General features: G+C 34.7%; 3 protein-coding genes and 1 non-coding gene across 6 annotated transcripts; 3 read left to right on the top strand and 1 right to left on the bottom strand.

The window, feature by feature from the left end:
• The first annotated feature begins 12,489 nt into the window (after nucleotides 1–12,489).
• Nucleotides 12,490–18,272, top strand: LOC104889166 (hypothetical protein). The gene is made up of 5 exons (XM_010674325.4): nucleotides 12,490–12,705; nucleotides 14,669–14,766; nucleotides 14,856–14,900; nucleotides 17,671–17,768; nucleotides 18,134–18,272. Exons 2-5 carry the CDS (start codon nucleotides 14,713–14,715, stop codon nucleotides 18,270–18,272), a joined length of 336 nt encoding a protein of 111 aa, XP_010672627.2. The 5' UTR covers nucleotides 12,490–12,705; nucleotides 14,669–14,712.
• A 6,370-nt stretch (nucleotides 18,273–24,642) lies between these two features.
• On the top strand, nucleotides 24,643–37,413 carry LOC104890703 (jacalin-related lectin 3). Its single transcript, XR_008967858.1, has 13 exons — nucleotides 24,643–24,888; nucleotides 25,018–25,224; nucleotides 25,635–25,910; nucleotides 26,043–26,255; nucleotides 26,364–26,714; nucleotides 27,069–27,296; nucleotides 27,745–28,068; nucleotides 33,332–33,550; nucleotides 34,021–34,296; nucleotides 34,715–34,963; nucleotides 35,058–35,360; nucleotides 35,735–35,956; nucleotides 36,558–37,413. It is a non-coding gene; the product is annotated as a jacalin-related lectin 3 (transcript).
• Nucleotides 37,414–39,115: 1,702 nt separating this feature from the next.
• LOC104889177 (jacalin-related lectin 3) lies at nucleotides 39,116–47,527 on the top strand. 2 transcript variants are annotated; one of them, XM_057395031.1, is made up of 8 exons: nucleotides 39,116–41,245; nucleotides 41,744–41,758; nucleotides 44,586–44,789; nucleotides 44,973–45,473; nucleotides 45,570–45,800; nucleotides 45,931–46,293; nucleotides 46,580–46,798; nucleotides 46,911–47,527. In XM_057395031.1, the coding sequence occupies exons 1-8, from the start codon at nucleotides 39,377–39,379 to the stop codon at nucleotides 47,208–47,210; spliced, it is 3,702 nt and encodes a 1,233-aa protein (XP_057251014.1). In that variant the 5' UTR covers nucleotides 39,116–39,376; the 3' UTR covers nucleotides 47,211–47,527. The 2 variants fall into 2 exon arrangements, with proteins under 2 accessions (XP_057251014.1, XP_048495357.1); XM_048639400.2 differs by lacking the exons at nucleotides 39,116–41,245; nucleotides 41,744–41,758 and adding an exon at nucleotides 42,981–44,479.
• Nucleotides 47,528–48,505: 978 nt separating this feature from the next.
• LOC104889188 (DNA repair protein UVH3) lies at nucleotides 48,506–62,369 on the bottom strand. Of its 2 annotated transcripts, none has more exons than XM_010674346.3 (16): nucleotides 62,101–62,369; nucleotides 59,552–59,677; nucleotides 59,220–59,470; nucleotides 57,868–58,052; nucleotides 57,619–57,775; nucleotides 56,812–56,889; nucleotides 56,672–56,725; nucleotides 53,815–53,999; nucleotides 52,080–53,709; nucleotides 51,184–51,378; nucleotides 50,942–51,027; nucleotides 50,490–50,787; nucleotides 50,212–50,348; nucleotides 49,877–49,961; nucleotides 49,302–49,745; nucleotides 48,506–49,221 (listed from the first exon to the last, which is right to left on the bottom strand). In XM_010674346.3, exons 2-16 carry the CDS (start codon nucleotides 59,637–59,639, stop codon nucleotides 48,655–48,657), a joined length of 4,440 nt encoding a protein of 1,479 aa, XP_010672648.2. In that variant the 5' UTR covers nucleotides 59,640–59,677; nucleotides 62,101–62,369; the 3' UTR covers nucleotides 48,506–48,654. The 2 variants fall into 2 exon arrangements, with proteins under 2 accessions (XP_010672648.2, XP_048495346.1); XM_048639389.1 differs by having other exon boundaries at nucleotides 59,552–59,671.
• Between the last annotated feature and the right edge of the window lie 9,720 nt (nucleotides 62,370–72,089).

Genomic DNA, 72,089 nt, shown 5'->3' with positions numbered 1-72,089 from the left:
CCTTATGGGCACAAAATTTGTTTTCAATATTCTTATCTATCCCATATATATTCTGATATTCCTATCTTTCTTCCAAGTTCTAAGTACGTACCAATTATAATTTTCAATCAAAAAGGGTTATATTTGTTGCTTTATTGCCACTACTATGGAATTATAATATTTAATTGGGTCAGTATGTCCTACTATATTTATTGTATGGTCCTTGTATATATTAGTAGCTTATAAAATATATCTAGATATCTCTTTTATGGTAGGGTTTAATTATTTAGATCTTGAACAACATTATCTATCTTTTTGTTTGTCCCTTTGGTATGTGGAGGGGAGAAATGCTTTCAAATTAGGGGAGACACTCTTTGTCAAGAAAAAAACTTTATAAATTTATTATCAAGATTATAATTTGTTGGTTAATTGTCTGGATATATATCTTTTAAAATCTTAATGTGTCCTTTCGATTTATAAAGGGACATAATTTATGATAGCTAATGATCGTTATAAATACATATTATTGATCATAGTGCGGCACAGTATATCACTCAACTTAAAAAGTAATTACACGACATCAATATTTAGTCCTATAAGGTATATGATATGTCATACTTTCTTCTTCTTATTAGTTTCCTAATTCTCGAATTGTTCTACTGATTCTTTAATATTTTTTATTCTATTTCTAATTTTAAAGTTAATTAAATTTTGTAGTTTGTCCATACAATAATGTAATATTATCTACTAAATTAAGTCATTAAATAAATAAATAAATTAGTTATATGTACGTGCACATACACTATTATACAATTGACTCGATCATATATTAGTATCAATATCTAATTCTCGGTAAAAAGAAACAATATTTATCGCAAAGAGTCAAAGGCAACTAACACAAAATTCCACCATAAAATTAAACATATAATTTTATACTCCCATACATTAACAAAAAGATTTGGAATCCAACCCTAGCTTTGAAGTCTATTTTCAAAAAATCTTGTCACCAACAAGTACTCCAAGTTCATAACATGAGAATTGAGATGTATAACATCCGCCTGTTTCAATTTTTTTTTTTGTTTCATATGAGCCACGAAGGCGGTATAAAGTACAAAGAAGGGAAGGGGGAATTCGAACTTGTGAGTTGTGACCTATCGTTTACAGCACCTCAATCTTTACTACTAGGCCAAGACATCCTTAGTTACATCCGTCTGTTTTCATTGGTAGTAAAATATCTCATGTTGTACGAAGAACTCCTTTTAGGGAGGGACACTTTCCTTGGTGATTTCTATAGTTAACATTACTAATTTAACTATTTAAGTACTTGCATAAAATAAAAGTGGTGGGAGTTTCACGAGCATAGACTATAGTATTAAGGGTACAAATATTTGGAACATAGCCCCTTAAATAGCGGTGCTATATGGCTTCATCGTTGGTATATTTGCTTTTTCACACTATGACAATGACACATATGATAGGATTCCCTCTTCTTGAAGTAATTTTCTTAATTATACGACCTAAAGTTCTTGATACAAATAATTTGTATCTTCCTTTGTCTTTACTATTGTCTCAATTTTTATATGCGTGCTACGTTACTCTTGTTGTCTTAAACATCACTCTCTTTTAGTTCTTAGGACATTAATTAGTATAGTAGAATACTGACCCTTTTCAATTGGAAGTCATGATTGAAATGATAGTAGTATTGTACAAGTTAGTATTATTACGATTCGAAGATGTTTGGTAACTTATTTTTCTTTGATTATTAAAACTGTCTTTTATCTTCGCATAATGTTATTTGTCATATGCATATGTTTAAATACTTTTCTAAATACCTTTTGATCACATAAATTTTTGGAAAAAATTTATCTGAAATAGAGCCAGTTTATGCACACTCCACGTGTTCATCTGATCGAGAGCAACAATCAACAATTCAACATTTTGCACTATTCATAGTATGTACTTCGACTAAGATTTGAACTTTATACATAATGAAAAACATAGCCAAGTGGAATCTTGTTAGATTTATCTCGTTAAATACTTTTGTAATATCAACTTTTTATAATTTTTACACATATATTATAGTAGATATTAACCGTCAAAGTTACGTCTCGACAAGCGTGAAAAGTGAATTGTTGCGATTAAATAGAAGCGGAGGGAGTATGACCTACTGACCCTAAGGGTTGGCAACCCTCTTATTATTGAATTTTCATTGGTTAGGAATACATTAAAATATTATTTTTATATCTCTTCTCTCCTCATTTATTACATACATATCAATATTTTATTCTAATGTGTCTAAGAGGGTTGGCAACCCTAAGGGTTACTCAAACATTTTCCTGAGTTTAATTGTGTTATATTAAAAGTTACTCCCTCTGTCCCATAATATAGTGCTCACTTCTAATTTTTCACAAGAATTAAGGAAAATGGAAAGAGTTTTAGGATTTCACAAAAATATATATTTAAGTAAATGTTTATTGGGTATTTTTTTCTTGGAACTAGTTTTTTTCTTCTTTTTCCTTTAAAATAAAATGAAAGAGTAATAAATATACCTTGGAATGGTGTAAAATAATAAATAGGGGCACATATTTTAGAAGAAAGTAGGGGTATTTTGGAAAGTTTTATGTAGAAATGAAAGATAATTTAGTCCAAACAAATTGATAAAAAAGAAATAGGCATAACATTTTGGGACATCCAAAGAGGAATGCAAGCACTATATTATGAGACGGAGAGAGTATATTATTGTGAAAATAAAGATGTTGCATGGATCATTTTCAGTGTACTTGGGTAAATCATCTCTTGCATTGTTTTTGGGGGACCCGAAGAGGAAATTATAAATTCCGCGTACCATGTTACAACTTACAATGATTTGCCATATAAATAACTCCACTCACTGTATACTTCCACTAAGCACCAAAAGATCACACTTAAAATTAACTGGAACTTTTGTCTTTAATAACCGTGTCACACGAATCTTAGTCACCTAACCTCATCTTTACGGATTGCATACGGATGCCCAAGCACCACGCATGTACCTTTTGTAAAAGATTATTTTATAGAGTATGTTATTTTCAAATAATATTTTTTGAATGATTTTGACTAATACTATATCATTATGGTTTAGAGTAGTTTGCTGCTTTAATTATTTTGGAGTGGTTTGCTAATTTTATTTAGGAGCTTCCACACTTCAAGAGTTCAATGTAGATCTAACTTTTGAATCATATTCTATTCTCTAGATCTCATCACATTCCTATAACATAATTAGTTATGACATGTAACTAGATTTAGTGACTTGCAAGCTAAATATGATATGCAAATCCACTTCATTACAAAGTCCTATTAGTCAAAATTGGCGGGTAATCACTCTAAATCTAAAATTTTAGGGCGAGTCCGCAACAGTAGTTGTAGTGGTTAGAGATAACAATAGGTAGGATCTGGACAAGATCCTCTAGGATCCAGATCCATATTTTAGGCAAGGATCCAGATCCTACCTGGATTCATTGGGTAATAATAATGAGGATTCGAATCCAGATCCGTATGGATCCTACAGATCCGGGTCCAAAACGAATCCTTGCCTGTTTTGTTCAAACTATCCTAATTTTCACAATAATTAAAGATTTTAAACAATAAAGTCATCTAATATCAACCAAGAATTACATTTAATTTCTGAAAAATAACCATTGCAACCATCTACAACTATTTATTATCAAACTGTAAATTAATCAACTATTTCTAAAAGATTAACAATTATAAATCGATTTTCGAACTCAATAATCCAGTAAATTCGCACATTAATTAGAACATTAATTCGAAATTCAAGCAGAAATCTGTTATAAGATGTAATAACTAATATTATAATATTAAATAATAATAATAATAAGATTATAAAAACGGGTAAACGGATCCGGATAATAATTTAGGACCCGGTCCAGATCCCTTTTTTCCAAGGAGGATCCAGATCCTACCCGGATCCATAGGGTCCAAAATTTGAGGATCCAGATCCGTGAAAAATGGATATGGATTCACGGATCCGGGTATGGTCCATTACCCACCGCCATCTCTAGTAGTGGTAGATTTTAGTTGTGAGAGCACCCTTTAGTTGTGTTAGTGTAGCCGTAAGTAGTTGGTGTGTAATTGTTTGCTGTTATGTCCAAGTAGCGGTATAAAATATTGATGTTTGGTAAAAAAAAGTTGTTAAAGTGAAGCAGATACTATATGCTATGTTGTTTTTTTTCACCTGCTTATCATATATATATATATATGTTACGAGTTATGACCAATCAAATTCAATTCCTAGCAAGTGAACTTAGGCTATGTTCTTTTCGTCTGATCTGAACTTTTCTGATGTGGCCTGATCTGAATTTTTCTATTCGATTATTCTTATTCTTATTATTACTATTAACGTCCAAGAAATTATTATTATTATTATTATTATTATTATTATTATTATTATTATTATTATTATTATTATTATTAAGCAATTGCAGACTTTTTGTCAATATCATTAAAACTTACAACTCCAACACAAATGTAATAAACGAGTCGTGTCATGTTGACCCATTTACTTAAAACGTGTCACAAACTTTGACCCGAATCCATTTATTTTGTGTCGAGTTCTTGTCGTATTGCCGTATCATGTAATTTCTTACATCATCATCATGATCATCATCATAATAATAATAATAATAATTTTTAGAAAAATTATTAAGGATAAGGCCTAAATTTTTCTGATCTGATTTGATATGAACTTTTCTGATTTGATCTGATCTGATTTTTTTTTTTTGATTTGATTTGATTTTTTTCTGATCTGATCTGATCTGATTTTTTATGATATGATCTTATCTAATCTGATTTTTTCTAACCTGGTCTGAATTTTCCTAATCTAAAATAAGCACTAGAATGTTTAAATAAGTTGAAAAGAAAATAGCTCAAGGCCGATAACCGCAATATTATTAGCTAGGTGCACTGCTAAACAAGAGAACGTGTTCTTCACTCTTAGGTATTCTCATGTTTTATTCCTTTCTTAACTTATACTTCAAGTAATTATTGTAGTAGCTTGTTATCAAAAGCGATTATTAGTAGAGTTCTTCATATCCTGTTTTTGCACCTTAGGTAGTGCTTTTTTCAAGATCTATAAGAAACATAGGATGTTGTTACACATATATGCTCTTTACATAAAATGTACTTTTTGCAAAACTAGATCCTCTTTGCCAATGCTCAACCGTCAACAATCTTATGCATATAGAAGTATGCATTAACTTAATTATCGAATTGGTAGTAAACTTATTGACATCTAAGTATGTCAGAAGCCAAGTAATTCTTTTTGAAAAAGAAAAACACATATTGTACATCAAATCATATTATTATATAGTATTATATTACATATTATTGCAAGTTATTAATTTTTAGAGAAGAGTTGTCTAATTTTTTTTTAAATAACGGTTTTTTCACCACATACCTTCGAAAATCACAAAATTCACCAGATACCCTCATGTTTTAAATATTCACCATATATTCTTGAGTTTTAAAAACGTTCACCAAATCATTTTTTTTACCAGGTGTTAACTTGCCGCTAGCGTTATTTACAATTTTGCCATTATTGTTTACCCTAACCTAAACCCCCAAACCCTAAAACTCTAACCCTAACCCACCACCCCTCCCCCTCGCCAGCACCCCAGCCCAGCCCCCACCCCTCATCCTCCCTCTCACAGCCCCCACCCCCTCCCACCCACAAACCTACAACCCCCCAAAAATTAGAAAATCACCGGCCCCCTTCCCCCACTTTTATTCGGGCGCTCTCCTCCTCCCCCACTGTTATTCGCGCGCTTTCCCCCTCCCCCTCCCCCGTAGTCCTGCAACCCTTCCTCTCCAGCCTCTCCTCCCACTATTATTTTCCTCTATTTTTGAATGTTGGGAACCCAAATCTAAAGCTAGATTTTCGAATTTACAACAATTTTTGGTTGGATTTTCGAAAATTTTGGTGTATATTATTGCGAGGTTGCGGGGGAGGGGGATGTGGGGCTGCGGGAGGGAGGGCTATCGGGGAGGGGGTTGGGCTGGGGGTGGCAGGGGAGGGGGAGGGGGCTACGAGGGTTGAGGGGAAGGGGTGGGGGTGGGGCCGTGGGGGTGCAGGAGTTCAGGGGGAGGGGTGGGGGCTTATGGGGTGGGGGCTTATGGGGTGGGCCGAGGCTGGGGGGAGGGGTGGTGGGCTAGAATTAGGGTTAGAGTTTAGGAATTTGGGGGTTAGGGTTAGAGGTTATAATGGCAAAATTGTAAATAACGTTAACGAGCGACAAGTTAACGTTCATTAGAAAAAGGGAATTTGATGAACGTTTTCGGAAATTCAGGGGGTATATGGTGAATATCTGAAACATTGAGGGTATATGGTGAATTTTGTGATTTCTCGAGAGTATATAGTGAAAAATTATTTATAGAAAAAAAGGTTAAGGAGACTATTATCAAAGATGTTTGAGATTGCTAATCATATACCTTATTGTCTCTTTATTATTCGCTAGATAAAGGTGCACAAGCTTTATTTTGTAGTGGCTCGAAGTTGGGAGAGTGCTACGTAGGTGGGATTATACGTGTCGATAAATTGAAATAAAAAAGAAATAACGAAAAAGAATTAGGATGAAGAAGTGATATTATACATGGATCCTCAAGCCATAAAAAGTACTTAGCAAGTAAATTGAGTCATGCAAATATGATATACATTTTCATATTACTCTAATCATCATAAACATTAAGAATATTCTATTTTTTATACAGATATCTATCTAAAAATAAATTATTTACTTTGTTTTCGTTAACTCTTCTCTTGTCTTTTTTGAAAGTTAAAGGTCAACTTTGACGCGCATAAATAAGCGATCACACTTATATATATATGTATTTACAAGGAAAATAAAACTATTCGAGATCTCGTTATTTGTTTTTGTATTTGTCAAATTACATAATACATCTACTTTATGTTCCCTCTTTAGTTTCCATTTAAACTTAACTATTCTATAAAAAGCTTTGCTCTTTCTCTTGCCGTATTAAGTCATTCAACCTTAAAATTACACGCAATATATTACTTGAAGTAGAAACTTTTATGAAAAGACTTCACTTTTTATATATTTAATTAATAAGCTAAGTGACATAATATCCTAAAAAGCATCATATATCTAGGTGAGATATATAATTACTTTTACATTTATTGTATGATATACTATCATCAAACAAAGGATAAGAGTTATCAAATATATACCACAAAATCATTTCATACCAAAACCTAAAACTTAATTAAGTTTGATCTTATATAGAAAACGACCTTGGTGGTAGCATAGAGGTGTGACTTAAATTCTTATCCATGTTCATGCAATAATGCCATTTAGTTGGAGTCGGTGGAAAACTAATATATGCGGACACCACTTCAATTCTTTGATGTTACCCAACGTCATTATATATGAATAATATAGTAAGTTGGGGCCAAGGTGGTTAAAATTCATTACAAGTGTGACCACATTTGTACGTATAATCTATAGTATCATATAAAAACCATGATTAGAATTTTGATAATCAGTTAAGGAATTAACATTCCATCATTTTCAGTTTGTCACTTTCAAGAATTATTTCTTGTGAAGTTAGTATTGAAACTGAAAAGGTTGGATAAAAGCAAAACATATAAGAGTGAAAGCAATAATAAAGCAAAAGTGGTAAACTGAAAAGCAAAGTTGTAATGAACCCATGGAAGCCATGTCACTAAACACTAGAATCTAGATGTGTGTTACTACTATTTGTTGTGAATGGTGAAAGTTCATTACCTGAGAATTGAGATGTGACTCACAAGTATTTTTTTTTTTTTTAAGGAGATTGAGTTAAGAATAATTTGGATATGAATAAACTGTCGGTGCTTTAACATAATTGGGATCATATTCACTTCTTAATCAATTGTCTAATTTTAGATAATCAACAATTAGAAATACACAAAGAAGAAAAATAAGATTTTTTTTTAAAATTAGTTCATTAATGTACTAGTTTAGGCCCTATCAATCTATCATCTTGTGATAGGAAATTAATAATTAAACATGTAGAAGATCCTAATACGATTATCCAACAAAGGCCTTCACCGCCAATCATAATTCATAGAGCAACTTCATAATTATTGTTAGTTTACTTCTTCTAACCATGACAAATAAAGAAAATCATAGAGATGATCATGGGTCGGGTCGGGCCGCGGCAAAAAAATTGCCCGTTGGTCGGGCCGGGCTTAAATTCGGGGCGAATTTTGTGCCCAAAGCCCACTATTTCGGGCCAGGCCAAAAAATAAACTAAAAAGTCGTCGTAGGCTTGCCCAAAGCCAAAAAAATCGGTCGGACCCGACCGCTGGCCGAAAAATTTTGCCCAAAAACGGGCCGGGCCGGGCCAAAATGATCCGCTCTAGAAAATCAATAAATTATTTTTAATTCACCTAGCAATTTCTTATCTTTCCATGCACTCTGTTAATGCTTATTCCACATATTATTAAATGCCTTGACAAAATTCTTTCAAAAAAAAAAATGCCTTGACAAAACTTAGGAGTTAAATTTTCTGCTTTTTTCACTCCCATTTTTGCAACAAATATAAATAAGTATAATAAACCGCCTTTCATTCATCTTTTAATGTCGATCTGAAATTTATATTGTGCAATAATTGATAATTATAAACTGAACGAATTTCTCAAAATAGACGACGAAAGACTAAAATCAGATTAAATTACTAGATACATGCAAATGATGATCGGAAGAGATTTCTAAAAAAGCAAGAGTATGAAAAATCCTAAAGGTTAAAATGTGGCTCTTGGCTCTTTCACATTAGTGTTCTTGACGATTTCTATTGTTTGTTACTTCTATGTATTACAATAGTGCCAAACCTAGACGAAGAATTGCTTAGGCTCCTCTATAAATTTAATAATTTTATGAAGAAAAAACTATATAGTATAATGCATAATAATTAAGTGTATCCCAAACCATATAGTTCCATGCATGGCTAAAAGGCGAGTTTTGTCATATATTTTATTTAAGCACAACATGTTGATATGATCCATCCAACCTCATAATTGCTCTTTAATTTTTTTTTATCCCTATAAAACACGAAGACAGTACAAAGAAGGGGAAGAGAGATTCGAACCTGTGACCTATCGTTGACAGCACCTCAATCTTAACCACTAGGTCAAAATATCCTTGATTCATAATTGCTCTTGATACAAGCACCACTACACTACAGTCTGATGAAGGACACGATAGAGTTATATTAGATTATTAGTCAACATTGACACCACCAATGGCAATGATAATGAATTGAGCAGACTCCGTGACAGGATTAAATAAGGTTGTGTTTGGGAACATGGATTTCATTTCAATTCTAGAATTTCAATTCTTGAATTGTAAATCCCCACATTCAAATCCAAATGATTTATTTGGGAAAAATTAGGAATTTCAAATGCATAATTTGAACATGTTTGTAATGTATTGTTAATGGTGGGAGAGAGAGAAGGGAGAGTGATGAGAGAGAGATAGGAATAAAACTGACACTTATTTTGGATTTGAAATGACATATGTTTTGGTTGATTTCAAATTCTCCAATTATGCCTTACTTCTTATGAGTCTTGGATTTGGGCCAAATACAATTCCAAATTCTTAGATGATCCAAACAAGTGATTTGGCCCAATTCCAGAATTTCAAATGAAATTCCTGAATCCAAACAGGCCATAAGAGGAATTACACACCTTATACTATACATACAATAATACTATAATTTATGTACATACCGTTGGTGCGCCGTTTGTCACTGATGCTGGTCTGGGAATTGGATCTTAATTCGAAATTTGTAGCACAGCCGTGAGCTGTGAGCCGTGGTACTAGGATTTGCGTCACGTTTACGTTGCTGAAGAGGAGACATTACCGTTTTTCCATATTTAACACAAACTTGCTGGCATTTGCTTTGCAGATTTGCTACCAAATTTGCAAGTTTGCATGTCATGTACATGTTCATGCATATCATGGGTTTGCGTCCCTTTCTCACATGCATCTTCTTCAACTCTTTTCACTTTCATAAACCTCTTTTTTTCCATTTTCCAAACGAAAGAAATCAAGAATCATGGGGTGATAATGTGATCTCTCAAATGGTGACATATATATACTTATATGCCAATATGGTTGATGAGTAACGATAAATTCCTATAACTAGTAGAACGAAGTATACTTTTTCTGTTTTTTAGATACATTATTTGTTTTTTTATTGTATTAAAATAATTAAATGCTGCAACTAAAAAGCAAACGGGGTAGTGAAAATTGGTGCATAAAATGGTTAAGTTGGTATGAATGAGTGTAATTGTTTCATTTGAGTCCCAATTTACCCATCTGTATAAATTTGTAAACCGGAACAAGATATGGTTTAATTGACAAAAGAGGTATAATCGCTATTATGCGATATATGAGTATAGTTAGTACCTAATATAGTACCAAATTAGCTACTCTCAATACCAACCTTTTGTGTTAAACGGAAAAATGTCATCTACCTTTTAAGGATTAATCATCCCTCTTCAGTCACTAATTAAGTTTTTTTTATTTGACAGGGCTATACCGTTATGTATATAAAAGTAGATATATTTTAGCATTTTATAGTATGATGTATACCTATACAATATGTGTCTTGCACACACCCATGCGGCCATACATGTGTTCTTTTGCATGGGTTTAGTTGAACCCATGAAATTTTGGAAAAAAAATAAGGAAAATTCTGGAAAATAAATAAATAAAATGAAAATAGTTTATTATAAGTAAGCACGAAAGATTTAAAAAACGGGCCTTAGTATTCCAGAGTTCGGACCTTCTTCCCCCCTTTTTTTTTGTGAAATTTCATTTTCTCCCAATAACTTACTCTTTTATGGTTTTCTCCAATTCTCTCTCATCTTTTTTCACTTGTCACAAAACCTAAGGTTTAGAAATTAGAACTCGACCACTGACCAGTCAGGCACTCACCGGCCTTCCAACGAGACGACGACGCACAGTCGCCCAAAGGCGAAGCCACGAAGCCACTGCGAGTCTGCGACGAAGCATCTTTCCTCTTCTGTCTTCGCACAGTCGCAAGTCGCAAGTCGCAACTCACTCGAATTTATTTAGGTAATTGACTGCTTTCTTTGCTTAAACTTTCATTTACCAGTTCTTGAATGAATTGAAATTATTGATTGCCTTATAATTGCCATGAGATTAATGGAGACTCTCTTTGATGGGTGAATTTGCTATTGTTATTGAACTTTAATTTGAATCTTTAGTAATGTTATTGGTTATTCAAATTTACTTTGTTGAATTGAATTATTCATCATTAGAAATTAGAGATTTAGAGTATAATTTAATGATGTCAAATTCTCGTATTTATCGGTTGTAATTCCGAACTTGAATTGATGTATTTTATTTTTAAGCAATTTAAATTGGTCTTTTTTTTGTTTAACATCTCGTTAATTCCAAATCCACGTGAGGAAAATCCTGAATACGCCACTAGACTCATGGGGTGATAATGTGATATCTCACATGGTGACATGTATATGCCAATATGGTTGATGAGTAGCGATAAATTCCTAACTAGTAGAACGAAGCATACTTTTTCTGTTTTTTAGATGTAATATTTGTTTTTTTTTATGAGTATTAAAATAATTAAATAGTGCAACTAAAAAACAAAAGGAGATAGTGAAAATTGGTGCATAAAATGGTTAAATTGGTATGAATGAGTGTAATTGGTTCATTGGGTCCCAATTTACCCATATTGCTATATATTGTAAATCGATACAAGATATAGTTTAATTGACAAAAGTGGTATAATCGTTATTATATGATATATGACTGTAAGTAGTACTGATATAGTACCAATTTCGCTACTCTTGATACTAATTTTGTGTGTTAAAGAAAAAAATGTCATCTACCTTTTAGGGATTAATCATCCCTCTTGATTCACTAATTAAGCTTTTTTTGATTGACGGGGATATACTGTGATGTATATAAAAGTAGATATATTTTGGCATTTTATACTATCATATATACCTACAATAGGCATCTTGCACCAGTGTTACTCCGACACCTTCATTTACCTCAAAAACGGGGTGTCGTGTCGTGTCATGTCCGACACGACACTTTACTTAGATACTTCATTTAAAACTAATTACTTGACTTTTTCGACAAAATAGCCGAGTCGGACACTTGTACACCAATATTCAAGTAGGCACTCAATCCGTGTCTGAGTCAGGAAGGGTTCACTGGGTTCAGGTGAACCCAGTGATTTTTCGAAAAAAATTGCCCAGTTTTTTTTTTTTTTTAAATTAAAAAATATTGCAAATATTAGATATATACTATATGTGTGCAAAATAAAATATGAAAGAAGCATGTGGCCCAGTAGTTTTATATCGAAGGTCTGAGGTTCGAAACCTCAAACACCCCCTTTTCTTTTTTTTAACCTTCTCTTTTCTTTTATTTCTCCCTCAAGACAACAACTGAACAGAACATACACATCCCCCCCCCCACACCAAAAAAACCAAAACCCTAACTCCCTAGCAAGTAGCGCACGGCGCCACGGCCTGACGTCTGACCAGCGACGGCGAAACAGCGAGGCAGCCACATTTCCGGCGAGGCGGCGACCGCATCTGCGCATCAGGCGGCGACCGCATCTGCGCATCAGGCGGCATCAACGCATATATCATTCTATCTAACTGTGTGCAAGGTAAAACCCAATTCTTCAATTTTAAGTATGAATTTCACTATTTCAGATTCTAGTCTTTTATTCTTTTAGAAATTAGACATTAGATGATTGAAATATGTAATTGTAGTTATGTAATTTTGTTAATCATTTAAATGTTGAATACTTGAATTAATGAATGTGAAATTGTGGATTGTGGAGTTGTTACTCGTTAGTTGTTAGTATTACTTAGACTCAATATTCAATTACTCATATAATGAATTTGTTGCTTTATGAATTTCAGATTTAAATGTTGAATGAATGAATGTGGATTGTGGACTTTGGATTGTGATTTGTGAATGTTGAATAAAATGTTGAAGGAATGAATGTGGATGTGGATTTTGAATGAATGAATGATTAAATGTGATTGAACTTTGTAGTGTCTAGACTCATGAAGTTGAAATTTCTTGCTTGTGATATTTGAATTAATGTATTGAACTTTGAGTGAATGAATGTTTTTTTTTTTATCGGCTCCGAACCCATAGGGTTGGAATCATGGATATGCCACTGGTCTGAGTAACATAGTCTTGCACATATACCTACTCTTATACATGTGTTCTTTTGCATGTCTCATCCACGTACAAATGTGTTGTAGCTGTTTATAGGTTAGAGGTGATGACAACCATGGTGAATAGGTGATTCCATGAGTGCCATCCGATTACTTCTTTGTTTTTTCCAAAATAATGAAATTGTGAGAAAATAGGAATTCAAATTTACATCAATTTACCAGCTTCGTATTTGAGCAACCTAACTTAGGCATCTTCAAAACTAAATTAAATGACATTTTTTTTCCTCGAATTGTGTAGACTTGAGTCACATTCACACTGTGTTACTTATCACTTAAGGTAACAAAAATCAAACTAATAAGCAATTATATTGTTATCTTATCATAAATATGCAAATATAGTTATTTTATTGTAACCTATCGATTAATGAGATGAAAAGTACATTTACTTGGGTTGAAGCTTACACAAGCTCCATCTCATATACAATTGAGATGAGATTATTTTTTTTGTATTAGGACTTATGTCATCCTTATTTTTAAGCCTAAAAAAAGGAAAATTTATTGTTGATATAAGTTTTTCGTCTTGGTTTATGTAAGATTTATATTTACTGCCATATTTTACCCCATCATCTCTAAAACAAATCCCTTAATTCTTTTAGAAATTCTTGAATAACATTTGGATAATCACAGAAAATGTTTTTACAATATTTAAGTGTTCACAAATACTTATAAAGAGAATAAGTAAGCAAATCTTGGTCTACGGATAAAGTTTGTATATCTTAACATTCCAAAACTAGAAGATCAAATCTCAATATGACCACTTTAGAGTTAAGAATTCTTTTAACCTTTTCCCGCACTATTAACGAGCCTTTCTCTATTAAATTAGGTCAAATTGACCTATGCAATAATTTTCGTAAGATACTTCTACTTACCAAAAACAAATAAAAAGACAAAAATACTCCTATAATAGAGTAATCTATAAGTATACTATCATTTCATCGTGTAATTAGGAGTTCCCCTTCCGTAAAAGGTCTCCTAACGTTTTTTTCTTCTTACAATCTTACCTCTATAAATAAAATGTAAGCTCATTATAGTGGTGGGCCTCGCCGTCTATCCATACAATATTATCATACGCAAATATCACATGAAGACCCAACCCAAATTAAACAAACACTTAACTAACCCACTTTACAATATTGTGTTCTGGGCCTTCACATACAAACTCAAAATCAGAAGACAAAAAAAACACTCCTATCTCTCTCCTCAACTAAAGGTTTCTTCACATTTCATAGGTAATACCACATTTTCTCTCTCCTCGTCTTCCATTCTCCCAAATCTTCACAGTTTTTGATCTTAAATTCACACTCAATTGATTTTTGTTTAAATTCAAATTCTCTGATTCATTCCAATTATTAGCTACTAAAATCTGCTTATTGATTTCAGATTAGAAGAAAATTACACAATTTTACTGAAAAATTCAGGAAATAATGCCGTCGTTGCAAACTTCTTTACCTCCAGAACTTGCCAACAATGTCATAAGAGTTAGTGATTTTTTTCTTTTATTTGAGTTCGTTTAATCGAAAGTAGTTCCTAATTTCGTTTGTTTGTTTGTTTGTTTGTTTATGTGTAGCTTTATCGGGAATGCCTCCGAAGAGCAAAATATATTGGTAGTAAGGTGAGTTTTGGATAATATTTTTTAATAGAATTAATTTAGAGTAAAAGTTGATTGTTTTTATTTCTTCATTAATCTGTTGATTGTTCTTAAGATGATGTACTTTGGAGCAGTGTAATTTCCCCCCCTTAATTTCTTATTCATTATTTCAGCTTGCTCTTTGAAAATTGGAACAATGTTTGTTGTTCATAAGTTGAATAGAAGGCTAGAAGCTTGGGTGAAAATGTTTCGAGAGGAAATGGGTTTATTTAAATTAGTAGATACACACGTCCGTAGGATAAACACCCTATGCACGATGAACATCAAGCACTAGCTTATGAACATAAAGACCAATACTAATGAACATGTACTAACAGAGATGTACATATATTTATTTGGCTTGTTAACCATATACAAATGTTCATTTGATTTGTTATTCATGTACATTTGGATTATTAGCCATGTACATTTGGCTTATTATGTACATGTGCGCATCATGCTCTTCGTACAAGCATGTGCACCATCTAGGTGTTGCATGTTTGGTATTACGGTCAGTTTTCAGATTTTGGTTTTCGAATTTTTAAAGTCGTATGATATAGGTTGTATGATCAGCTTAAAATTATTGATACACAAAGTAGTCAGGTATATTTTGGAACATATGTTGCTAATGCTAACGCTGTGTGAGGTAGGCAAATAGAGTTACATAGGGGTCAGCATATCACAGTTTAGCAAAATTTATGACTAGCTTAGTGTTAATGATTGACGATTTCATTGAAGTGCATGTGGATATTTTGAGTGACTAGGGTTGGGGCTGTTGTTTTAGTCTACGTCAAAGCGAATGGATGAAAGCTTGAATTTCTTGAGATGGTTTTGCATGAGCAAGTATTGTGCTACATTAAAAGAGAGATAAGGAAACGAGTGAAAGAACTTTGGTTTTCTTTCTTATAGAGCGTTATGGATAGTGTAATACATTATTACTGGGGAGAAAGGCTTTCTAAAATATTGATTATTATTCTATCATATGTTGATGCACTGAGGTGGGGGGTGCGGCATTATCTCATTTATTCTTATGATCGAATGATGTATGATACTATCATTTAGATTTCCTAAAGTCATGGATGTATTTGGTATAGAGGTAGGGATGATGTTCTTGTCCAGGAACGAACTAGGGCCTTGAGTGTTCTATGAGTGTAAAATATTGGTGAATGCTATGATGTTTTGTGGAGCAGCTGTTAGATAGTGTTGGTAATAACTTACATTAAAGGTTGCAATATTTTGTAGTCGTTTTACAAATAGATTTTTTCCCCTTCAATTTCCAGGTTAAGTTCATGTTCAAGCTGTTCCCATCTTAGATTGTAGCGGTGCAAGTTTCATTATTTCTTCCTTACCAGTCCATTCCAGCATGCCAACTAATAGTTTTATTGGAAATGTGCAAGCTCATTAACAGTTTCCAGGACTGAATTAGTCAGTTATAATATGGTTAGGAAAGGGTTCTAGGTTTGTAGCATGCTTCATCTAAAGAGTAGGCAATAGGAGACATTTCAACTACCCAAGAGCGTGAAATTATGTTTCTATCGTCACAGTACAAGACCTAACTTCTCAAAACATGATAAACCTTTCTATTGAATTTGCTTTTTTCAAATCAGGTACAAAGATTTTAAGCATATGCTTGGAAGTTGGAAAATTTAGGTCGTCTTCTATAGGGTATGTGTTACTAAGCTTCACGCTAAATGGTCAGTTAAAGGAAAATTACTAGTCAGCCAATGGTTAGACCAAAAGTAACAGACTTGTGTTTCTGCAGAATACGAATCCTGAAACCTGACACATGCAGTTTGTAGTATCAACTTGCAACCTACATTTTCCAAGTTGTAAAGGGCTGCATAACGGCTGATGCAGATTTTATTTCATTATTTGAGTGTGGAGGAATTATCTGATTATTTGAGTGCTGAGGGAGTATAATAGACTAATAGTATATTGTGTGTGAACTTGTTTAATTTGGTGTAGAATGGTTCTTTATGTTACTAGGTAATAAGGTGAATTGACGCCAAATTTTGACATCTAGAGCAAACCTTGGAAGTAGTTAAAAGAGAGATCAGCAAGATGCACACACAAAAAAAAAAAAAAAAAAAAAAAATCTGAAACCAGAAGTTTGGATTGAGTAATTTATTTTACCTTTCATTAGCTTTAATATGTGCATGAAAAGTCCCTAAAGGTGTATTACCTCACTGTAGGTTTGAGATGAGCCTATCCCTGTAATTTCAACATCAGTTATCATCAAGTAAGAGATTTCAGTCAAAAAGCTTCCTGTAGACACCAAATAGCTTGTCAATACAGTAGTCTTACAAATAAAGACCTGAATCTCGAGGCATCAAAATCGGAGCACCTGAATCTGAAGGCTCAAAATTAGAACTGAGCTTTGCTATGATTTTCTTTTATATTGCAATTTTAGTCTGTTCTTTGACATCAATGTTCAATTAGTTTGGATATTGAGCACTAGTTGGCAACCCATTTTTTTTAAAGGGTTGGGTTCTATGTACAAGCAATTGAGGTCTTAAGCACTTCGGCTGCTAGTGCACTAATTTCTTCTCAGGATGTATTAGTGACTTTCACTAGTGTGTATGTTTAATGATAACTCTTGATCTCAAGTTACAAAAATTACTATATCCTCAATAACAATACTTCTTTTCTGTCTATTGCTTGGTAGAAACGACCTATAAGCTACTCTTGTTCAGTTTACTTTGAAAGATCTGCAGTAGAAACTTATTGGTCTATTGGTATTGGCTTAACTGTGCAGCAACATAACACAGAGCTTTTGGTTGGTATGGTGAGGCAACAATTCAAAAAACACGTACATGAGACAGATCCAGAGAAGATCCAGAAACTAAAGGATGAGTAAGTTTGAGCTCCATTCTCCTGATCACTTGCACTAACACAACAAAAAATGTAAAATGTCACCTCTAAAATAGAAAGAGCGACCTTAGTCTTATACCAAGTTGTTTCAAGATCGTCTCATACAATACTTGCGATAAACTTTTCGGTGTTCACTGTTCGTCTTTGACAGATAGGTGACCTTAGATGACTTCAGCACATCTGATCTGCAAGAATTGATACTTGCAACATATCAGATGTAACTATCAGAACATTAGACAATATAAGTGTATATTGCCTCTTTTTATGAACTGTAATATGCCCCCAATTCACTTTATCAATACAACCAGCCTCTGGACTTATAAATGTTTGTTTATGTTTGTATGCAGTGCGGCAAGGGGACTTATAAATCACATATTATATGAGTCAGAAAGGTTATCTGGTCGTAAGTTCAGCAAAATATATTATGCATTGAAGATTATGATCCATCTCATGGTTTTCATCATCTTTCCGTTGAGTACGTTGTAACAATGAATTTTCTTCTATTTAAAAGTTGCTTTAGGTGATTTTTGGTAGTACTATAATAATTTGGAAGGTGTTAAAACAATTGCATTGGAGCTGCATTAAACCTTCTAAGAACATAATAGTTGGTCGGATGAGCTTTTAAGATCACCCTTCACAAATAGCGTCATCCCCCCAACTGTTATAGAAATCGGGACCATTGCTGGAGCTTTTAAGATCACGCTTCACAAAAAGTGTCATCGCCTCGGCTGTTATAATAGTTGGAACCATTGTTGAATTTTGGATAAACTTTGGGCATCACCTTAACCTAGAAACCATAAACTTTTATTGTTTCACTTGAGTATTCTCATAATGACTATAGAGCAACATGTTATTGGTGTATTGCATAATCTAACAATTTCTAGTTTATTACTGCCTTTTATCTTCTTGCTTCATTTTGAGAAATAGTATGAAATGTTCACTGAGTGTTCATTAGTTGTGTCATTTTGGTGGTGGTAGGAGCTCTGCTTTATTTCACATGACACGGGAGATATATTGTATTTTTATTAGCTTGGAAGTCCGTTATTTAGTGAGTCGTAGTTTGATGTTAATATGGTGTTGTGTAAAGTTGGAGAGGGGATGACATATATGGCAACTAATATGTCTTGGTCTCTTGGACATGATAACATATTAAGAGTGACCAAATTTGAGAGTAATCAATGCTCAACTGAATGTCAGAGCTTGAATGGGACTAAGTTGAGTTTCATTAGTAAAGTAGTAGGAGAGTGGGTGACAATGAGACGAGATAGCTCACAAGATATTGAGACCGGCTCGGTTAAAGCTCAACTTGGAAGTTGTCAAGTTGAATCGAGTTATTTAGTACACGCCTTGTAAACTCGTGAGAAGCTCGAAAAAACCATTATCTCTATTACATAAGGGAAGGGGGGACCTATGGTGTCCTCTTTTGAACTGACTATTTTGCCCCCTTTCCCTTACTAAATTACAGAAATAATATCAATACCAAAATGGGGATTCAAACAAAGCTACCAGAAATTAAATTTCAACATCACTCCCAAATCACTTATGTTAGGAAACTTTAAAAATCCCTTTCTAAATCACGTTCAAGAAATCCCGCAAATCACTAAACTTTACAAAAACTAAAAATTAACTTACAAACCAAAACTAATATAGTAGGGCGTAAATACATAAAAAAAACATTCACAAAATTCACTTACAAATCATTGCTCTCAAGAACTCACAAATTTCACTTACAAATTATTCTTTAGCTATACACATTATGCATAAAATCTGTAAAAAAAAAACATAAAATTTCGACAGGGATATCACACATTTGTCCATCGGTGATTTGCAAACTTCCAAAAAGGTACATAATTCTTTTAATCTTCCAAGTTATTTCAAATTAGTTGAAAAACAATAGCAATTGTTATGTAGCGACTAACAGAAAAAGGGGAGATGATAGCAATTAGTTAAAAAGGACTTAAATTTAACCCTTTATTTTCACATGAAATGAGAGAACAAGATAAAAGTAACAAATTTAATTTTTTCAAAATTCCAATATTAAAAAATCTGCTCATAACTTTTGCAAAAAAAAACCATTTTCAAAAATAAATTTTGAAAAAAGAACCAAAATCAAAGTTTTCGCGAACGGTTTTTGCAAAAATCAATTTTCAAAAAAAAATTAAATTAATTTGCTAAAACGATTTTCAGAAAAAAAAATTACACTATTTTGCGAAAACAAATAGTGAAATTAAGCACCAAGACAACTGTAAAATTTTGAAATGGAAAAAAGGGCTTTTATACAATTTAAATTTAATTCATTTTTATGTTAAATCAGAAAACAAGATAAAAAAACGATTTTTGTTTTTTTAAAAAAATTTCAATATCAAATTGTGTATGAAAATTTACAATTTTATCTCAAATATAATTTGAAATATGAGACTGATGAAAATTTTAAATATAAGTTTGTGAAATCATAATTTAGATGTTAGGCAAGGGAAAAAAACTGAAATTGATTCATGCTTTTCGGATTAAATTTTGGGATGATAGAAAATCGACCCAAGAAAAAACTGAAGTTGATTTAAGAAATTACCTTTCTTTGTTAGAAAATCGACCTAAGAAAAAACTGAAGTTGGTTTGCTTTCTTCAAAAGTGGTTGATACGGCCGATGGATTTTTGATGAATTAGATCTACTGCTTTGCTTAATACTTGAAAAGACTGATTTTCTTATTGTATAGTGTATAGTTTGATGAATTAGGTTCCTTGAAAATATGGTTCGTAGATTTGTAGTGAGAGGAGAGAGAAAATAAATAACAAAAGTAGTGGAATTATACTGATGTTGCCAAGTAGTGGAAAAGGTAGTAAATTTTTTTTGTTAAAATTCTAGAAGGATGTGCCTACAAGCTACAGCACGTCACTCAAAATTTTGGGTTTCAAATACAAGTGTGGATCAAAGTATAAATTAGCCAAATTATATTATGGGTTTCAAATACAAGTGTAGATCAAAGTATAAATTAGCCAAATTATAATATTGTTGCATTGAAAATTCAACGTAACAGATAATATAGACTCAATTTTTTTTTTTGTTCAATAGAGATAAGTTTGACTAAGGGAGTAATGCTGTAATGCTACTTAAATGCAAAGAGTTAATGACTGCAAAAGAAAGAACATAATGTAGAATGAGTACTATTTGATTGTATTTCAAAGAAACTTATTCACAAAATGGAGGTGACTGTAAAATACTAACTTGCATTTTCTTTTTGTTTACTACTTAGTAATAATTAGGCCTAAAAATATCATCGCACGCATCGCGTGCATAAAAAGCTAGTCAACTATTACTAAAAGTAAAATGCTTAAATTAATTTTGCTCTAAGGGTACTAATCATATGAGACTACCTGCGAGTTATTCAAGATCAACTCGATCAAAACTCAACTCAAGGGAACTCGACTATGTTGAAGCTCGGTTAATACTCGACTCGGACCATTAACGAGTTGAGTCGAGCTAACCTAAACTGGAATTAGACGCCAAATCATTGCCATTCCTAAAACTAAGTTTCTTAAAATTATTGAACGCTCAAAAGTAGTAGTGAGAAAGGTATTGTCCTGCAACACAACTTTAGGCCAAATATTCTTCTCGCTGCTTTTATGCATATAATTGTTGCGACTTGCGTGAAACATGGCTGAATCCTTTCTACTTCATTTTTTAAAATACGTGGTTGATTTTGATTAATTACTGCAAGTTTAACTTAAATATATCAATTCTATAACTTTCTTGAAACAATCTCGATGATACTCTGATAATTTTTGTATACTAATAATAATAAAAAGAAGCAGATGCCTTAGCATCCATAACAATTTTATTCGGACGCCTACTTACATTAAACAATGGCAAATAATTTTGATTTGTTTTGACGACATGCGTATTCTTGTTTATCATTTTATAGTAAGCAAAGTTAGATGCTGATAACTTGATAAGTATGCCTAAAACAGGAGGAATAAACATGAAAAAAAAAGTGGGACGTCTTATTTTGGGTGATTTTAATTAACGTTACGTTATGACAAAGCTTCTTTTAGGTTAGGTATTGCAATATTTTACAAGAATCAGTTTTCTGTGAAATGACTATACAAACTTCTTCTGTGTTATACCCTCTCCCTTATTTTAGTTACATATGTCCAACATTCCAACTTTTATATGCTTGTGTTGTAACCACATAAATTTGATCATAAATGTTCCAAACTAAATTATTTATAAAAAAATTTATATAATAATATCAACTTTCTGAAAGTATACTTTGTAAAATCGAATATGTTACTTACGGACATTGCTACATCTACCTGGTGCCTGGTGGGTAATCTATCCGTTACTAATAGAAACATTAAAACATTATTAATCATGTGAGTTGGATTCCACCACCATCACTTACCATTGCTCTCTATTAGTGGTGGGTATATAATATTACCCGGTGGGTACACTAATTATTTTCCGTTACTTGCTAAATTTTGTTTCTAATAGGGACTAATAGTCAAAGTATGATTTTACACACCTATCATTTAGAAATGACACGCAAAATATAGTGTTTGATTTTCAGTAAGCTACTTAAGAAACTAATAATAATAAATGAAGTATAACTTTTGTTACATGTTTCCGTAAGACTGAAGTACGATCATATGCTTATATCTATTTAATCTTTTACTTTATTATATTATTAAATTTAAATTAACTTTAGGGGGTGTTTGGTTCATATTATGGTATGGATTTGGAATCAGGATTGAAAACAATGTGGTATAGGTTTGGAACTTGATACTATACCTTGTGTTTGGTTTCATTTAGGAATGAAAAATCTTCTTTTATTTGATACTTAGAGGTAAGGTATGAGCCATACCCACCTCCCCCCATGGGTTTCTAAACCCCATACCTTATGGGTTTGAGGTATGGGTTTAAAATTTAAAAATAAGTTAAACAAACACTAGATATGAGTTTTGTTCATTCCAAACCCATACCTCATACCTAAAACTAGTGAACCAAACACCCCCTTAATTCTTTAAGGACATTATAGTAAAGGTATGTTTGCAGTTGCATAGGACAAATATTGATGTTAAGAATTTTTTTTTAGGATTTTTAAACATCACCCTGAAATTACTTAAAATCGCCCAAAATATATTGTTATAGACAATTTTATCCTTTTTTCTTTTCCACCACCCACCACCCCCACCACTATCCTTTTACCCTCTCCTCTTTTCTACACCACCTACCACCCCAACCACCACCACCACCACCACCTACAGCCACCCACGCAAAAGAAAACTGATATTTTTTTTTAAAATGCGAACATCTGGGTCATTCTTATATAGCTTGTTATCTAATATTTCGAATATTCTTTTTGTTAAGCAATGTCTTTCACTACAGCCTCATCACCCTCAAGCTTTAACGAACCTTGGAAGCATTTATATGGAGTGGTAAATATTCAAGTCTATATTTTCCATTAATGAGTAAAATATGTCACTTTCTATGCTTGGATATGCGTGGCACTTTGCTTGAAAATATATCTTGTGGATAGGCTCGTCATGGCAGTGGCAAGAAAACTGAAATTTTTTTAAAAACGCAAACGTCCGGCCAGGACATTCGCCCCATGGTTCGAACGTCCAGCCAGGACGATCGCCCCATGGTTCGAACGTATGGCCAGGACGTTCTGGCCATGGGGCGATCGTCCTGGCCGGACGTTTGCGTTTTTAAAAAAATTTCAGTTTTCTGTGCAATGGTTCTGTGCGAAGGTGGTGGTGGTTCTGTGCGACGAAGGAAGTGGTGGAGTGAGAGTGGTTGGTGGAGTGAGGTGGTAATTTCAATGGAGGTTACATGCAGTCGTGGTTGTAGGAAGAGCTAGTTGGGTAATCTGAGAAGCAACAGACTCTAGAATATTTGACTTTAGACTTGGATTTGTGGCATCTCTTTCCTCCTTATCCTCATCCACTGAATGTTTCGAGTTCGTAGCCCTTTGAAGGGCAACTGTCAAGGTCAATGATAACTAATTAAACTTCTAATAAAAATCAATACAGTGGCCTAAACTTATTGAACCTTATTAAACCTTATTGGAACTTATTGCCCTTATTGGACCTTATTGCAACTTATCTGAACTTATCTGAACTTATTAGACCTGAAACTTAATTTTTTAAGTTGAACGGAACGCACCCTTAGATGTCAGGACAATAATCACCCATAAACTACACTACAAAAAACTAACAAGTAATAACCAACAAATAGCATACACACGGTGAAGGTGGTGGCAGCCAGGCAAGGGAGGGGATGGTGGTGGTGATTTAAGGAAAAAAAGAGAAAGGTTATAAATGTAATTTTCATTTTTTTTGGGGGCGATTTTTAGTAATTGTGGGGCGATGTATAGAAGTTCAGTTTTTTTTGAGGATATGTTAAGAATATATTTTTGTGACTCCTTCCATCACGGACAAAATATAAAGAGGGTGTTTGTGGTTGAGCGAATCTTGGGGTAAAAAGAGAAGTTTGAGATAAATAGAGGTTTGATTAGTCCAAACTTCTAATAGAAGTATTTGATTGAGTAAGCATTGAAAGAGAGATTTGAGTCGAAAAAACTAGTTTTGAAAAAGCTGCTAGTAGGAGCTTGTTGGAAGAGAGATTTATGAATTTAGCCGTGTAATGAGTAGTATATATATATTATAATTGGTCAAGCTTTTATCAAAAACCTCTAGTAATAAATTATTTCAAATTCTTATTGGTCATTTCACCCAATAAAGTACCATTCAACTAACAACTATCTACCAAATAATTTCACACAAACAAACTCATACAAACCGTTAGTCAAAATAGCTAATACATACAGTTAGTCAAACTAGCTAATACAAATAGCTAACATCTAATACAAACATCTAAACGCTCACAACTAATCTCTAATTGCCAAACAGGGCTAAAGGGAAAGAAAATAGAAAGCATACATAATTTATACATATTCTAAACCAGATTCGATTCCAAATTTTGGATATAATCACCTCAACTGCAGTATGAGTATTATATATATCAGGCACAAGATATCTGCAGAAACCAAAACTAGAGACCTAGAATCAGATAGGTGCAATCAAGACAACTTCTGATCAAATGGTAAGAAAAGCTTTTCCTTCCCATCAATGATCATTATTTTCTTGTTATTTTTTTCAGTTAACGTAGAGTTTTAAAAACACATGATTAACAGAAGTCAGTAAATGATATTGCCATTATTCATGTTGACAGATTAATAATGGGAGCACGGTTGCAGCAGGACCGTGGGGAGGCCGAAACGGGTTTAAATGGGATGATGGAGTTTATTCTGGTGTAAGGCAAGTAGTGATCTCCTCAAGCTCACATGGAATTCACTTCATACAGTTTGAGTATGACAAGAATGGTCACACTGTTTGGTCTGACAAGCATGGTGGCAACTCTGGTACCAGGACTGACCAGGTAAAATATGCTCCCTATTCCCTAAACCTTTGACATTTTTACTCAGTGATAATAGGTAATATATTCAAAGTATAAAGGATTTGTTCTTTTCACGTTTTGTATATTCATACATGCAGCATATCACTTTAAATGGTCTCCAAGACTTGTATTCGGTTATTAGTATCTTGTTATGTGTTAATACAAATGAAGAAAGAGTTGATTTTCCGAAATAATCAATATAAATCTAACAGAATCCTACATGAGATAGTTGATATTAGTAAAAGAAATAGACAAATTTTGCAAAGTTAAGTTCAAATATGGTTGAATGCAGTACATGATTTATGATAAGTTCGTTTGGTACAAACGATTATATGTTCCATGATGCTATATTTGAGCTATAATCATATTTCTATTCTGCTACTGCTGTGCAGATCAAGCTTGACTACCCTGCTCAATTCCTAGTATCAATAAGTGGATACTGTGGTTCTGTTACACTAGGTGGCCCAGTGATTGTTCGATCACTTCTGCTAGAAACCAGCAGGAAAACTTTCGGACCGTTTGGCATTGAACAAGGAGCTCCTTTTTCACTTCCTGTAAATGGTCAAATGATAGTGGGCTTCCATGGATGGAGGAGTAACTACCTTGATTCCATTGGAGTTTATGTAAAGCCTCTCGGCATGCAAACAAAATCTTTGGAGACACACAAGGTATGGAGAACATTCTCCCCTGTTTTATATTCTTAGCTTGTTAGAATATTATGTTATGTTTATGATCTTATGTCAAAAGTCTTAAGAGCATTCCATGTATATTGACATTTTTTTGTTAATATTTCATTATAGATGATCCCTAGGAATAGCATGAAAGTCCTGTCTCTTGGACCATGGGGAGGGGAAGGTGGAATTGTGTTCGATGATGGGATATATGCAGGGGTACGGGAAGTGCATATAACGAGATCAGGAGGTTTGGTGTCCATCCGAGTATGTTATGATCAAAATGGAAGGATGGTTTGGGGACACAAGAGTGGTGGTAGTGGAGGACTCAAGCTTGATAAGGTTCTATATCTATCTTAGTATCACCCTCATGCTTCTTTTTTTACAAAAATAGATTATACTTTCTCATGTCTGGAAAGAATTTGTTGACATTCGTTGCATAATTTTCAGATTGTTTTCGACTATCCCTATGAAGTATTGACTCATATAACGGGCTATTATGGATCTACAATGTTGCGAGGACCTACAATCGTCAAATCAATTACTTTTCACACCAACAAAAGGAGTTATGGACCCTTTGGAGATCAACAAGGAATATCATTTTCCTCGGGCTCAATAGGTGCAATTGTTGGTTTTCATGGCAGAAATGGATATTTTGTGGACAGTATTGGAGTCCATGTACTTGAAAGCAAGCCAGTGATTGCTCAGCCGGTCATTGCTCAGCCAGTCATCGACCAGCCAGTCATCGCCCATCCTTATCATCATGATCCTTATAACAAGCCTAGCTTAAAATCTTCTGAGGTACATTTCATGTTATATAATTACAACAGCATGAATTGAAAAACTATGATTTGTCAAGTCATATACTATTTATGTCAACCGTCTGACATACTGTCATGGTAGAGAAAAAAGATCGATCAGTTGGTCTAAATGCATAACGGTTATGTTATGCACATAAGAACAAGGGAAGTAAAATGCCCTTATTCATCTTATTCACTATGGGTATTTTGGTATCAATTAAGACATTATAGTTATTTTCTTACTTGTTACATGCATAACTATTATTTCCTACCTCACATGTGGGTTATTCTTAACAATTATGTACATTTTTACGCGTTCCAAGTGAGAAAACATTGTCATTTGTATGATTTGCAGGTAGCATGGGGAGTGCCACTTCAAAGACAACTTTCAACACTCGATGAATCAGGCCCATGGGGTGGTGAAGATGGTAAGCCTTGGGATGATGGAATACACACTGGTGTTAAGAAAATTATCCTAACAAGAGGAGATGCTATTTGCTCAATTCAAGTTCAGTATGATCAAAATGGCCACTCTGTCTGGTCTGCTCCACATGGAATTCCCTACGACACTTGCACCTACCATGTAATTTCTTCTGGCTTACAAACTTGTATACTTATATATGTTGCTTCAGTCTCCTCTATATCATCATACACACTGTTTTTCTCAATATCAATCCTTCATTATTCGTGAAGGCCGGATGAAAATGTTTCTTGTAGGTTTGAAATAATGTTTTGAAGGGTGGTAAGTCTTTTTTAAGATGGAATGCCATATTTTCTTCTCAATCATTCTAACTTTTAAGTCAAGTAACTGAACAAATAGGTTTGAAACATGATTTCTATTTTAGATAATACTTTCCATCGACTCTTAATTCGAGCTCAAAAACTTTCTATTTTATGTCCTTGTACCTCTTTTACATGTTTTCCCTTAAAAATAAAATTAGGCACACAACTTCACAAGTATGCTAGTCTTTCTTTCAGCTATGAATCTATGATATTAAGACAATAATATATCTCTCCAAGAATTGTTGCAGATAAATTTTGATTACCCATATGAAGTGCTTACAAGCATCAGTGGAAGCTACTACTACTTAGCTGGAGATATGCAGAAAAGGGTTGTTAAATCTCTCACTTTCCATACCAACAAGGCAAAATATGGACCATATGGTAAAGCCGTGGGCACAATTTTTTCTTCGGCGAATAATGAAGGTAAAATTGCTGGCTTCCATGGAAGGAGTGGCACTTTCTTGGATGCTATCGGAATCCATATGCAACATTGGGTGCGCGACGAAGTGCCACAACATCCGTATCCTCCTGAGAGAGGAGTCTTTAGAAATCTGCTTCACAAAATTTACAGATGAATGAATAAAGTTTGTAATACTATGTATGCATGGCAGCATGTAATCTACGTCCGTACATATATTGAAGTGTGGAATTTGCTTTTGTATAGAGGTTCTGGTGAAGCTTACTGTCTATTTCATCAACTCTTTAGTATGCATTTTGTATGGATTAATTCTGCTTGTCTAATATATGCATGGAATCTTTGTTATTATATGTGTTGTATGATGATTTAGTAATGGTAATCTTCCTATTCTCTTAGAAAGATATTAATGGTGAAATTTTTGAGTTAACAAGCATAAAAATCAACTAGGTATTTTATAGAGTTTTTTTCTCTTCTTTTAGAATCAGATCTGATTATGATTTTATCTTCCAATATATTTTTAATACTTAGGTCTCTCGTCAGATAGTCTGATCAAACTTTTTTTTATAGGATCAAGTACCTTTTATGTATTTTTGCTAACTTTTGTTTCCAAATATTCTGTAAAAAGAAATTTTGTGTTACTAAAATCTATGTCTTCTGAAAATAAATATTTTAGTCAAACTTTTTTGTGTCGATCGCATTAGAGTCATGAGAGAGGGTGTTAATTTATGCCTTGATTTCTTGTCGAGGAAGCGAAGAAGAGAGAGATTCGAAAGCAGCTTGAGCGGGAGTGTCGCAGCTTGGCCGAGAAGACCAGTCCGGGCGGGCGTTGTAAGGCCCGGGCGGGTTCAAGGCTGCTCGGGTGGGCCTGGCTTGGTCTCTACATTTTGCCTTCGAGAGGCAGATTATACTTGAAAAACTTGCACTGGGCGGGCGCCCGGGAGAGCAGCTTGTCCTGTTCGCGGTTTTTGTGTCTTTAATCCGGATTTTTTTCGGATTGGATGCTTTGGGTTTTGGGTCATCTTGTAAACTTTAGGAGGTCATATGTAAGGCATCTTAAAGTCATTTATTAGAACCCTATGATTCAAATTAGCCACAAAATATAATTTTCTCTCCTCACTCTCTTCTTCTTCTCCATTGTAATTACTCCATTAGAGAGGTTAAAAAAAATTCCAAGGTTCTTGCTTGTGGATGTAGGTCAAGGTTGACCGAACCACGTTAATTAAATCTCTGTCTCTATTTATTGCTTACTTTTCTCATTTAAAAGTTTGCAACTTTGCATTTATTGTTGAACTTGAAGGCAACTAGCAAACTCTGTCCTAAAAATTGCATTTAATGCTAACACAAGGCGTTATAGAAATTTATCTTATCATTTTATATATATATTTATTTATATATATTAATATATATTATATATATATATATTATATTATATATTATATATATATATATAAATCAATTGTGTTTCGCGAAATCTTAATCTTAATTGCATGCCTAAGCTCAAATTCAACTAAAATAAACTACTTCCTCCGTTCTGTTTTAAATGAAACATTGGATGAAATGACACTATTCATTGATCAATTTTAACTCCAATTTATCGCTATTATATAAAGAAAAACATAGTCAAGTGGGATCTTGTTAGATTCGTCTCGATGCAAACTATCAAATTATAACTTTTTTATATTTTTTACGTGTACATAACTAAAGATATTAATGACTAAAGAAGCGCGTTGGGTTGCGTGAAAAAGCAAACGTTTCATTTAAAACAGAACGGATGAAGTATTTGATTTTTTTTTTGAAGGAATGGCATTTCATTAAATAAAAGTCATTCAACATTTACAATCATCCCATAATGAATTTAACATCACAATACTAACATTAAACACCCATGTACTAATAGCATAACTTCTACTGTGCTCCTTCTCATAACTTTAGATGTCTTTGCATCGTTCTTGATGGAGCGCCCTTGATGTATAATAATCAAAGTGATAAGACTTGTCTAGATCGTGAAATTTATAAGACAACTCTTCCAAATCTGAATGGTATAACGCTAAACCAATAAACGTTCAAATCTATAAATCTGCAAAACGAATCTTTCGAATTTGTATCATTGCATACACAAAACACAAAAAAAAGTAACAATAAAAGTCCCATCATGACTAATACAAGGGAAATAATTGAACTCCATATAAGGGACACAACTGAGTAGCGTGTGATATACTAGTGGTGTTGGCATCATTTTCGATCCCAGAGATTTTGGGATTGAGTCTCACCCCTTGCAAGCAAGAATTCCTAATTCTCCCCCTCCTTGTAAGAAATTTCATCTTATATTAAAATAAATATAAGGGACACAACTATATGAGGGACAAACTGTCAGCACCATGGACCATGGTGATCTTTATTGAATAGAATATTGAAATTGAAAAAAAAATAAAAAATTAGAGCTTACCATGGCTAGGGTTTTGAATATATGCTAGAGGTAATTACGATTTTGAGCTTAAACAGGGTAATACTTGATTGAGCTAGACTGAGTTGAGAGTTGAGTGAACATAAATAATATATACCTAAATTTTTGTACATAAAGTTAGTAGCACACTAGCACTTATATCTACATCAAAAAAAAAATTACAAGCTCTAATGCAGTAAATAGTAGGTGTTTACGTCTGTATGGTGAAGAAGGTGTGCACAACGAACATCAAGCACTAGGTTATGAATTGAACATAAAGACCAATATCAATGAACATATACTAACAAAGATGTACATATGTTCATTTGGTTTGTTAGTCATGTACGTGTATTCATTTGACTTATTATTCATATATATTTGACTTATTAGTCATGTACATGTGCACATCTTACTCACCAGACGAACGTAATGTTGCTTTATCTTTTATCTTAATTATACTACGACAGCCTATAGTGTTAAACTCAATTATTGATTGAAACCTGGTTTCTATAGATTCCTTGAACAGTTGAACAATCTCTGTTCACTACTTTAATTTACTTCTACGATGATGGGAAAAAAAAAATGGAGAAGCAGATGCCTTAATTAACATCCACTAAAATTATTCGGACTTCTAACTGAATTGAATGAAAATTTATTGTTAATTTGTTTGGATATGCGTATGCAGTGCTATGCTTCTTTGTGTTCGTCAATGCAAAGAAAACAAAGTAGATGCTCCTGATAAATTTGTCTGAAGATGGTCTTCTCATGGGTGATGGTATCTAACATTCCCTTATATAATAATTAACCAGGCCATAGTATTTACTATTTTGCACACTTGCAAGTGAGAATTTTCTCAAAAGCTAATGGGGTTTTTTAGGAATTTAGAATTGAGATCACAAAATTTGCATCGTAATATGCACTATTATTCACGTATCATAATGATGAATTTATAATTTCTCCACTTGCAATGCAAATACACAAAGTGTAAGAAGACGGATATGGAGAACAAAGTAAAAGAAGGTATGGAGTTGGACATGGAATAACTTTACGCTTACGTCAAGATGCACATTTGTGGTTAATGTCGAACAACAATTCTATTTTTTTAAAAAAATTTGGTGATGTGATATAACTCAACCTCAACCCTTAAGGTCTTTGAGTTGAGTCTACTGGGTTAGACTAGATTTGGCAATTCATTTATTCGAGTGGGGTTCAAGTTGGGTCATCTTAGATTTCGGGCACCAGGTCGTGTCAAGTCACTAAATTAAATATGTCGGGTGCATGTCGAGAACGGTTGTAATTCGGTCAGGTTTGCCTCTCTTCTTTCAGGTTCGGTCGGGTTCGACACGTTCAATATCGGGACATGTCATCTTGTGTGTTCATATGGTGTTGGATCGGGTTTATTGCAAGTTTGTAACGGATCGGATGCTTTCAAGTTCAAGTCATGCGTGGGTCGGATATTTACCAGGTCAAGATAATAGCGGTTTGGGTCAGGTTCGAATCAAGTTCAGGTCGATTGTTATCAGATTGTGTTATAATTGGGTTGTGACAATAGTTTCGGGCCGCTTCGAGTGCACAACGAGTCATGAACCTTGTGTATGTGGCGCTGCTTCAAATTTGTATAATTATCCAAGATTCCATTGAAAACCAATGATTCAATAACTCTCTACTTATATGCCTTTTTGTAGTAGCGTTAGTTTATGATTTATGTTATTATGTGGTGAAGTCAATGACAAGCCGAGTTATCAACAATTAACAAGTCGAGTAAAATTGAGTAACATGTATCAACAAGTCGGGTAAAACCATATCGGGACCGCAACGGGTCTGATAAATCAGGTAGCGGGTCGCAACAGATCGTAATAATAACAGTTTCATGTCCTAATCTGGTCAGGTATCAAATCAGGTTCAGATTGTCGTCAAGTCGAATCACTTCAGTGTTCGGTCTCTTTTGCGCGGGTGTCGGTTCAGGTCCAGGTCATAGAGTATTGAGTCAAGATCAAGTAACAGTTATTATCAGGTCGGGTACAAGTCAGGTTATAGGTGACCTATTTTACCAAAACTACAGGTGCAAGTAAGTTACATATCATTACAGGTTCAGGTCGGATTCTGAGGTCATTTTTGAGAGCTATAGGTTAGACCCTAGAGCAGGGAAAGGATAGGGAACCCCATACCAGAAATTTGAATATGTAGCAAGATTTGATCGCTAACCTCTAACGAGGAGGTGGATATCCCAGTACCTATATCTGGGATGCCAATATAGACCGTTTTGTTGTGAGATGAATGATATCAGATACTCCATATAAAAATAGATTGTTAACCCAGATTACCAGTATATTATGTGTTGAATAAAATGAGACTGAATGACTACATGAATTTCAAATTATATCCTTTTTTTATAATATGAAATCGGCTATATATATTTTGAAAGCATTTTAGGTACCTTAAATGATAAGATGCTAGAATATTTTAGATTTGACTGAATTGATAAGTTAAAATAAAATTTGCGAAGGTTAAAATGACTGAAATTGATAAAGTAAAATGAATTTTTAGCTTATCTAAATCAGTAGACCGAACCTTTTTAAAATTCTGATAGCAACTGATTTTGCCACAACAATTTATCAGCTTAAGCAACTTTGTCAAACAGTTAAGCTAGTTAGCTATTTTCAACGCGTTATCAGTTTGAGCTAGTACTTTATCAGTTTCAGCTAACTTAAAGGTAATGATGCAAAAAAGATTTTGATTCTGCAATTTGACGTGCTATCAGTTTTTATATACCAAGAAAACACAAATGTCTACAGAAACAAGATTTGTGTTTTCCCACCTTGTGTAAAGTGCTACTGGAATGGTAACAAAAAAGCCTTTTCCTTTCAACATTGATCTTTATTAATTTCCTGTCTTTTCTTTTAGGAGTGTTTTTTATCACAATTACAGTAGAGTAAATTAATTAATCACCATTATTAATGTTGATCATTGACAGAGTAATTACAGTGGAAGTGAAGGGAAGTACATAGCAGTAGGACCGTGGGGCGGCCAAAGTGGATTGCGATGGGATGATGGAGTTTATTCCGGCGTAAGGCAAATAGTGATCTCCACCAGTTCATCTGGAATCCATTCCATACAGTTTGAGTATGATAAGAATGGTCATTCTATTTGGTCTGACAAGCATGGGGGAAACACTGGTACCAGGACTGATCAGGTAAACTGTCATACTTTTAACGAACTGTTTGTCTGTTTGATAGACAGTATCAAATGGCGGTAATGAGAATGAATTCATACACAGTTTGTAAGGAAAATCTCTAACTCATTACCAACATGATGAAATCTCAGCTCCAAATATGTAATTATTTTCGCTAGTCCTACATAGTACTAATGGATATAATCATATAAACATGTGTCACTTTTAACTTAGAAAATTGCACTAAACTCTATAACCATTCTGCCATATGTTACTGCCTGTAGTTTTGTAGTCGGTAATAGATGGTGATAATGATTATGCATTTATACGCAATTTCGTGAAGTAAGTCTTATTTCAATCTCTATTGTGATGGAACTTCATCCCAAATTTGTTTTTTCTTGAATGAAAAATCGACTTTAAAACATTTATGCTTGCAGCTTACTCTGACAAATACTATCTGATAGAGTACTGATCCTGCTATTATTTTGCAGATCAAGCTTGACTACCCAACTCAATTCCTAGTCTCAATTAGCGGATACTGTGGTTCGATTTCTGAAGGTGGTTCAGTAATTGTTCGATCACTTTCCTTTGAAACCAACAGGAAGAAATATGGACCTTTTGGCATTGAAAAAGGAGCTCCTTTCTCACTTCCTGTAAATGGTGAGATGATAGTGGGTTTCCATGGATGGAAGAGTAACTACCTTGATTCTATTGGGATTTATGTAAAGCCTACCCTCCAAACTAGACCTTCAGATATGCACAACAAGGTTAATATAAATCTGTCATCTTTCTAGAATTCTTGTTAATGTTTTGTTTTGTCTAAATTTGTGTAATTTCGTACTAAGATCTCATGTCAATGTCCATGATCATATTTGTCATGTATTTTGTCTTAGATCTTTGCCCTCACTTATTTATCACCTCTCAAAATTGTAATGGGTAGCAATACAAAATTACTTATCAAACAGATTATAGTTATATACTACCACTTACTAAACAAGCTGTACCAAGGATGTCTTGGCCTGTGGTTAAAATTGAGGTGCTGTGAACAATAGGTCACAAGTTCGAATCTCCCCTCCCCTTCTTTGTACTGCCTTCGTGGCTCATATGGATAAAAAAAACACTTACTAAACAAGTTGTAAAAGATTTCTTATAGGAATTGACTTGTCACAGTAATTGCTTCAACAGATGATCCCTACAATATCTTTTACTGATGTTAATAGAGGAGTTATTGGTGGTGGCAAGAAAGTCCTGTCACTTGGACCATGGGGTGGAGATGGCGGAAAGGTATTCGATGATGGGATTAACTCAGGAGTAAGAGAAGTGCATGTAAAGAGAACAGGAGGGTTGGTATCGATTCGAGTTTGTTATGATCAAAATGGGAGGGTTGTTTGGGGGAACAAGAATGGTGGATCAGGAGGACTCAAGCTTGATAAGGTTATATATTTGTAACCTTTTCTAAGTTATGTACATATTCTTTTATTTCAAATAATCTCAACAAAATGTGGTTGATTTTTGTGTCATTTTGCAGATTGTTTTTGACTATCCCTATGAAGTATTGAATCATATAACAGGTTACTATCAATCGACGTTTCTACGAGGACCTACAGTCATCAAATCACTTACATTCCATACCAACAAAAGGAGCTATGGACCATTTGGAGATCAACAAGGCTTCTCCTTCTCCTCTGGCTCATTAGGTCCAATTGTTGGTTTTCATGGCAAAAATGGATATTTTGTGGATTGCCTGGGAGTCCATGTACTCGAAACCAAACCATTCCTCCCTCACCCTCATCCCCATCCTTTTGACATGTCCGGCTTAAAAAACTCTGAGGTACATTTCGTGCTATAAAGCACACTATATATTCTCTTAAGTTTTACTCACTAGACCATCTCCAATGCACAACTTTGAGCATTGATATCTGTAGCTACATAATTAGTTAAGTTTTGGAAAAAGCTAATATTAAGAAAATGTACATCAAAACACAGATAGCGAGATTGCACATGACTATACATGAGTTTTTAGATATTGTCAAAGATTTCTATCTATAACTTTCTAAAGAGCGCGCAAGTAGAACTCAAGAAATTGGAGGGAGTACGAGAGGTTGTCATGTCAATAATAAATCATCTCATGATTGCTTGCCATTTAGCATATTATGATTTTTGTATAGCTAAGTAAGAGGACATGCTCATTTGTATGATTTGCAGGTAGTATGGGGAGTGCCAAGACAAGATACTTCTCTCTATGAAACAGGGCCATGGGGAGGTGAAGGAGGTAGGCCTTGGGATGATGGACTACATACTGGGGTGAAGCAAATTCGTCTAACAAGAGGAGATGCTATTTGCTCAATACAATTTCTATATGTTCAAAATGACCGCTCTGTTTGGAGCACTATACATGGAATTGCTAGCAACATTAACACCTACCATGTAATTTATCCTGACTCAATAACATCTCTTTCTATGTTGTTGTCTTGTACTCGAGGTAGTACTTGTTTATCATTGCGATATGTGAATAGTGTAATTCCCACCTTTCATCTTTTCATTTCTCTTCAAAACCCCTTTATTAAGTTTGGAAAAAATCACGTAGGCATAGGCTTCTTCTTTCTGAATGCAATGATGGGGCCCCTCCTTACCATAGCAGCCTAGACGAGGGCCAAAGCTCTGCTTGGTCCACCACCAGCACAAAGGAATCATTATTCACAAATGTCACTTATTATTCTATTATCTTTTGTAGCACTTTTCTCCAGTTCACTTACATGTCATGATTTATATATTTTATTCCCCTCTGAGATAAGTGAAACACTTCTCTCAAAAACTCATATAAAAGAGATAAGTGTTTCATTTATTTCAGAACAGAAGAAGTATATTTCATTTTCCATTGTACCTTCCTACTATGATGAAGTCAGGTCTTAGGCACACATACATAACTATCTACACAAGTTTAATTTGTCAATCTTTCCATCATCAATGAAACGAAGACATTCCCATTAATTCTAAGGAGCCTAACTTTTCATGTATGTTGTTGCAGATAAAGATTGATTACCCATACGAGTTTCTTACAAGTATTAGTGGATGCTAGGATATCCCAAAAATTGGAGATATGCAAAGAAGGGTAATAAGATCTCTGACCTTTTATACAAATAAGGCAAAATATGGACCATATGGGAAAGCTATAGGCACATATTTTTCTTCGGCGAATCGAGAAGGTAAAGTTATTGGCTTCCATGGAAGAAGTGATACATACTTGGATGCCATAGGAGTCCATATGCAACATTGGGTGAGCGACGAACTGTCCCGCCATTCCAATCATCCTGAGAGAGGAAGCATCGGAACTTTGCTGCACAACCTTTACAAATGATGTCCGTGAAACTATGGCTCCGTTTGGTAGGGCGTAAAACGTTTTTGTGGAAAACTGTTTTTTGTTTGGTTGGCAAAAGAGTGTAAAACTATTTTCCCTTGGGATATGGAAAACCATTTTCCCTTCAGTTTTCCTTCTCTCTTATACAATCCTCTCACTACCTTCTTACTTTCCCTTTCATTTTCCTTTCATTTCATCATTTTTCTTACATGAAACCAAACAACGGAAAACTAATTTTGGATTTGTGTTTTACATTGTAAATTGTTTTCCATGAAAATCATTTTACACCAAAAATGTTTTACGCTCTACCAACGGAACCTATATAAGCTTCATGCACGTAATCTATCTTAGTAGTGAGTATACATAAACTTCAAGTGTGGAACAATATGTGTAAGGGTTCTTAAGATGTTTATTGTCTAATTAGTGAACTCTTTGTTATCAGAGTTGTATTGTATTGTATTGATCATCTGTGATTGGCTTTTTAAGACTCATACGTTAAATAAAAGTTCATAATGTTTTGGGTTTTTGTTAGAGCTATTTGTTGGAATGATTTCCAACATAATGGTATAGTATTTATGACAATGTAACGCATTAGAAGAGTACGAAGGAATTGTAATGGTTATGATGTCAAACACTTGTATATTGTTAATGATATGAGACTATCTATGTGTTTTGGTGCAACTGAGAGTTAACTGGGCTAAATTCAAGACTGAGCGTGATTGAAGAAAGGGAAATTCCACTCTTTTTTGCATTTCATACGGTACCACTATAGTTTGGAGTTTGGACTTGTTTTATACCATAACATTACGTTAGATAAAATATTAGTTTTGGATTCAATAGGGTTTAGTAGTTTGGCTCGTTTACGTGTCTTGTACATCGAGAATAGACTCAACTAAGGTTTGGGCGTCATTTTGGCTTTTATGGGTCAAAATTGAAGTCGAAATTAGAGAAAATCAAATAGAATCTCGTTTTACGTGTCAGGAATGCCTACTTGCTTCTTTTTTTTAACGAATTGGACCTTAAATTTTATCGCTAAGGACAAAAATGACTCTCAAAATCTTAATTATGCAAAATTAGACAAACCCCTAACCCTATTGAAGGCCCAAGCTGATGTTTTGTTTAATATAACGTCATAGTATAAAATAAGTCCAAACTACATTGACATCATACGAAATCCAAAAATATATTGGATAGCAAATAGAAAAGTCCTAAGTACAATGATACCAAGTGAAATTTCTCTTGAAGGAAATAAATATTGTCTTCACAATAATCATATGTGAACGTTATGATATTCGTAAAGGACAAGAGGCATGTAAGATCTGTCAAGGGTATATGGGTTCGATCAACTTATGTTGCTCTTGTTTTACTTATTTTTAACTTATCGATATTAAAATAGTTTGAACACTTCTATTTTATTTATGATTTTATTAATATTTAACATTATCTCAAAATAGTTTGAACACGTAGTTTTATATTTTATCTTTAATTGTAAGATTTTCTTATGTGACAACTATTTCGAACATAGAAAATACTTTTTAGTGATGAAAAAAAATGAGAACTAAGAGTATCCTTAATAATGAGTGAAAAAAAAGATCAAGTAGGCGATCTTAATTTAAACAAAAACCATTAATGATGATTGGGAAAAAGAATGAGAACTAATGAACATATATATTAACAGGGATGTACATATGTTCATTTGGCTTATTAGTCATGTACACGTGTTAATTTGACTTGTTATTCATGTACATATATGCACCTTTCTCACCATACGAACGTGAGCTCCATCTACGGATTAGATAAGGTGACACCGCGCTTACACTTTCTACTAGAGGTGCCATTGGGCGGCCCCAACCGGACCCAGTTCGGGACCAGCCCGGTAACAGTGGCCTAGTCCGGACCACCCCGAAACTGTCCAAAAAACAAGGCTACAGTGGGTCGATTGGTGGAGGAAATGAACCGGACCGCCCTGGAACCGCGGTTTAAACCGCTAAAGAACCGTATGTTTTCCTAAGGAGAGAGGGAGAGAGATAAGGAGAAGCATTGAACCATTGATCTGGCCCTGAACCGGCCCGTTCATTAAACCGCATTGAACCGTGTTGTAATTGGTTTAGGGTTGATAAATGCTAGCCTGAACTTGAACCGGACTGGACTGGTCAACTAATCGGTCCAATTCAAGTTAATGGTTGCCTGAAGCGGCCCGACCTTGGAACCGGCCCTGACCGGACCGTGGCCACCTCTACTTTATACTACTGTGCAGTAAAAAAAAAAAAAATCAGGGAGGATGAAATTAAAGGGGGAATTTCAGACTGTCAGTTCCCCATCCTTCCAAAAATCCAAACTAAGATAGGGGAGTTTCCCCGCCACATCCTTAATTTCTTCAATCTCTTCATCATCTTCAAACTAAACAGATACTTGAAAACACAGAACAAAGTAGTAATAATGCTGATGAATTTTTAGAAGAGATAACAAAAATAACAAATTGTTCATCAATGGAGAGCTTAATCATCCCCTGCAAATCAGCCCCACCTATACCATTTCTTCCCGATTTCTCTCACAATCCCATCAAATCAACTGTATCTTTCTCTAAAACTCACTTACCATTTCTTTCAAAAACCCCAGATTTTGCAAAATTAAGTAATCTTGTTAAATTGGGTCATTTTAGGGAAGCCATAACTGTCCTAGATTCATTTTCTAGAAATGGGTTTAAGCTAAAAGCTGATTCTTTTACCCAGTTGCTAGATAGTTGCATTGATCTCAATTCAATTGAATTAGGGCGTGAATTGCATGCTAGAATTCACTTAGTTGACGATATTAGTCTGTTTGTTGAGACAAAATTGGTTAGTATGTATGCAAAATGTGGGTGTTTGAGTGATGCGCGTAAGGTGTTTGAGAAAATGTCTGAGAGAAACTTGTTTACTTGGTCAGCTATGATTGGGGCATGTGCTAGGGAGCATAGATGGGGTGAGGTGTTAGACTTGTTTGGTTTAATGATGGAAGATGGGATTTTGCCTGATGGGTTTTTGTTTCCTAAGATTTTACAAGCTTGTGGGAATTGTGGAGATTTTAGGACTGGGAGGTTAATACATTCGTTGGTGATTCGAAGTGGGATGAGTTCGTGTAAGCGGGTTAGTAATGCATTGTTGGCGGTGTATGCCAAGTCTAACAAGTTGGGTTCGGCTAGGAGGTTTTTTGAGGAGATGGATGAAAGAGATATTGTTACCTGGAACTCAATGATGTCTGGATATTGCCGGAGAGGTGAGAATGGTGAAGCGTATAGGTTACTGAAAATGATGTGTGAGGAGGGGATTGAACCTAGTTTGATTACTTGGAACATATTAATTACTGGTTACAATCAATCAGGTGACTGTGATGCTGCCATGGAACTCATTGACCAGATGAAAGGTTTTGGAGCGATTCCTGATGTTTTTACCTGGACCTCCATGATCTCAGGCCTTTCTCAGAATAATAGGGTAGTTGAAGCATTAGAACTCTTCGGGGAGATGCTTTTGGTCAATGTTAAACCGAATGAGGTTACCATAGCTAGTGCAATCTCTGCCTGTGCATCTATTAAATCTCTAGAGAAGGGAAAGGAGTTTCATTCGGTAGCCACTAAAATGGGTCTCTCTAACAATGTTTTGGTTGGAAATGCACTAATAGACATGTATTCAAAATGTGGGGAACTCGAAGCAGCACGCAAGGTCTTTGATCTGATGTCTGAAAAAGATGTTTATACATGGAATTCAATGATAGGAGGCTACTGTCTAGGTGGTTACTGCGGCAAAGCCCATGGCTTGTTTTTGAACATGCAGAATTCAGAGACATCACCCAATGTCGTGACTTGGAATGTGATTATCTCAGGTTTCATCCAAAATGGAGATGAAGACCAAGCCATGGAGCTCTTTCAGATGATGGGTAAAGAGGGGATAGTAAAGCCTGATACATCAACATGGAACTCTCTTATTTCTGGCTATTTACAGATGGAGCGCAAGTATGAGGCATTAATGGTCTTCCGACAAATGCAGTCCGCAGGTTATCGACCCAATCCAGTTTCAATTTTGACAATTTTACCTGCTTGTGGTAATCTGACAGCATCAGACAAGGTGAAAGAGATCCATGCTTGTGTGCTACGTGGAAATCTAGATGCTCATATCGCTCTTTCAAATGCACTAATTGACGTTTATGGCAAGTCAGGCAACCTTGCATACTCGAGGTCCTTATTTAACTGTATGTCATCAAAGGATATCATCACTTGGAACTCATTTATCTCTGGTTATATTTTACATGGTCGTTCAGATGATGCATTTGAGGCCTTTGATCAGATGACAAGGGAGGGATATAGACCAAACAGAGGTACTTTTGTAAGCCTCATACATGCATGCAGTCGTGCAAATTTGGTTGAGAAGGGGAAACAAGTATTCTGGAGCATGACCAAAGATTTTCAAATAGTGCCGAGTTCTGAGCATTATGCAGCAATGATAGATTTATTTGGCCGTTCAGGTAGGCTAAAAGAGGCAATTGAATTCATCAACTGCATGGAGATGGAACCTGAATCAGCTGTATGGGATGCATTGCTTACAGCCAGCCGATTTCATAGCAATATTGCTTTGACAATCCATGCAGGTGAGCATTTGCTTGAATTGAACCCTGGAAATGGTATGGTGCACCATTTGGTCTCACAGGCTTACATGACATATGGAAAATCTGGCACTACTCTGAAAGAGTATAGGCCTTGGAAAAATATTGATGTGAAGAAACCTTGTGGGTGCAGCTTACTTGAATTGAAAAATCAGTTGTATCTATTTCTTAGCGCTGACCATTCTACACCAGGTTTCAACTCTCTTTCCGATTGGCTGAAGAGTATAGCAGGAAACGTTGAGTCACCCGATTCAAACAAAATCCAAAACCTTCATGAAGAAGATCCCGAGGAAACATGTGGGTTACATAGTGAAAAGCTTGCCCTTGCTTTTGCTCTTCTCAACACTGATTTCAAAGTTAAATGCATAAGGATTGAAAAGAACTTTCGAATATGTGAAGATTGCCATCGTACAGCTAAATATATTTCTTCAGCATATGGTTGTGAAATATTACTAAGTGATACAAAATGTTTGCATCATTTCAAAGAAGGGCGTTGCTCTTGTGGGGATTATTGGTAGTGTAAATAAGAGTAACTTGGCGACCCATTTGATTTTGTGGATTAGCTGACGATCTGTATATATGTAGTGAACTCGATGCTATTTGGCTGTACCAAAAAATTCCGCAATGTGAAGTATTTGAGGCTATGGCTCTTTTGCATCATTTGGCACTTACATATGAATGAATTACACAGATATTCAACATTTTTGAGGGGAGATGATTCAGAAATATTTTTCTCCTTTTTATATGTTCTGACTCATAATTCACTTGGTAGGACTGTACTAGGAAAGAATTGTTACTTTGTATTATCCTGTAAATCTCAATCAATTTAATTTATGTAACTCTTTAACTGTTAAGATCATCTCCAAGAGACCATCAACTGCTAATATGTCGAGCTTCTTAAAAGATTAATATAATTGTTAGGAGTTAAGCCATCAATAGCATCTATGCTTTACTCTTTCTGTCATTTATATTTGTATCTTTTTTTTCCTGAAAGTTGATTGATAATTTAGAGTAAGTAATTGTAGAGCATACTTGTATCTTCCATAACTGATATTCATAACTGTTTGTTGTACCAATTTGATGAATTTTGTTGCACGCATTCAGTGGGATTTTGGGGTTTATGGCAGTAGCGTTTGGTGAGAAATTGGTATTTTGTTGACATTTTGTAGTTACCTGACTTACCTCTGACTGTACTTTCTATTTGGACTTTGATCTGATTATCTGAATGGTCTCTCTTCTGCAATGGTAAGTATTTAGTACCCTGATTCTTGTTTCTTGTAAAATGGCTCTTCTTTTAAATATGTCAGGTTGCTCAATCCAATGCAAAGGGCTTAATGATAAAAAGTCTTGATGAAGCATATCTATCTACCAACCTATGGTGCATAAAGAAGCTGGTGGATGCAATGCTGCTTATCTTCATCTATTATTTTTGGTAGTCGTCAGTCTCAATACTCATGAAAGAAATCTTCCTTGACTTCTGGATACTTTCTAGCCACTTTTGCTTTAAGATTTTTTAGATGGTACTATAATACATATTGAAGTGCTATGGTTCCAGTGATTCTTTATTAGCACATTAAGTGTTGAAAATTATGATGCTCGGACTATGATACTCGTAGCAGGCCTCCAAGTGTCCGGCTCGGCTGATTTATGGAAAAAATTCCATGATCTTAGCCCAAAATGAAGGGTCGAAGTGTCTACTACCATCTTCACCCATACCGGATTGTGGAGGATACGACACAGGTATCTATGGTAAAATGAAGGGTTGGAGTAACTGAGTAACATAGGTTGAAAATTGAAAACGAAGCTTCAAATTTTTTCATAGCAGGTATCAGCTTCTCATTGCTATGCTAGTTAATTACTTCTGGGTCCCAACAAAATCCTACTGGCATAAATTCCGTCATTTGTGTAACAGTTGCGCATTATTCTTTGGATTTATAAATTTTATTGCCAGGGGTTTGCTTGGGTGTATTGTACTGTAATGTGAGGTCTTGTTTCTGTCTTTACTTTTTTTGCTCAATTATTTTTTTGATCTACGATGTTCTTGCTTCGTTAATCCTTCATCTAAAATCTTTCATTTTTCTTGACAGGAATTCGTAGTTTGAATTCACATCTTATAGCCTTAGAGCTTTCATCTTGAGGCAAAACTATGAATCATAAAGCTAGTTGTAGGCTTATATTGCATCTGAGCTATCAAGACGATTGTTGTCCTGTGTTGAGTAATGTAAGCAACTTTTTCTTAGATGATCAGAAAAAATCCGAAAGTAGTAACTTTTGCAAAAGAGAAAAGGCTCATGACATGCTTTTTGTTTTGGACTAGCAAGGATGGGACAGGACTGAAAGTCAGGACGAGCTACAGCTTTCAGAACAAAATTTATTCTTTTGGCATACTACCTGTAGTTTTTGGTTGATCTGAAATCGACTGTCTCACAGCAAAATGAATGATGCCTGACATATTGAGAATGTGATACAAGAATGTATCTGATACATACTGAGCAAAAGTAAAAACTGATATTCCTCTTCAGCCATCCGAAAAGAGAGGGACCTAGTTATCCCTGAAAGAAAACCTCCTGTGAAAGTTATGGAACAGAGCTGGCTGCACCACTAGTCAACATTCCGTCCATAATATTGTTGCATGAACAATTTTGTGCTTATTGTTTGGCATTGTGCAATAAGATATACGGGAAAATAATGTGACCGTTCTAAGTGCAGGATGCTTCTCTAATCAAAAGAAACACCTTTACTGATTCCTTAGGAATCTGATGCTCTTGCTTTCAGTCCCCCTCTTCTGAAGTGGATGGGAGCATTAGCTTCTTCTGCATTTTTCTGATTTGTTTGTAGGAATTTGCCATACTGGAATCCATTATGTAGGTTTATAAATTCTTCTTTGAGCTCAGTGACATCAACTCATAGACAAGCAGATTGTGTACCATCTGACAGTAGTTCACTGCTGGAAAATGGTAATTACTAGCTTTGAACTTCTTGCTGTACATTTATTTATCATCCGATATAAGATTGCAGTCTAAAAAAACTCATCGCTCTTGAGTTTGTTGTTGTGATTTTCAGGATACCAACAAGAAGCCAGTTGTTGTTGGGCCATGGGGCGGTCAAAGTGGATCTAACTGGGATGATGGGGCATACACAACTGTGAGGCGAATACTAATAACACATGGAGCTGGTATTGACTCCATTCATATCGAATATGATGAACAAGGATCTTCAGTGTGGTCGGATAAACATGGTGGCAGTGGAGGCTATAAAACAGATGAGGTTTGTTAAACCTATTTATTGTGTTAACCTTGAATCATAAATTGAAAAAAGATCTTTTTTTTGTCATCATTGTTTTCGTTAAGAATTTTGAAAGAGGGGGTTCGTGGGGAATGGGTTTTGACTTGCATAAAAGTGAAACATAGCTTTAAGTTAGAACTCAAACGATGAAGTTCCATCTTACAGGTTAAACTTGCATACCCAGATGAATTCCTGACATCTATTCATGGTTACTATGGGCCCTTGTATCATGGTGGGCCACTTTGTGTTCGATCCCTGACCTTTGTCAGCAATCAAAAAATCCATGGACCATTTGGTGTCGAGCTAGGAACATTCTTCTCTGTTCCAAAGGCTGGTGAGAGAATTGTTGGCTTCTATGGAAGATCTGGTTGGTTCCTTGATGCCATTGGAGCGTATTTGAAGCCCTTCGAACAAAGAAATGTGTCAAAACCTATGGTTCATTCCCAAAATTATGTTACAAACGGGGTTGATCAATCTGGTTACTCAGTAATACATGGTAGTTTAGGAAAGGATTATGACATAGTGCTTGCTATAAAACAGAGGGAAAATTACAGCCATGGTCTTGCTCCGCCAAAAATAACTGAGGTTGACACCAACTCGTCACCAGTATCATTCTCAAGACAAAGTTCACGTTCTGACTTCTCTGATGTAGAAGGCAAAGATAAGGTGAGAAATATATTAGGAAGAGCTGTTTTTTTACAACCATACACTAAATGCAATGTGACTACATTTACATTGCGAAACTTCCTTATGTTTTTTCAGGTGTTGGCCCTTCCACCCGTTGCTGAGACAAAACCATCAGGCGTTGTGACTCATGGACCCTGGGGTGGCAATGGAGGAACTTTGTTTGATGATGGAGTTTACAAAGGTGTCAGGGAAATTATTATATCTCGAAATGTTGGTATCGTTTATGTGAAGGTGTTATATGAGCAGAACGGTGTAGCTCTATGGGGAAGCAGGAATGGAGGGACAGGTGGATTTAAAAGGGAGAAGGTAATTGTTTGAGTTCTGTGGAAGTTAATTTTTGATCTTGATGAACTATATCAAAATGGCTACTTAACTTTTTTCCCCTTTTACACTGTATTGTACTGACCATATATGTACTGTATCTTTACTCTCTCAGATTGTCTTTGATTATCCTTATGAAATCTTGACACATATAACGGGATTCTGTGGCCCAACGATGATTAGTTCTTCAATTGTAAAATCGATCACGTTCCACACCACTAAGGGGAAACATGGACCATTTGGTGAAGAGCAAGGTGTGCCCTTTACCTCTAAATTAAAGGAAGGGGAGATTGTGGGCTTTCATGGGAGAAAAGGACTGTTTTTAGATGCCATCGGGGTTCATATTAAGGAGGGGAAAGTAACACCACAAGTGCGCCCTCCTCTGCCTCTGAGTGACTTGGCTATCATACCTGCTACCGATCAAAATTCCTTGTGGCCTAGCAAGAAAATAATTGCAAGCGGAGCACCAGCAGAAGAGGTATGTTCTCAAGCTCTTAGAATTTTTGTTAACATGAAACACAAGATAGAGGAGAGAGAGATAGAATTAATAAAGTGGCTCATGTGATAGGATAGAGAAGAGAACAAAATCCCAAATAAGGTAAATGTAAGTGTTAAAAGCTGTTCTGAAACGTCCACTTTTTATAAGCAAGTGTTAAGCTTATTGAGAAACGGACAGGGCAACTATAGCGTCTTGTGCGTACTTTGTGTTGCAAATCATAGTCTAGTTCAAACAGTACTATATATGATTCGGTATGTTTTTTCAGCCCGCTCACAAGGTTGTGAAAGAACCAGCTCAATGTGGACCTGGACCCTGGGGTGGTGATGGAGGAAAATTATGGGATGATGGAGTCTTCACTGGAATTAAACAGGTGTTTCTGACAAAATCTGAAGTAATCTGTTCAATTCAGATTGAATATGATCGACATGGTCAGTCAGTTTGGTCAGTGAAACATGGCGGTAACAGTGGTACAAAGACACATCGGGTATATTGAGTCTCCTATCATCCTTTTAAATTTAAAGCGAAAAGAACTTTCTTGAATGTCTATTATTTGTCTCATTGATGTTTTCTTCTCAATTATCATCTTTGTATTGCAGATAAAACTGGAGTATCCACATGAAATGCTTACCTGTATATCGGGTTACTATGGTTCGGTAACTAAGGATGATCCTTCCAAAGTCATTAGATCATTAACGTTTTATACTAGTAGAGGGAAGTATGGTCCATTCGGTGAGGAAATAGGAACGTTCTTCACATCAACTACTACTGAAGGGAAAGTGGTCGGCTTCCATGGAAGAAGTGGCTCATACTTGGATGCTGTTGGTGTACATATGCAGCACTGGATAGGGAGCTACAAGCAGGCGAAACCTTCCGGGTTTTTCAAAATGTTTGGCTGAAGAACAGCAAGGAGATGGCGACTTCTTCAATAACACAATTCAGAGTAGCAAGTCATTACACATTGTTGGATGCCTTTCTTTTTGTTCAGTGAATTGTTTTTTTTTTTTTTTTTTTTTTTTTGACGGGAAACTCAACAATTTATTCAATCAACTCCAAATCGTTTAATACATAGGATTGTTCAGTGAATTGTTGGAAATGCCTTTATTGGGGAATCTGTTGAGAAGAATGTTGTTAGTTGCACTTACTGATCACAGCTGATTTTATGTTGAAATTGATTATAATAGTTTAAAGATAATAGGGAATGAATCTTGTTTTATATGGTGGGCACTAAGTCTCTTATTAAAGGTCGTTTATATACGTCACTTTTAAATCTATCATTTATCTCTTCTTGTAAGCCTGTTTCACCCTAGAACAATTAACCTAAAAGATTTACCCTCTGTATATATAAAATCAAGCATTGCATTTGCATATAACTTTGCACCCACTATTATATAGTTTTCTTAATCATTCTCATGAATAGCCTTGATGTAAGGTTACGACCTTGTTCTTCTAGCCGAAAAGAAATAATTAAAACGTATATAGTATATTTGGATAAGGGTTGATACAGTCTACTACACGATTAAAAAAATTTATATAGCATAAAAAAGGTTAATAACGGAAATTGAAAAAGTATGGTCTATTCAACTAAATGAATAATTAGAATTTACTTTAAACCTTAAATTATTGTAAAAAAATAATAACAAAAAAAAACACAATTTGATTTCTACTTGCCAAATAGTTTTTTTCAGCCAAATTTCTCTTAACCTATAGCAAGAAGGAAATGACAATTTGATTCCTCCTCCACAGTCAGTACTTTTTACCTTTTGATTTCTAAGGCAAGAATGTTTCTAGGGAGGATCGAATTATCATTACCTATTAGTGCTTTTCATTCAATTTGAAAACTCTTATAAGCTTGGTCAATCATAAGAAAAAAAAGTTTGAATGGATTTAACTTCCTATGCACTAGATATTGCATGATATAGTCCGTTTTTATTTGATAAAATTATTTTCTATGATATAATTTTTTGTATAGTTAATTTCTGTGTGATACATATATAGTCAGTTTCTATATGATATAATCAATTTTGACTATTATAAGCAATTTTTGTATAATACAATCAGTTTTTTATATAATATTTTTGTATGATATAGTCAATTTTCTATGTTATAATCTGTTTTTGTATGATTGAATCAGTTTAAATTCGCGATAAACTATCGAAAATCCGATCCATCCAAGTGTAATTGATCAAGATCATTACACAGAAATATAAGAATATTAAGCCCAATCAATTTTTAGTCTTTATTATATACAAGATTAGCAGAACCTTAAAACCAAAACATTAAATATTGGTTAGAAGCTGTAAACTTTTAGAAATTGTAGCAGAAACTGTCATCATTCATCAATCAAGGTTTCCTTCTCTTTCGTTTCAAGAATGGAATAGCACTAAACGGATTCACAACAACAGAGGTTGGAGCATCATCATCTTTAATACCAGCTACTGCTGAATTAGACAGACTGCCAGCTATTGTCTCATGTCTATTTGCATTATCAGCATCCCTCTGGCTCTGGCTCTGGCTCTGGCTCTGGCTCTGGCTCTGGCTCTGGCTCTGGCTCTGGCTCTGGCTCTGGCTCTGGCTCTGGCTCTCGCTTTGGTTCTGGATTGAGCCTAACTCATTACTCTCTTTTTCTGTCTCGTCTTCTTCAGCACAGAATCCCCCACCTTGTACTAAGTAGTCTTCAGGCAAGCCGAAGCCATATGCAGGCCCAGGAAGAAGATCTTCAGATGCGAATTCTTTCTCTCCACTAGCATTAATCACATCATCCCCGTCAACAGTCAGATTATGAGATAGATTTTCTTCAATTGTTCCAACATCACTACAATTCTTGTTTAGAGCAATCCCTACTCCATCACTTTCATCCTCATGATCCTCCACATAGTTGGCAGCTTTCCTCTTCCGGGCACGCTTTGACTGGAAATTCATCCACTCATAGTCAGAGAAATGAGAAACTACGAGAATTAGCAAAGAGATCCAAGGGAAAAAGATTATACCCTTCTTCGCGCAGTATCAGGCAACACCATTTTTTCAGCTAGCAATTCATCTTCATGCTCATCACTGCTGCTGTTGTAATCATGTATACTCGTCTCATCATGCTCAGAGTCAGAAATCTTCTTTTGCCTACCTCTTTCAGCAGCTCTTCTTGTCCTCACTCTCCCTCTGCTGCTGCCTGCATCACTCAAATTCCGTTTTCCTGCATCACTCCCGCGCTTTAACGTAGTAGCTTTCTTTTTTGGAAGAGACTTTTTCTTTCTGTTACCGCTGGTACTTGCCTCTGTTTTCTCCATTTTTGTAGGATTGTCATGCAATTCATCAGCTTCAGCCAGGTTCAAGGACGGCTTTCCAGTTATTCCTTTCAAGGCTTGATTTATCCTCTTACTGCGGATTTTGGCGAAACGCTCATTGAAAGTATAAAATGCTTCGAGCCTTAGTTGAGTCTTGACACAATTTTTCACAAAAAGAAAAACAATGAAGTCAATTGTCTAGGCCTCAGGTTCCTCTAGTGAACACATTGAATGGTTGGCAAAGAGCGTTAGAGCAAATCAAACTGATTATCAAGAATACTGACCTCATGTTTGTTGTACTCCTTTAGGACTGGCAAAAGCAACTCATCAGCCTTCTGGCTAGCCCATCCAAACTTTTCCCAGCACAATCTGCAGCCAAAACATAACATGTTAACAATGCACCTAATCTATTTTTGAGTCAACCCTCCTTTATTTCTTCCCCTTTCACTTGTTCTAAAACTATATAGGGGACTGAATCAGGGGAGGAGTAAAGATAAATTGTCCAATTATATCCTCCAGAATAATAAATTAAACATAACATGTCCAATCATCACAAGAAGGAAATGTGATGATAGCATGAAGGAATTCAGATGAATCCAAGTGAAAATATAGCACTTACCTGCGAAGAGAAAAAATATCAGGCTTTCCCCAAGCAAAAGGTTCAGTTGATTTATCCACTTGTGGAGCTGCATAAGCAGAGATCACCGCATTACTTGGAAAAGAAGCAGGGATATGCCAATTCTTGCTTACATTTCTCTGCATGTACCCCCAAAGGATAAAAGCAAGTCAGCCACAGTAGCACTGATGGTGCCAACAGAATACTGAACACAAAGGATAAAAGCAAGTCAGCCACAGTAGCACTGATGGTGCCAACAGAATAATGAACACGTGCATTACATGCTTATTCATGAATGTTTTCTTTGTATTTGGGATGTCATTCCTAGCATCATCATCTTCATCTTCCAGCAAAGTGTTAGAATCAGCTGCAAAGGTTCCTTCCATATCGCTTTTGGAATTGCTCATACCTTTCTTTGATGCTTTGGACACTTTTTTCTTTAAATTCAATCCTTGTTGCACTCCCACTTTCCCGAATATTGCTGGATCAGGGGATTCAATCCATTCGCGAAATCTATGGAGGCCATCTTCCTCGGGAAATGCATTTAAAACTTCAATCGCATTTACAATGCCAATACCACTAAAACACAGAAGGCAGAAAAGATGATGCAAAAGACCTTCACAAAGATATATGCATAGCTATATAAACATAAACGTGGAAACAAAAAAACACCAAAAGAAAAGTTAAAAAAATGAAGTCCAATAAGTATCAGGCATCTGAACCTCCTTTGTACCTTACACCTTCAGTATAGTCACTCCCAAGCAGCAAGGCCATGCGAATTATTTTCTCTCTGTTCAAACCTAGCTCACTTTCAATATCCTAGCAAAGCAAAATTCATCAACATATCTTCTGAATCATGCAACAATATCAATTTATAATCAAACATGGGCGGGAGAACATTATATTGAACCTTCTTTTTTGTTTCTTATAAAGGTGTATTGAAGTAGAACCAAGAAGATCAGATCAAATGCCAACCTTCATAAAATAGGTCTCAACATATTTGCGGTCATCAAATATATTCTTGTAAACACTTTGGGCTCCAAAGAGAAATACATCAGAATCATCAGTGACAACCCCATCTACAAGGTTCGCAAGCTCCATGTAAGCACATTGAGCTTCCGCTTCCATCGGTGCAATTATATATGGTAAGCCAAACATTTGAAGCAATTCCTGAATTTGGACAAACAGATAAACTTGTCAGCGAATAGTTTTTATAGGTGTAGTGAGTACTAGAGAGTAGAAAGCAGAAAGGTCAGCTAGAGTATTCTAACTAAAGCAGACAAAATTATACACTTGACACTTCACATCAACAGCTCTTCTCTTGATCATCTTGCCTTATTGATTTAGTTATGTTGTCTGACAACAGATTTACAGCTTCGTAGAGAGCAGAATGTTGGAATTGAACCATGGCAGATATATACACAATTATTAAAAACCATATAGGATAATCATCAATGATAAATATCACTTCCTGAAATTTCTTTCCAACTTTCGCTATCCCCATATCAAGACCCTTACTCTATGTCTATGAATTAGTGGCATCAGGGAGCCTTAACCAAGGGATGAGGGCAGCAAAAATGATCTAATACAACACTAATTTGTGAGCGTAGGCAACTCTCTTTTTCATTTTCCCTTATACAAGATTTAGTGAAGCACCATCAACCTCAGCTAGACGCAGTATACTCCTCTGCACAAGTATATACATGTAAATTTAACCTAAGATATATCATTTTCAACTTCGCGTATAAAAAGAAAACGCCATTACTTTGACGATACTACTCAATATATATTGATGCAAAGGGAGAAGATTTTACAAGAATGAATACTGTTAACTCTTCAAGTGGAACCAACAGCAAAGTTTTAGTACACACCTGACATTCCACAAACATTTCAGCATTAACAGAATCCGCATTGCGCTCAAGCTTTCTCTGTTCATCCCCAAGGTTTTTATTTTCTTGACCAAGCACTAATAATTCATCCTCCAGACTGGATCCAGGGGGTTCAACCTCAATTCTGGAAGCAAAAATATCCACATCATGACTTTCTTGCACGCTTACAGGATAGGTATCATTTACTCTCACCGTCTTTCTGACATCAGCATGTAATGTCTTCTCCTCAAAAACTGATGCTGTCTGTCCTGTGGGAGCAGCTCTATCATTTGTCATGTCATCAACGCCAATTTGAGGAAGTGTATTAGGTACAATGCCAGCAGCCATGTCAGTCAGAGGAAGGGAACTACTCTTACCCAAATCATTAATCTGATCATCCTCTGTGCAAGAACTCACTTCCTGCGCATTAAAGTCCTTCGTAACTGTGTGAGGGGTTGGTCCAGCAGCCACAAATGCAGCTGGTGATGAGTTAATGGCAAAAGAATCAGAAGAACGAGTATCCTTTTCAACCATGAAACTAGGTTGATCGCACTTACTAACTAACAATTGACATTGCTGATCACCACCCAAATCCCTCTTCATATGTGACCTAGGCAGAGGATTGCAACTTTCCAACTGCAGCTGCCTATTGTAAGCATAGTCAGGTGATTTCTGATCACATGATACAAAGCTTGACTTTTCATCTGTTGAATCCATAAGACTCCTCCTTATAGCCTCCTGCAAAGCAGCTTCTTCTTCAGCAAATCCTTTTGAGACAGTGTTCCGGGTATCAGAAGAAAGCAACTGACCATCTTCATAAATGTCAGCTGCAGTAAGTCCTCCCTGCCATTCAACTCTAATCTCTTTGTCTTCGCTATCTTCAACATCAGAAATCTTCATGTTAAATTTATCTGAAATCAGATTATGTCCTTCCTCCCACTCCACATCAGATTCATTTTTATTTGCATCTTGTGCATGAGAAGAATGTGTTCCCAATGTATTCCTATCAACTGAATTCCCACTTTCCCTACTAACCAGACCATCTTCCCATTCACAATCTGAGCTAGGATTGTCAGCAGAACAAATCGGTACCTGATCTCCAGCCACAAGATTTGCAAAAAATTCATCATCACCATCCAAAGATCTTTGCATACCTTCATCATCAAAAGAAATCTTTATACAAGTCTCACTTTTTGGTGCATCTTTAAAAATCTCAGGCTCTAAGGATGCATTTTCTATCTTGTTCTGTACAATATCAGAGTTACAATTTTCCACTTCCTCAGAAGATTTTTTGTAGCAGTGAGATTCTTCTGATTGACCTTCTATATCAGGGATACTATGAGCATTTGCTTCAATATCATCAGTTGTCATCTCTTGTTCAAATTCTTTCATCAAATCAAGGTTCCTTTGCAAATCTCTTGTCATACGAATTCCCATAGCACTTCTTCTACTCACATTCTTATGCCCTACCCCATCTATGTCGGTCTGAACAGCTTCATCAACCGCTGATTCAGCTTGTGTAATAGACTTTGTAGCAGAAGTCATGGCATTCAGAATCTCAAAGGAAGCATCCCTTTTTTCCGTTCTTTTTTGTTTTTCAGAAATCTTCTCAGGTCCGCTGGATGCAAGATGTCTGGGGCAAATCATGCAAAATTTGTCAGGGACCATTCTTTTGATGTACACCTAGTTATAAACCCACAGTGTATGCTTCAAAGGAAAGATAAATTCAGAAGCTTACTGTTTATCACCAGAAAAAGATGAGGAGAAGATGAATTCTCTATTAGATTCAGATGCTATGCGAGAAGTTTGAACACCACCCACCTCCTTCCCAGCAGCAGCTTTTTGAACTTGATCAATTTCACGGCGGAAAGCAACTGTCTTAAGATATGACTCAATTTGAAGTTCGGAAAACTTCTCGGGAGCCTAGATAAGTGCAAGAAGAACACATGTTTAGATTATATAAGGACAAGGGGGGTATTGAATTCACGAACATGCCAGCTACATGGCAACCTAAAGTTGCAAAACTGTAACACATCTTGTAACATAATCCATATCTAGAAGCTAGTAATCCAGAACGCATTTACCAAAACTGATACAAAATGCTTTGATCAACTAAACTTTAGGATAAAAATCGTATAATCAAATGACGTCAGGTTTCATTATGCTGAGCAGTACGTGTTGGCAGATTTGACTGGTACTGATACTATCTGTCAACATTTCAAATAATAATGTATTCCGATGTCAGCCTAAAGTTGAAAAAATAGACAAAATAAAATGATGTTAATATGGGCACATTTGGGTTCAAAATATTGAAAAACATGTCTAAAAACAGGTACTCAGGTAACTGCCTGTTTAATCTGTCTTTGCCCAAGTGGACCAACTTGTAACTTTTTGACAACCAAAGAAAATGAGATATATTATCAAGCCGGAGCCAGAAGTCATTTGCGTCAGGACAAAAATATTTGAAAATAGCAAACAAACAGAGTTTGACAATCAAAGAGCCAACATGAAGTAGCAAAAGAAACATTCACATGAAAGTTCCGTGAGTATGGAACTTCTAAAAGCTCATTGTCTTTTAACACTTATACATGGCAGAATGTTCTAGGAATTGTCCATCCGGCAATTCCCTCTACGTCTGGCATAGGTGAAATAGATCTTAGGCTTTGCTTGGTTTTCCTGATCCAGCAGATGTTGATATTCATCAACTAGGTCAATTCGCAGAGCAGCTCAATATACTTATTTTTAATGAAGACATAAAGTACAAAACAGTTGTTTCATCAAGATGAAGGGTCAAATAAAATATCCTCTGCATTATAGAAATGACAAGACTACGTACATGCAATTATGCAAACCACTCCAACACACCAGGGACTCAAACTCTATTATGGGTGGAGTCGTAGAGAGCTCTTTATAAACAGTAGTGTTCACATCAACATTAATGTGGAAGATTCTATTGAACTGCAAAGCTCGACCACTTGATCGTTAAATAATTAACATGGTAAAACTGAAATTACATGCCCATTTTATCCTTAAAAAAACAGAATTCCCCAATTACATTGAATTCCAAGAAGAAAAATCTCACAAATGCACCTTTCAGCTGCACCTAAAGATATGTTACACAAATCAAGTTGTCCGAAAACAACCACAGGACATCCCACCAATTCTAACCATTCACCAACCAAACCAACCAAGCAATGGCTAGACGCATTATGCAATATCTTACTCTCCTGTCAGGCACAATAAACCAGCATCTCTCCCTCGCAAGCACGTCATGACAATGGCGTACTCCAACTGTCCATTAAAAGTTACAAGTTTACAACCCACCCAATTCCTGCACTGAATAATACAATGAAGTAACACATGTTCTGCGAATACCGATCAACCAACTCAGACATTGCTAGAGTGGTACTTAGTAGGCCTTCATGCTTAAAGTGTGAATTCATGTCAACTCTGAAGCCCTGTTCTTTTGGAGTGGACTGGACTGAACTAAACTGCTAAACTTAATTGAGTTTCCATTAATTCAGTCCAAAAGAACAGGGCCTAACCATACTAAAAATCCGGGTACAAGCTTTCACTTTAAGGGCACCTAAGACTTCCAGTAATGTAGCTTTGAAGAAGAAATCAGGAAATAACCAACCAAAAAGCCAACCGAAAGAAGTACAGATTTGCAAGTAAACATTTATTAAAGTATATGATGTCCAAACCCTTCCATGTAGAAGTTGAAAGACAATCACTTACAGAGATGGGATGTGGCACCTCCAGCTTCCCTTCTTTAGGATCTCTGTCACCAACACTAAAAGGGACCCATCTTCATATTGTGGGAACAACCCTTAATTCATTTTCTCACAAAATCCTTCCTCTCTTAAACCTTATTAAGAAAAAGCTGGCAAGCCTATCGAAGCATTTGTCCTTGGTCTCAGTCCTCAATCTTTGATCCCCTTTCACAAGTTAAAAGACACTCACTTACAGAGATGGGATGTGGCACCCCCCAGTTTCCCTCCTTTAGGGTCCCTATCACCAACACTGGAAGGGGCCTATCTTCATATCATGGAAACAATCCTTAATTCATTTTTCTCACAAATCCTTCCTCACTTAAACCTTACTAAGGTAAAGCTGTGAAACTTATCGAAGCATTTGTCCTTGGTCCCAGTCCTCAATCTTCGATCCTCTTTCACAAATTAGTTAATGTTGCTTTAGAAAGAGATAATATTAGATCGCAATTCAAAAAAACTCTTGGACACTCATTTAGATATTATAATACTTGGATTTCCTCCGACCTACTTTTTCTGGGACATCCGATACAGAATCAACAACTGCTTATAGTTCTTCTCCAATTCTCCCGAGTCCTGCCTTCATTATGATGGGTCTGCTCAGATTTATTAGTGAGTTTAATAGTGATTGAATTGACCACGGATATTATATCATTGAGAAACGTTCTGGCATAACAGAAGTTGGAAGTTCAACAGGATATGCAAAGACATTACGAAAACACCTAACAGAACTCAAAAGAAACTTTGTACAATGTCGAGTATCAACTGATCTCCCAACACCTATGCACATCCTCAAAAAAAGAAGGAAAAGCTTCTGCAAGCTACCTTTTTTACTTTTTGGTACTTTTGTCTGTTCTCTGCCATCAACCTTTCCCTCATCTACAAACAAGTAAAACGTGCATAAGATCCAGATGAAATTGACAGCATAAACTGCAATAGACCATAACATCAGACATCTGACTTACCTGAACAAGAAGATCAAGCTGCATAGATGGAGGCAAAGCAGCTAATACAGCTGGATCCACATTCCCGTCTGCTATTGGCTGCAAAATTTTCCACAAACAATACACATGTACGTACAATTATATAAAAAAGAAAAAATTAGAACAATATATTTGAGATAATATACAACTAAGAGGATCAGTGGAGCTCTAGCTGCTGCTGGCTAACCTACCATTAAGCAAGTTCAATGATATTTATTGTTATCTAGGACCTATATAAACTAAAAAATAGCACATCACCAACATTGAATCAAGAACAACTCCGAATAAAAAACAAAACAGAATGCATCAGCCCAAAGTGAAGCTGAAGAATCCATATTTATGATGTTGAAAACATCCATATTTTTGGCAACCTCAAGATGATGCACAGTAATTCCATAAAAGCACCTCGGGGAAACTTCTTCACTCAATTTGCTATCCTAGTCCAACATAACACCTCTTTAGCATCTCAAATATCCCAGCTAGATAAATCCTCCCCTCTTCTTGCATCTTAAAAACTTGCAACAGAAGAGATATACCATAGCACAATGCATACAGACAACTCCTAATTTTCCTACTCTTAGTCTCTTACACATCTAAAGATTTTACTCCATCCAAAGTTGCAGTCCAACCAAAAGTTTCACCTTACAGGGGACTTGAGATTTCCAAACAAGATTTTTTGAGGCGAAAGAATTGCCTCTGTGAGATTTAATTGTTAGAAATGACAAGTGAACCTGCTACGATAAAGGGAAAAAAGTGCCATTAATCAGTTAAAAGAGTTGAACTACGCACTAGTATCATCTCTTCTTGATCTTCATCTTCCTCATCTTCTTTGGGGAATGATGCAGCATAAGCAGATGAATTGCCACTAGGGCTACCATTCTCGGCAGCAAAATTAGATGGAGTGCCAAGCTCACCAGCTTCATCTGCTAGTAATGATGCAGCCAGCCTGTTTTACAAACCAAAGCACTTCAGAGTTCACAACGTCTTCCATTCCTAAGTTGAAGATGGTTCTTGTAGAGAAAGCGATAAAGCACTCACATTTCATCTAGCATTTCCTGATTGTGATCTGCCAATGGTGCCTCCATTTTTTTCACTGTGTCAGACTTGTCTAACAAGACCTCCTTCCCCTTAGTCATATTCTTGTCTTTCTGCTCTTGGAGACTATTAGCCACTTTCTGCTCTTGGAGACTATTAGCCAATTCTTTTAGTCTCATTGCTTTAACCTGCAAGCCAGAATCAAACGTGAGACAGCAGTGAGAAAATCCCCATGATTATACAAAAACCTCATGAAGGTAAATTAGGGAAATACACTACCCGCCAGAAAGCTAACTAGTTTGCACTCAAATAACTATACATAAGCAAATCCAAGGAACGTTCTAATTCAAGACGAATTCCTTCAGGCTTCAAAGAGGACTCTACAGTCTACACTAATATACAGCCATATATACATAAAGTTCATAAAAAATATTTCACTTCGAATGCTTCCGTATTGAAACAATTGCCTTATAACAGCTAAAAGGAACTTTCCACACAAGGTTAGATATAACCACTTTTTCTAGATAGTATATTTGCCTAAGAATACTGGAAAGGAACATATAATTAGCACAAGCATATCTACATTGCAACAAAAGTGAGCAATAAGAAGATAGACATTTTATGTAATTAGTATTTGGCTCACTAAGTCCATTATCTTCTCTATATATCCAGCTCTAGAGATTATTTTCTTTGTCTGATGTTGTACATGTACACTAAAGATCGGCAGCCCAAATTCATTTACTTGCATTTTGGACCAGCAAACAACATCAACACTAACACATAGAAAGCAAAAAGAGAGAAATCAAGAACTAGCTGGTAGCACATGTGAAAAAGATCGAAGTGTAGATGATAGACACATAAAAGGTGCCTTGTGTAATCCCCGTTACGATGGATCCGTGTCTCAAACATAGAGAATCAAATATAAGTGTCACAAGTTAGATGATCAAATAGGCTCCTTGGTAAAAAAAAAAAAAAAAAAAAAAAAACTCAGAACATTCCACAAATGTTGAAACGAAAGGACGCAGGTCCTTTCATGGCCAAACAAGCTCAATAGAATCGAAACCCAACTCATAAGGTTCATTAATTCATGAATTAATATATGCACCCTACATGGAAGCATAATTCAAACAAGCTTAGCGAAATTAAAATCTTGCAACAAATACCCCACAATCTCCCATAAATTAATATGTATAAAATATTCAAAATCCCGTACTTTTAACCCCGGTAATTATAATATTGGGCCTCACTTATAATAGTATTGCAAGAAGTAACAATTAATTAAAGTTGTACTCCAAGGATTTAAAACCAATGCGATGCAAATGACGAGAGAAAGGAACACCAGAAACGGAACTTACATGATTCAAAAGCAACTTTTCAGCAGTTTTACGAATCTTTGTTTGAGCATTCTCCCGCTGTCTCCGTCTTGCAATAACAGTCCTTCGCTTCAAAGCGGGTGTTCCACCATCAAACACGAACACCGGCTTCGTACGAAGAAACAGAAGCTTGCAGATGCGGCGAAAAAATCCCACCAAGTGAGCATTCCTCACCATTTCTCCTCTCTCATCACGCATCGCCTTCATGAATTGTATCATCCATATGCTAGCATCTGAATTGAACTTCGCAAATAACAGTTAGCTCGTAATCAAAGAGACTAAAAGTCGAAAAAGATGTAGGAGAACGAAAATACCGATTGCAAGGCGTTTTCCAGCGAGAGTTTCAACGGAAACTCGACGACCCACGGGAGCGAGGAGTTGCCAGAGACCGTGAACTCCCATATTTTGCTAAATAAACTGATGCTTCCTGGATTCTACTTCTACAACAAATTGGACTTTGTTAGATACATGGGAAACAGAATAGAAATCAATTGTTATCTTCGAAAAATTATAATAAAGAATAGACAGTAAAAAATTCATGATGAAGCAGCCATAAATAGTATAAAAATTTCACAATAAATTAATTATACATTGATTTACCTTATCTTTGAATCTGGAATAAAAATATTTTCTTTTTTCACATACAAAATTTTATAATCATATGTTTAATACATTTCAAAAGACAAATGATAAAAATCGAAAAATCAATTGAAACAAGAAGAATGAGATTGTTATACTCAGCATAAAATAATGAAAATAGCTAGGAGAATAGAATCGAAAGGCAATGTAGAAGATTAAGTGATAATAGAGGAATCATAGAACATAAAGCAATACTTGGGAAGCTAGAAGAGGAAAAAGATAAATTTATAGTTTAGGGTAGTCAAAAGAAAGGTGGCTAGATAAAACAGAAAAGCCTCGTGCAGGAAAGAACATATGAGAAGTTGAGACCTGCTGACATTGGTTGGTTTCTGTTTGAATTTAACAGATTGGGTACTAAAGTTTGATTAGCAAATCTTGTCAATAGCCAGATAAAAAATTACACATTAACACTTTGTTTGGATAGCACAATAGAAGAAAAAGTAAAGGAAGGGAAAAGGAAAGAAAGGGAAGGGGAGATTGAGCTTCATATTCCCTCCAAATCTCTCTCGTACAAAAGGTAAGCGCTTGCTGCTCACCCAGTGAAAGGCATAGTAGGTAAAAGGCTATTCTTGCTTGACTTCTTTAGCTCGGGGAGGTTTCAAAAGCTGCTAACAAGAATCCTTTTTCTTTTGTCTTGCGACCTTCCATGCCAAGCAGGGTTGAAGGGATCGATCCCAAGAGCCTTCACGAGGAGAAAGATCCATTCTTTATATCCCTTACGAAAGCTCCCGAAGAGAAAGAGGGCTTTGCAGCTTGACTGCGTGAACCAGGTCTTGCATTTGGCATTACCGCTGTTGACGTCCCATCGAGTTAGCTAGTTAAGGGTGAAACGGATTTAGGAAAGAATAGCAGGCAAAGTAAAGTCCTTGCTACGAATTCAGGGTAACATTTGAGTATTACTAAGGTCACATACAAAGTCTATTTCCAGCATCTTACTCGGTCATGAATGAAAAAGGTAAGACCCTAGCTTTTATGTAAACGAGAAAAATGAAAGGAAAAACTTTGTTTCGAAGGTGGGTCTCTTCTCATTGGGCCCGCTTGGATATTTAGTGGCGCACGCCAGTGAGATTGTCTTTCCTTGTTGGGTGTAGCGGGTATCTCGATGCATTGTTACATGGAACGCATAACATTCCGGGACGTGGTACGGAAACGGGAACGCGGAATGCAGTCTTTAGAGTAAACCAGATGGACTCCTAGACCACGCACCATGTACCACTTTCTGGGACGCGTCCCGTGGAACGTGGAACGTGGCCACGTACCACGTACCACGTTCCACATTCCCGGTATCAATGTCTCGATGTCAAGGTAGGGAATGGAATGTTTTGAGGCTAATAGGGCCTTTGGTGCCTTGCGAAGAGACATCTTTGAGTATAATAACCATAGTATCGGAGAAATTCCTAGGTATTCTTTTATATATTGGTTTGGGTGGATTAAAGAGGGAGGGAAAATGGATACATCCCTCTCTCTTCCCTTCTTTCCCCCAACCCCTTACCCAAACAATGGAACTTGTTCAACTCCCTTTCCCTTGCCTCGCTTTTCTCTCCCTTTCCTCTTATCCAAACCAAGTGTAAGTGAGGAATAGTTTCTTCCTATATTCCCTATTTTACTTAATGTATTGTAATCAGTGGCAATGTCGATATGCATTTACTTATTATGCTATAATTGTGTTATTTCCCCACCCGCCATAAGTATTAGATGATTGCAAATCTAGGAATTTTACCAAATGGGTTTGGACTTTCCACATAAGACAATTAAACTGTTCGTATAGAATAAACTACAATACCTTGATCCAAACTAACATATGCATGATCACCTAGCAAAAAGAACAAAATTCTGTACCCTAGCATTATTGTTAGCTCTTTGACATGTATTTTCAGGTGACACGAAAGTAGCGACCTTATGATCATTGAATCGAATCGAGGCTTCCCTTGAACAACAGAAAGAGCAAACAGGCTCTTATTATGACTTCTCCACACAATTTTTCCAAAACCATTCAAAACCCTTCTTTGTCCAAATCCAAAGTCTACAATCTACATTAATCCAAATATATACAAATTTCAACTCCTAACTAGCTCAAGACTCAAAGACATATTGCAAATAACACAATACTTCAACCTATCAAAATCATAAATATCGCTGATTATTAAAACCCTAACCACTTTAACCAATTTTCTCTCACAAAAAGATTCAAAAATAGAAACAAGAAAAGAAAGTATTAGCTTACCGAACCCCAATGGGTTAGCTACGGTGGTTCCATCTAGGTTGATGTTGGTGTTGGTGTTGGTGTTGGTGTTGAAGAAGATGTTTACTTTGATACAAAATCGCACCAAAAAAAAGGTTGGGAAATGAATTTACGCGCGGAGGAAAGGAAAACAGAAAACCGCCGAGTTTACTTTCATACTTTAGTTCCGATCTTTCGGCTTCTTTCAACGGTCAGGTACGGACCCGAAACAAATATTTGGAGATGATGTGAATTGTGATGGGTTCAGGTTGGACTTGGCAAAGGCCTTGTAATAGAGGTAATCAAATAACGAGGCGGGTTGGGTTTGTGTTGTGTCGTCTTTAAACGATATCTACTTATTGGATTCCGTCATTTTTTGTCCGAAGTTCGCTTTTTCGGGTCTAATATAACTGATTTTTCGGGCCGGCCAAAAATGTGAACTAAAAAACATTTTTGGGTTGCCCAAGAATTAAATGAACGAGTTGTTCCTAAGAAAATCGCCCAATACCGAGCATTTTTCGGGCCAAGTCTATGGGCGATTGCAAAATAACAATAATTCAGACCATGTTCATTATTAGGATTTATAATTTACCAAGAATGCCTTATTTATTATAACTTTGTAATGTTTGTGTTTAGTCCTCGTCCAAAGAAAACTTTGTAACAACTCAAAATATGAAAATACTATTAGAAATGATATGTGGGAACGGACAAGCGTGTAGGCAAACCACGGGCATGGTTTGGGCTGATCTTTTCGTTGCTTGGGTTGGGCATGTTCCCAACAATAAAAGGCGGTTTCAGACTAGTATGAAAATAATAGTTAGACCGTTTCTAAGCAATTACATATCCGGAACTCATTGTTCATCATTGTTGTTGTTGTTGTTGCTGTTGTTAAAAATATAAAACATTCAAAATACTAATTAGTTTAATTTTTGACATATACAATCTACAAAGCCTTGAACCAACAATCTCAAAAACTACTTTTAATCACTGCTCTAGTTCAATCTTGAAATTCCCCTCTTAGAACAAGATATATATTAAGCTATAAAACAAAAATTTTGTTAAATAAATAAAATAGGATTAGTGATCTATGTTTGATTATCACTGTCAGTATAAGATCATCATTGTTATTCATCCAATTAAAATTAAGGCATCGCCTGAATCCCAAAACTAGTCTGTAAAACAAAGCTAGGTAATTGAATTTTGCATGCCCTCTTTCAAGTTAATTCTTTTAGTACATGATTCACATTAAGACAAAAACAACATTATAGAGTTCTTAAGCAAGTTTACACGCCACGTAGCATATCCCTTTGGTTGTTTTATTTCATGCCATCATGATACATTAAAAAAAAAAAATTAGAAACATGTTCCGAATAAGATTCAACCACGTGACCTCAAGTTAATGCAATAAAGTTCTAACCAATGAACTATATGCAACAGTAGATGTTACTCTTTCAACATGAAAATATTAGTAGCTCGGGGTATCACCCTAGTCTAATAATTAGTTATGTGGCATTAACTAGTTTGTAGGCCCGTTCTATGCCTTGGGTACTTATAATTTTCATTATTAATAATATACTTTAAAATTATATTACCACATATCATTTGATTTAGCGGTTAATTAATGTTTTAGTATATAAATTTGAAAATTATGAGATCAAATCCTATACAAAGCATTTACTAATTTTTTTTGTTGTATACGGATCATCTATAAAAAATAAAAAAAAAACATAAAAGAGAGCATCACCTAGCGCTATTCCTTGATTAATAACACATTTTAATATATTGGTATAAATACGTAAACGACACTACTCTAGCAAAACTGTGGGCAACAGAATTCTCATCTCTTGTGTTGTCTAACATAGTTAATTCGTTTTATTCAACTTGTTTTATCTTATCTTATCTTATTTTACCTAAAATCTTATTTTCTTAAACTTATCTTTTATTTTTTATTTTTGATAGTTAAAACAAGTTGAACAGAACAAAGTCTTATTTTGAATCTGATTAGAACTTATTAGTGCTTATTGAAACTTATTAGATTGTTTTGCAACAATTTATCTATTAAAAATCATATGATTATCAATTAAAAATGATAAGTATCATCAATAATTATATTTGAAATGGATTAATTACTATATAATTATAAAATAATTGAACAGTTGTAATAAATTATATATCTTAAAATACGAAATAAAAATGAGTTTAAGTCTTATTTGACCAAAATCATAATATTAAAGTAATAACATAATATTTTTGTAATAATAATCAACCACTTATGATTCTACTACTTTTTAAAGAGAAATTTCATTAATTGAAGGTCAAACGACATACTATTACTTCAAGTATTATACTCACCACTAATTGACTATTATTACAAAAATAGTTCTATTAATATTGAAGTAATAGTATGTCGTTTGGCTTACAACTAAGTAGAAAACAAGATATAATCAGAAAATAGTTCTACTTATTAACATATTACTTTTCCAATATTAATCACCACTAATTACACAATTAACAAAAATTTATTTGTTAATAACTTTTTAGAACTTATTAGACTTGATACGACCACATCGAAACTTATTAGACTATACCGATTGAAATTTATTGGGTCTGATTATAGCTTATTTGACCTATTTAAACTTATTAAACCTGATTGATTGAAACTTATTGTAACTTACTAGATCAGATTGGAGCTGATGAAAACTCATCTGAACTTATTAGACCTGAAACTTATTTTCAAAGATGACGAGAACACACCCACCCTTATACTACAAAAGCCACCACAAACATGTATCACTATATCTTTATGAGATATAATCTGCAGGCCTATCCAAAATAACACCACGAATATTGTTTGTACCCTAGATATGAATGTTTGGCCGGCAACTTCGATCTCAGACTTGCCAAACATCCAAGATACTTTGATTGATCAAAAAGTAGAAGATGCTGTTTTGCATGTTCAATATTATCCAGATATATCCCATATGCATACCTAAAACTGAGGCCAAAATTAAAGCTAAGCCACACATACATATGATCCTTAGCTAGCAAATAAACTGACCACAATACATCACAAAAGCCTGCTCATGATCTTTCTCATGAGATCAGATAAACAATGTCGAGAGTCCAGACAGTAGCATCTATCTTTGGTATATATGACCCCATGCATGCATGCATAAGTAACTGTGGGCCAATCAATAAGATATTGTAAATCTTCATCTTATTTCTTCCTTTGGAATTCCAAAGGGTTAAATTTCCATATATAGTAAAAGATTGATAACAAGTACATGATTTTAAATTATTCACTTACATAAATGGAAACCCTTTGAATTATTGCTACAATCCTGGTCATGTGCATTATTCACTTGTTATCAGTATCTATATGTATAGTCTATTATTGTAAGATTCATTTAAATGAATGAATTAAATGGTTATGGCCCTCATACACCCAAACTAACTATCATATATTAGCTAGGATGAGAGAGTAGTGATAAGGAAAACCATATATTCTCTATGTCATGCGCTAGATTCTCTTATCCCATCTCATGTCATGTGGATAATGTTCAAGGGTGCAAAAACAAAGGAATAATGGATTATGCTTTTGGTATGCTTTATTTAGATGAGGTTCCATACTATATTCAAATAAGATGTCACGTATATATAGGATCGATCTTATTGATTAGGATCTTTTACAAATGTCCGCAATTCAAGTAAATAATAACATTATAGCTCATAACTTTATTAATAGTACTATAAAGCATATACACCATGTGTCACATTGTGCACATGGTACATTCGATGTTATTTTTTTTTTTCATTAGAGTTGTCTAATTCAACAAGTCTAAGGTTGGCTGTATGACTCCATTGATCTCCTATGGACATGTACATCTATAATAAGTTTATTGTCAACCTATGCATACGTTACCATCTTGTGTTCATGAATGAACGAAATTTTTACATGGCCATGCAAAAGGGTAATTATCGGCCCTTCTATGTGACTAAATAACTATTTTAAGATAAAGGTATCTAAGAAAGACAAAAACTTCCTTTAAAAACAAAAACAGACAACTTAGAGTACATTGAGAAATTAAAATTTTGTATTATCATTCCAAATAAAACCTAAAGAATAAATTTTTTGGCATAATAATTGGGTGGAAACCTTTCTTGATTTGTAAATTAAGAGGATTAATAGTTCTTAGGGTATCTATATAATCAAAATTATGGTTCATCAACTTGACAACTTTTATTTACAAGTTAAATTTTTTAAGATTACAAAACTTTCTTTGCTTTTTGAAGCAGTTCAAGGCTACCACTTGCAGCAAACGATGTTTCATAGTTGAAAACAGTTCCACATGGGCTGCGAGAAAAGCTATATCAGCTTTGAAAAATAAAATAATATTTTGATAGCAAAACCTTATAATTTTAACAAGGGATATTCCATTTGGTACCATTGAATTTTTGGCTTTTCCATTTGGTACCACTGTTATTTTGAAATTTCACATGATACCACTCTAATTTAATATTAATCTTTATCATACCATTTTTTAAGTAAAATGTTAGTTAATGGTTGAGCAAGAACACAATTTTGTTTGTGTTTGCATGTTTCTATTTGCAGTTGCAAAAATTTAATAAATTAAGATTTTAGGGTGTCGTTCTAACCCTTAAAGCTCTATTTTTTAGTCAAAATTTTCATAAAAATAATCATAATATTCTATGTCTTTTTATTGTCAAATATGACCTCAACTTTGACCTTAACGACTAAAACGATTACTAAAACCTTAACGCAAATTAAAACATGTAAATTGAAGTAAAACTCTAGCTTATTCTAACTTAAATCAACGGTTTACTTAGTTGAATGCTACAATAGAGAATAAAATCAAATTATAGTGGTACCATGTAGAATATCTGAAAAATAGTGGTACCAAATGGAAAAGCCAAAAGTACAATGGTACCAAATGGAATGTCCCTTTTAACAAATATGATAAATAAATAAATAAATAAAAGTGAAGACTAGACGACTCATCCAAAACAGAAAGGGCTCTATGACTAATTGAATATGACTTCAGGTGAGGAGGCCCTATCTCCCTCACTTCATATTATTTTTCAATTGGCTCATATAAATAAAAACATTGCACTCGTCCTTTCACACTCTATGATGTATACTTTTGAATTTTGATCAATATATTTATTTTTCAGAAAACCTATGAATTTGATATATTGAATATATACATTCAAAGGAATTTAACAATATATTTTTTTACATTTATATCATTGAGAATTTATAAGCAACTTTTAACGCGTATACGAACCATTAGATAAAAATAATCTTCTATATCAAGTGTTGTTATTGTAGCAAGAGACCTTAATTTATGCACGTATGTTAAACTTTAAAATGTGAAATTGGTACAGGTTCCGTGAGATAAAAACAAAAAATATATTCCTTTCGTTTTAAAATATAGTTCATGTTTCTTTTTTCACAGGCTTCAAGACATATTTTTGACCTACAATATCTTTTATTTTATATTAGTAAAAAAATATAAGAAGTTGATATTATGAATGCACACATTATGACGAATCTAACAAGACCACATATAAATATGTTATTTTATATACATTAATGAGAGTATTTGGTCAAAGTTTTTAAAGTTTGACTTCCAATATATAATTTGAACCGTAGTGAATATAACAAATTAAAATATAATATAAGTCCAAATAAAAATTCAAACTTTTTTTTTCCAAGAGGGTCTCACTAGGATGACTAGTTTGTCAAATGTTTGTCCTACTAATTTGAAAGACCATGTCGATTGAACTGTTATTTTCATTCTCTTCGCATTTTCTAGGAAAAAGTTTGGATAAGGTGTCACATTTTTTCCTAGCTAACAAGCATTAATGCATTATATATTTATATGGGATTATATAATATTGCAAAAAGAAAAATGGAAATGTCTAGAATACAGCAAGCCAGTTGTTCAATTATTGCAAGGTTATCGAAAGCACTTGAGTCATCTACTATATTGTCTATATATGTCAATTAGTTTAATCTCTCCTAAGTAACTTTAAAAGATCGCAATGCAATGATCAATTGTTATACATAATTAATACTCCATTTCGGTAATTCCGCTGTAAAGCTATAATAAGAATTGTGTTTGTAGAAGTGACACTACCCCAACAAACTGTTAGAAAAGTATTAGGAATGTGTTGGTGGAAAATCACTTCGTCGATCTTGTAAATAAGTCAATGGACATCTAATAGTTTAGTATCATACAAATATATATTCAATTATTAAACTTTTCTTTTTCTCTTTTTTTAACTCTGAAATTTGGTAGGGAACCAACCACAATTTAGTACCACTTTTCAAAGGAAAATGAAAGTTTTGGATGAAAATGGGTAGAAAAAGACGGAGAAAAAAGCTGGAAAAGATCAATACCCCGGAAAAGGGGCTCAACGACCAAGATCTGGCCGAAAGGGAGCTTCTTACAAAATCTATGTTTTAAAAAAAATAGGTTTAGACAATAATCTTTAGTTTTTCACAAAAACATGTATTTATGAGGCAATTACCTAACAATTTTTCTATATTCAACCAAGCTAATAAAATTATACACTTAACTAGTTAGACATGAAAAATGTTATATCTTCAAATAACACAAAAACGAATAACAGTGAATTATCGCTAAAATACAATATATAGAGCCCATCTAGCCAACCAAATAGTTTTATGAAGATTGGCACATTGTCATACTTGAATAAAAGATCAACATTTTGTATCACATACACATGTCTTTAATGTCTACAAATTAAAAACTAACCAATTTCTATCAAGACAAAACAAAATCTTAATGGAGGGTGAAAAGTTTTTCATCATACAAATGCTCCCTTTATCTCTTAATATATCCCTCATTTCTAATTTAAAAATTATTTATAGGTAAAAAAAATTCTCAAAAAAAAATTCAATATATAAGATAAAATATAGTCATGTGAGGTCTTGTTTATTCGTTTCATTGTGTACATTTGAAAGATCAAACTTTTATAATTTATATTTAATTAAAGATATAAATGATACAAAACATACATTGACAAACATATATTGGAGAAATAGTAAATCTATTAAAGAACAGAAGGAGTAAAAAAAAATTATAAAGTATTACGGCTTACCAATAATTTCTCTCTTGTTTGAGTTACATAATTTTAGGTGAAGAAAAGAGTACAATGACTAAGTCAACCAAAATACTACATGTGCATATAATGATATCATATCATGCAATTTTACTAGGAAGTTGCCACGAAGATCAAGGGCCACCATGTAATGCAAAATTGATCAAATTGGAAGCTTGAAAAGGCAAAAACATAAGGGGGAAAAAAAAAAGAATAATTTCGAACAAAGGCAAGTAATACTTGACTTGGTAAAATGTATACTTTTGTTTTGTGTTGTGTTCACATCCGACCTCCATCATTTTTTTCATAAAACCGTGGTCAAACCATAAAAATTGGGACCAAAGTTTTCCTTTTAGTCATGCAAGAATGAGGAATCACACAACACACGTATGATTTGTGTCAATTAGTCAAACGAAAATAGTAAGTGTTTTAACAAATATGCTTAAAGTATATATGCATTTAGTTTGGTACGGCATTAAATTATGTTTGTTGCCCCACTTAGTAAGGTGTAGTATTGACAAATCCACAATCAAACTACTAAATTTGGCCGCCTTGCAATCTAAAGTTAGATCTTCTGATTTCATAGTCCAAACATCATCAAGCTATGTATATATGTGTCTTCTACTATGTGTAACTATAAGTTGTAAGTTAATGATAACATATGCATCACATTGAAACAACTTTTAATAATTCACATTGTAATATATACCATTATATAGTTAAATTTTAAAACTAACTAACTCTTCAATCATCAGTTTCACTATTTCAAACTATAATTGATTGATTATGTAATAAAGGATATGTTATATGATTGAGACCTGCCATTATAAAAATCACCCTTTAATTAAATGTTATGGTTATCGTTGTTGGAAGTTCAACAAGAAAAACCTCAAAGTGAGGAGTGAAAAAACAAAGTAAAAAGCTAGCTCTTGTCCCACGTTGGAAAATTAGATTTGCTTCACCTTGTTTATTAATAGGAGTTCCTTAGCACTACTTGTTAGATAGAGTGCTAGATGGATGCATGGATACACCACACATGCCGGCCGAGCTCGAGCTTGTGGCGGGCGTGTGTTGTGGGTATGCGGTTCGTTTTAGATTTCCTTCTTTTGTTTTGTCACAAATCGCCATAATCTCGAATTGCCTTTATTACTGCATTTTGTAACCGTTATTAGCAAGATTTCCGAAGCCTAATTGATTCTCATTTCTTTTCTTCAGCCTTCCGTTTTTCTCTTTGAAGCCTTATTAAAAGGTTGTTTTCTCTTCAGTCAATACACAGGAAATAACTTTCCCTTAAACACTTCTGCAAAAAAAAATATATATATTCTCTAGTTTTGGGCAATTTTCTGATCTCCATCTGAGGTGTCTGAGTGCACACATATCTTGGAGTCGTGCTAATCCTGGAGGACGATCGCTTGATTTCTACTGCACCGGAGTAGCGCGAAATCGTCTTTTAGGATAGTGGTCATCCACGTCACAACAGTCTACTCTTCGTTCACGCTTCAACAGATAAGTATCATTTTATAGTTTTAATTGCAACAATCATATGTCATATATAACCATGTTTCGTCAGAACTGTTCTAATATGAATTTAAGTTTGTTTAGAAAAAATGAAGCGGAAGAATGATAAAGATTAATGATATATTTTTAAATTCCATGATATATAGTTTTGGACTTATTCTTAAAGTATTTGAATTCAAAATCCTATTATTAATCTTTGGAGGTTTACTCATTTTTTCTTTCTCTTACCTCGCATAAATCATTTGTGGTCAAATTTCAATCATAGAACACTGAGCTTATAAGCTATGCAAAAAGACAAGTGGGGGACTGGGGGAACCATGCATGCTGCTCCAAAGAGATTGATGATGGCATGGCTTGTACCTTGGGCTTCCTCACCATATTCTAGGAAGTTAAGCAAGATCGACAACTCCGGTATAGTTGCAACTTGCAACAATCGTTTTTTCAGGCCCACGTGTACTTGATTCTACTTGAAAATTGAAATCCAAGTTCTGGTGTCAAATTGTGTGTCAAATTTTTCTCCGGTCTGGGTGCTTTGAATCTCCCTAATTTCTTCCTTATTTTCGGTTACTCCTAAAGGTGCGTTCTATTCAACTTATTGGCCCTAAACTTATTGGACCTTATTTGAACTGAACTTATTGAACCTGAACTGAACTTATTGGAACTTATTAAACCTGATTGGACCTGATTCAACTTATTGAACCTGATTGGAACTTACTGGACCTTATTGGAACTTATTGACCTTATTGAAACTTATTAAACCTTATTGGCCATGATTGAAACTTATTAGACCTTATTGGACCTGATTGAAACTTATTAGACCTTATTGGACATGATTGAAACTTAGTCTCCATTCTTTTAGAGTGAGAGGAACTTAACTGGACTTAACTTAAATGAATTAAACTGAACTTAACTTAAATTAATTAAACTGAATAATGAAATGATAGGCTCTGTTTGGCATTATTAGCTGAAAATAAACTGAAACTGATAAGATAAAGCTGAAACTGATAAGGTAATTAATTAGTTTAACTGTTTGGCAAAATTAGTTGATTAAGTTGATAAATTATTTTAGCAAAATTAGTTGTTGTAAAAAATTTCCGAAATTTCAGTCACCTAGTTTTGAAAAGGTAAATTTTTTAACTTATTATTTAAGTCATTTTAGCCACCAGAAATTTTATTTTAGGTGCTCCCAAAACATTACTAATCATTTAAGCACCTCAAATATGTTAGCACCTTATTATTTAAGGTAGCTAAAATGCTTATAATAATAATAATAATAATAATAATAATAATAATAATAATAATAATAATAATAATAATAACAATAA

Source organism: Beta vulgaris, chromosome 1 (assembly GCF_026745355.1).
Source record: "Beta vulgaris subsp. vulgaris cultivar EL10 chromosome 1, EL10.2, whole genome shotgun sequence".
Taxonomy (NCBI): domain Eukaryota; kingdom Viridiplantae; phylum Streptophyta; class Magnoliopsida; order Caryophyllales; family Amaranthaceae; genus Beta; species Beta vulgaris.
This window is presented reverse-complemented; position numbering and strand designations above follow the sequence as displayed.

Coding starts and splice junctions, on each gene's coding strand:
- LOC104889166 (XM_010674325.4), top strand. CDS start 14,713: ATGCCGTCGTTGCAAACTTCTTTACCTCCAGAACTTGCCAACAATGTC. Junction 14,901..17,670: donor CAAAATATATTGGTAGTAAG/GTGAGTTTTGGA, acceptor TTAACTGTGCAG/CAACATAACACAGAGCTTTT. Junction 17,769..18,133: donor ATCCAGAAACTAAAGGATGA/GTAAGTTTGAGC, acceptor GTTTGTATGCAG/TGCGGCAAGGGGACTTATAA.
- LOC104889177 (XM_057395031.1), top strand. CDS start 39,377: ATGGAGAGCTTAATCATCCCCTGCAAATCAGCCCCACCTATACCATTT. Junction 45,801..45,930: donor GTGGATTTAAAAGGGAGAAG/GTAATTGTTTGA, acceptor TTACTCTCTCAG/ATTGTCTTTGATTATCCTTA. Junction 46,799..46,910: donor GTGGTACAAAGACACATCGG/GTATATTGAGTC, acceptor TTTGTATTGCAG/ATAAAACTGGAGTATCCACA.
- LOC104889188 (XM_010674346.3), bottom strand. CDS start 59,639: ATGGGAGTTCACGGTCTCTGGCAACTCCTCGCTCCCGTGGGTCGTCGA. Junction 54,000..56,671: donor AGTACCAAAAAGTAAAAAAG/GTAGCTTGCAGA, acceptor GCACTTATCTAG/GCTCCCGAGAAGTTTTCCGA. Junction 49,962..50,211: donor GATATTTTTTCTCTTCGCAG/GTAAGTGCTATA, acceptor TTTTGGCTGCAG/ATTGTGCTGGGAAAAGTTTG.